Genomic DNA, 72,089 nt, shown 5'->3' with positions numbered 1-72,089 from the left:
GTGGCAGATGAGCTATCCCGATTAGCCAATGCCAAAGAAAAAAATCTAGACCCTTTGGTCTACATTGAAGAGATAACATTTTCAAGTTATTATGAGAAAGAAATTTCTTATATTGAAGCAGAGCGTTGCTGGATGGATCCAATAATCGAGTATCTGAGAGATGACAAATTACCTGAGGATCCGAAAGAGGCAAGATTGATCAAGATACGATCAGCAAGATTTGTCATTCAGAATGGGAGACTATACAAAAGATCTTATTCTGAACCCCTTATGAGATGTATAGGTCCCGAAGGAGCAAAATCAGCTTTGGCTGAGGTTCATGAAGGAATTTGTGGTGCTCACATGGGTGGACGAGCCCTGGCACACAAAATTCTAAGACTTGGTTTATATTGGCCTAAGATCCAAGAGGCTGCTATGGAGTATGTTCGTCGATGTAGCAATTGTCCAATTCATGCTACAGTTTCGAAGCGCCCAGCGGAAACCATGACTTCAATTCTAGATCCCATCCCCTTTGCGATGTGGGGAATTGATATCATGGGTAAATTCACCAAGGCGTCGGGCGGACGAGAGTATCTAATAGTAGCAATTGATTACTTCACGAAATGGGTTGAAGCCAGCGCCCTGGCAACAATTACTGAGAAAAAAGTGGAGAAATTCGCGCTTGAGTCAATCATATATCGCTTTGGGATTCCAAAGATTATTGTCATTGACCATGGTACTCAGTTCGATTGTCCACAATTCGAGCAATTTTTTGGAACTTATATGATCGATCATCGTATGTCCTCAGTGGCATACCCCCAGAGCAATGGACAAGTAGAAGTTACTAACCGAACGCTACTAGAAGGGATAAAGAGAAGACTTGAAGCTGACAAGGCTTTATGGGTCAAAGAACTTCATAATGTACTGTGGGCTTATAGAACTACGGTTCGAACACCCACAGGAGAAACTCCATTCAGGTTAGCATATGGGTCCGAAGCATTGGCACCTGTGGAGATAATGGCGCGGACATTACGGGATCGAGAGTTTGAGGAAAAAGCGAACGAGCAAGGACTGCTTGATAGTCTTGATTTGTTGGATGAAGTTCGGGCAAAGGCAATAGCACGAACTCAACATTATCAAAGAAGGATAGCGTCTCATTATAATTCCCGAGTGAAGAATCGTAGGTATTTAGCAGGAGATTTGGTGTTGAGAAACACCTTAGCTTCAGACCCACGCCACCAAAGAAAATTGGACCCGTCCTGGGAAGGACCTTATATGGTTGTAAAACCAGTCGGTTCAGGAGCTTACAGGCTAAAGAACATCAACACCCAGAAAGAGTTGGATCGTTTGTGGAATGCCAGGCATCTCAAAAAATTTTATCCTTGATGATGATTTCAATTTTGTTCGTGATGTAAACATTTTCAACTCAATCAATGCAATTATTGGCTTTCAACAAATTATCTTTTGATTGGGGGGCATCATACACCACATTCAAGAACAAGATCCAACTATAAGGCATCGGATGAAAATCCGTGTGGGCCCTTCAACACTTATGGAATTTTTTCGGAATTTCTTAAGTCAAGGCATCGGATGAAAATCCGAGTGAGTTCCTTTCGCAAGGCGTCAGTTTGAAACCCGAGTAAGTTCCTTCAAGACTTATTGAATTTTCGAAATATCCTTAAGTAAAGGCATCGGTTTTAAAACCCGAGTGAGCTCCTTCTACAAGGCATCAGTTTAAAACCCGAGTGAGCTCCTTCTCAAACTTATTGTATTTCTCCGGAAATCCTTAAGTAAAGGCATCGGTTTAAAACCTGAGTGAGTTCCTTCTACAAGGCATTGGTTTAAAACCCGAGTGAGTTCCTTCTCAGACTTATTGTATTTCTCCGGAAATCTTTAAGTAAAGGCATTGTTCTAAACAACTAAGACCTAATGCAACAGCGATTCAAATGACTAGCAAAGTTCAAGATGAAGTTAACTTCTTATTTCTTCAAAAGACCAAAAGAGGCCAGTCTCTATATCAAAACATAAGATTACAAGAGCTGGATACAATCTTCGGTCAAAAAAGAAAGCCATCATCGATGATCATTAAGAAGTCATACAAGATCGGCACAACTTTGCTAGAACAAACACATGAGTCAAGCATTGGTATGGATTCAAGGAAAAGAAGAGGAGAAATGAGGATTACAAAAACATTTCAATATGAATAAAATCTTCCGCAATTTCATACTCTTTGTCCAGCTTGTCCAGGAGAAGTATGGTCCTCGACCAAACTTGCATTCAAGGCGAGCTCGTCATAATTGAATCCTTCCAGGGGAGAATAAACAGGAGAATCTTCCAGATAATGCATAATATCTGGATCAGAAGGCGGAGGATCAATCTTATTTTTGGTCCAGTCAGGAGAAGGAAGACCCAGGTTGGTAAATACTTTAGGATGGCAAACAGCACTAAAGGGAGTCGTATCAAAATGAGGATCCTTCCTTAGTATTGATTCCCATACTTCGTTCTCACCATCCCGGTACGCCTGCAAGTTATAAGCATTTAGCATATCAACAAAGGGCTTACTGTGTAAATACTTGAAGACGCAGGCTCTGCGAACGGCAGTTGGAAGGGATTCGGGCAAAGGAATGACAGCTTGCCTTTGAGGTAACGCTTCAGATCCTTTGGCTCCTGACTTACCAACCCCCCGCTCTAGTTGCCGAATCTTCTCCCTGGCATCATCCAAGTCTGACCGGAGACGATCAATCACGGAATTCTTTTCTCTTGCAACCTCCCAAGCTAATTTCCTAAGGCGAGCAATCTCAGCATCTTTAGCTTCAGAGATTTCCCGAAGCCTGAAAACTTCATTGCTCAACCTATTGAGCCTAGAGGCTGCTTCCACTTGGTTGTGGAAGTTACCAGTAAGACTCCTGCAAACAACTTCCGAGTTAAAAAGGAGCAGAAGAGTAATATTTAGAATCAAAAGATAATGAAGAAAGACTTACATCACCATTGACTTCATAAAGACCTCGTCTGGAAGTTTGGAAAGAACTGCGCTCTCAGAAGTCATTCGAGCAACAGTGCACCATTCCAACGCTTTGTCAAACTCGTTTGACACTAATTCAGGCGAAGGATGAGAAGGATGAGCTACATCAAGAGAAGGATGAGCTGCATCACTTCCCAACCGACGACACTTCCTGGTGGCAAAATCCTCCAACTCCAAAGGAGAGGAAGAGGATGCCAAACAAGCTCTAGAGTTGGAAATAGAAGCAGCACCTGCTGGGACTGCACCTTCATCAGATGCCAACATAGTTGCCTCAGATGCCCGAAGAGTCTCCTTCGGGGGTGCACGAACGGTCTCTGCAGCAGGGGTGTCAACAGCGCTATCAACAATGGAGTGATCAAGATCTTCCTGGGAAGAACGAGCGATCACTTCAGGCAGAAGAGGCGTAGGGGTGGCATCAATAGAAACTGTGGGAATCGGACTTGAAGATTCACCAATAGCAGTCGCCTTACGCTTAAAGGATTCACCAGCTGAAACCACCTCACTGGCCCCAATCACCGCCGATGGAACAATTTTCTTACAAGATTTCGCTCTGATAAAGTTCGGATCGATTCTGGGAGCCACTGTATACAAAGAAAAAGCTATATCAGTACAAAAAACCCAACAACAAAAGAAACGGACAAACCCTAGTTCTTTGTCAGATATTCATTTCTCGAAGTACCCATTAAATAAACCCCAAGTATTACTACTGTGCAGTTTACTAAAGGGGGAAAGGGGAAGAGATGGGTGATAGCAAAAAGCTCACTTGTTCAGAAGCTGATAGAGTTATTGTTGGAGTACGAGGAATATGGAAGCAAGCATGAGGACGGAATGTCGCTTTTGCAAATCTAACTTGCAGATAGCAGGATAGATGGAGAGTACCCACGAAGGCTTTAAATAGCCTCAGGCACTGAGACGACGGTTGAGAGCCAAAGACAACCAATGGCCCAGATCAAAAAGACGCTTCGAAATCCACAACAAGCAAGATCGACGGTCAAAAGGAGGTCACGTGGAAACGAGCACCTGATGTGAGAATACCTCCAACCGTCGCACCACCATTGTGATAATGGATGTATTATCAATTTATTGGAAACAGTGAATGGTATACCAAAGCAAGAAAACGTTTGGACTTCGCAGGTACCAGAAGGGAAACGTGTGGACTTTGCAATAAATGAAGGAGTGGGAAGATTAAGGCATCTTTCAAAAACATATCTTCATAATATCTTTACAAAGGTTATCATTCGTCGAGGAATGTGAAGTTAAGTGATAAGTTTTATCATTTATATTTTGATATTCAAGACAAGATTTCGATAGGAGACGAGGAAATAGTAAGGCAAACATGGAAGAAGTGTCTATTCATTAACAAGGAGGTCAATCTTTACAAAAAAGAAAAGATAACTCCCTAAGCCTCTTCCTCATTGTTGCCCGAGGAGCCCTGTACAGGAGGACTTTTCTCGGGATCCTGAGAAGAGCCTTCCTCAGGATTGTTGTTGTTAGAGTCCTCTTCATCAGCAGCTTGTGATTCTGCTTGTGATTTTTCCTCTTGGAGTGGCAATTCATCAGCAAGATATTCCTTATATTCTGGGTCAGCAGGAAAAGGATCATCCTCTTCCCAGGCCCAGTCTGAGAGATCCATGCCTAATTTCCCGAAGACCTCTTTGTGACACACCTTACGAAAGGGAGTTGTATCAAAGGAAGGGTTGGATGCTAGAATCCTTTCCCAGGCATCATTTTGCCCCAAACGGTAAGCTTGGATGTTGAAAGCACCCAGCAGTTTGGAGAAAGGTACGCTGTTCAGGTATTTCCGAACACAATCCTTTCGAAGCTCTGGCTTGCTAGGAATCGCCAACTTCAAGTATCTTTTGTGCTCCGCACACTTAAATTCTAGTCTGTCATCGAACAACGTGGCAGCTTCTTTCTGCTTCTTGGCCTCGCGCTCGGCAGCAACAGCGCGAGCCGTTGAAGAATTGAGGGCCTCCTTAAGGGAGTTCATCTCCTCTTCATGCTTTTTTTGCAGCTCCTTAGCAGCTGCCATCAGCCGGTCTATCTCAGAATTGGCCTTGGCCAAATTCTCTTCACAGGTCTGCAGCAAGGAGCCGTTGCGGCCAACTCGACTCAATGCTTCCATGTGCTGATAGAAGCTCAACACGGCATTCCTGGGAAGGCAGAGATTATCAGAAGAAGTCATAAGAGATTATGAAAAAATAAACAAGCAGGAAGACCGGTACCTGGTGGACTGACTAACAAGGGTATCATCGTTCAGGGCTTCAAATTCCCGACGATCAGAAGGTATAAGACTGAGGGAGCTCCACTCTGTAGCTTTCTCAGGGTCTTGTGTCACCCTATCGGTCAACTTCAGGGTCCACTGAGGGGTAAAGACCTCCTCACAATCCTCAGAATTTTTGGATTTTTTATGGGAGGAGACATCAACTGTATCATGCCTCCTTTTGGTTCAAGCGGAGGAGGAGACATTTGACCTCTCCACCATCGGCTTCTTCCCTTTACCCGAAGCATCAGCCACGGGCCTGATATTCCTGATACCCCTGTAAGAAGGGTCGGGAGAGGGAACAGAAGCCTCTTGGTCAACGGTTAAGGCTCTAGGCGATCGTTGCTCAGCTGTTACAACGGCCCTAGCGGCCTTCACTCGCAGGTTCTCGAGGTTCATTCTTAGAGGCACTCCAAAGAAGAACAAGAGTCAGAATTAAAGACGTATCACTTCAGTAAAATTAAAAGATGATGGTTAGAAGCTCACCATGAGCCAAACCCCAGTACTGAAGGATGGAGTTATACTCCACCTCAAGCCCATGTATCTCTTGATACCATGGGATGGATTTGATCTTCCTGATGGCCGCCTTGTCTTCTTTGGATAAGGGAAGGCCCCGATTGTTCTCAGAATAAGAAGTACACCGCTTCCAGACGGTCGGGAAGTTGAGATTTGATGGAGGCGCTCGACAAAAAAAGTATCGTTCGCGCCATCTTTTGTGGTTGGAAGGGCAAGTTCCTTTGGCAAGAATGTTGCCCCTCCAATCAAGTTCAGCCTTATTGCGTTTGGACAGAAAAACCCAGCCGGGAGGATGGGAGATAGAAAGAATATGAAAATGCACAAAAAGAGAAAGAGATGGCGTAACGCCAAGTTCAAAACACAAACCCAAGAAGCCGACGATGAGACGCCAGCTATTGCGAAGGAGCATTCCAGGGCAAATGTCCCAGTGATTCAGAACGGCTGAGAACAAAGGATTAAAAAAGGGAAAGCGAACCCCGCTTTCCAGTGCATCTATTTACAGGGAAAACTCACCCGAAAGGGTTGAATCAACCCTCTCATCAGGATGGGTAGCCCTAACCTGATAAGAGGAAGGAAAATCAAAATCTTGGATTGCTGAAAGAAGGATTTCCTCCTTGAAAACAGAGGGGACAGAGCCAGGACCATCGTCAAACCTAGAAGTTTGAGGTTGCCTAGAAGACTCGGCAGTTACCCTAGGAGTCCTGGAAGATCCAGACTCAGGAAGGACATATGGAGTTTCGGTTCTTCTCTCTAAACTTTTTTGGGAAACTTCAGCAAATTCGCGCCACAGGACAATTAGGGTTTTGTTGTCACTATCCGACTGTTCGGAAGGAAGGGAAGCAAAAGCTTCGTTACCAATGCTATTATTGGCATTGGGTACCAGGGAAACCCTATTATCTGCCATTACTAGTTTCAGTAAGGTACAAAAAGAAAAAGACCAGTAAACTTATTGATTCAGTGAGGCAAAAGCTTGAGAGCAGGAAGGCGCGAAGCAGACGACGAAGGTTCAAATTCCAGACAAGAAGAATGAAACCTACGAAGACAATGAACCACTTTTAAAACACCCGCACGAGTGTTCGGGAATCTGAACGATCGAGATTGATTCAGCATCGATGGTCGAGATTGGGAGACGTTTTGAAAGTTTGAACTCACGAATCCAAAACAGGCGTTCGGAAACATTCGCTTGGGTTACGTGAGCCACGACAGATTGATTGCAAGGAGACACGTGTGGCATTGCCCTCACAACGCTCGAGGAAAAGTGACCACCGCATTAAATGCGATATGACATTTAATGGAACACGCAGAGACTATTGCCTGATGAAGAACCCAGTTAAAAACCAAGCCCTCGGGCTTGACCGAACACTTGGTCTGGGGGGCTCGTGATATGGAGAAAATATGGTTGAACCGAGTTCATACTTGGTTCGACCCTCGACCCCGGTCAAGGCGGAGGGAATCGACTCGCTCCCAAGCGAACCGGATCCAGAAGATAGCTTGCTGAGGAAGAAGACTAATTCAGCTACAAGCACGCTCTAATCCAACTTATGGATTAGGTTAATTACCCTAATGATGGCAGGCACAAATTGACGGCTGTTGCTTATCATTATCAAGGGGATAATCATCACATAACCTAAATGTTATCTCAGGAGTCCTCTACTAGTCCAAACTAGTAAAAGTCTATCGCTCAACGGATCTAACTGTTAAGATCCAACGACTACCTGAAGAAGGCTCGAGTACATCCAACGAAGGAGATTTGAAGGTACACTCTATATAAACTTCACTGGCCAACGAGGTGAGGGACTCAGATTCACATACACATTGGTAGACGTAAACTATCAGAGGCTTACGATCTAGATCACCTTTCCCAGTCTTTCATTCCTTAGCTCTGTGCTTCTAGCAGAGCCGTTTGTGATTAAGTTCATCAACTGACTTAGCCTTCGGAGGTGGACTCCCGACCCCAACGGTCGGGCCACGTCTGACGCTTTCATTTTGCAGGTCATCACGAGGAGATCTAAGGGCTAAGCAGATTTTGGACGCATCAGTACTGTTTCTTGGCAGTTGCATATAGCTAAGGATGGCGAAGATAATTCAAGCATAGAGCCTTTTATATTTAATGGCATTTTTGTTATTTCGAAAAATTTTAACTTGCTAAGATTAGCACTTAATCGTGATTTCATACAACAAAGGGTGTTGTTGATTTTTTTCCTTAAATAAAGATCTGATTGATACATTTGGTAACTTGGGAAGGGGGGGGGGGAGATTAATTTTAAAAGAAAGATCAAAGGGTGACACTGAAAATTTTCCTTTAGTAATAAGTTAAGCAATCTTCTCTCAGATTATATATTGTAAATGATTATTTCTTTTTTTTCTTTTTTTTTGGAGAAAAGGGAGAATATATTATATTAACATAATAATAAATAACTACATTTTGGAACACCTACATCCAAATCATTGGATAATTTAATTATAAATAAGACTAAAATACTTTATTCTCAAGCTCTCACTGACTCTAGTCAAGATCATATTAAATTTTTTTTGGAGTATATGTCAAGATCATATTAAAACCATCTTATAAGAGATAGTCAATGCTAATCATTTATAGATAACCACCAGGTTTCATAATTGAAAGAGAAATAATAATATAATTCCAATGTTTGACTTTCAAAAAGTTATTTCTCGTACTTCTACCAAAAAGAAAAAAGCTATTTTTTTACAAAAATATAATATAGGGTAATCAATCTTCTCTTAATTTTAATATTTGAGACAATTTTTTATTCCACAGTTGTCAAATCCACTATATATAACTTTTCACATTTGTTCACATTAAATCTTAATTCTAATCAACATCATTACTAAAATCACTCACAAATTTTCTTTTTAGTAGGCATAAGTGCCCTACCCATAACAAAACAAGAAATGCGGATGCTAATCATTTAAACAAGAATACGTAAGAAATGCGGATGCTAATCATTGCCAATGATGGGTTAGTTAAGCGGTTAAGGACCGGCCCTCCCACGGGGAGGTCTTGGGTTCGCACCCACTCGGCGGCGTATATTAGTAATTTAATTCCCACCCCATAGTAACAAGCTACCTTTCCAAAAAAAAATCTCATAATTTAAATAATTCGTAAGAAAATTAAAAAAAAAATCAAATTTCAAACTGCTTATCTTAATAGAATTTTGTGAAAGTTTATTTATTTAGTAGTTATCTTTGAAGATTCTCTTGATATTAATTTGTAATTGATTCACCATATAAGATATCAATTACTTGAGGTAGTCAGGGCAGAATGGCCGGTGATGGTTGTTTCGATTTTCTAGTTTTTCTATTATTTTTGGGTCATTTAAATTTTTATCATTTAATTTTTTTTTTCTATTATGTTTACATTCTTTATATTTCAAATCATATATCAATTCTATCCTTATCATTACAATAATATGATTAAGTAATGACTTGGCTTTTATTGTGTTTACAACATAACATGTCTATGTTACCTTCATTTACTTAAAAAGTATGATTTTTTTTTAAAGAAAAAAATAAGTTGACAAGTTGTTGGAAAATTTGTTGAGGAATCTTCACGAACACTTGAATGGTTGTTATAATCACAATATTTGCTCAGAGCTGAAACGTACAAGAGGTATTTTTTTTTTTTAAGTATTTAGACACCCCGATTTGTGCAATATGTGTTCCAATTGTGCCTTCACTCCAAGATTAGTTAGCCCAAACCTTTAAGGTTACACCCCATAAAGGTTACTTAAGGTGTAATCAGGTTATGTTCACTGCTTAATAGAATAACAATAGGGAGAGAGAGAAAGAAAGAGGAGGAGGAAATTCAGTGCCCAAAAATGAACTCAAACATAGGTTTATATAGAGTCCAAAGGCTGTGGGTGAAAGAGTAAGGTTACCTCCTTTTGTGATGATACCTTTAAGCTCAACTACTTACAGGAAGATACCTGTTCAGCTGAACTCCCTAAAGGAAAAATGCCTCTCTAATGGCATTTCTACACTTTCACCCAACAATGAGCTTTCCAGATTAGGGCCCATGACAAAATGGGTTTTCTGAATCAAGGCCTATGACCCACGACCCAAGTCATATAGAATTGTTAATATTAATATTAATTAATATATAGCTATATAAGCATGGTTGGGTCACACAAAGGTTTAGACTTGGTTCGCATTGCACAGGGTTCAATCCTTAACCCCAAAGTAATATTACATAGGTCCTTACCATTAATATATAGTTATATAAGCATATGGCTGGATCACACCAAGGTTCAGACTTGGTTCAAGTTACACAGGGTTCAATCCTTAACTCCAAAGTAATATTACATAGGTCCTCACCATATATAAATGAGATAATTAGTTCTTTTCAGCCCGATGTGGGACTAAAGTTTCTATTATAAAAACCATAGGATAAAATGTAGGATTAAAACATATATTTATATAAAAAATAATAAACATAATTTACGACACAAGTTATGCCATATTGTATGTGGCATTGCATATTTACGACACAAGTTAATAAACATAATTTACGACACAATAAAAATAAATATCTATTTCTGTTTTTAAAACTAATGGTATTAAGCATAGGAAGACATTTGTAATTCAAGATGGGAGATCAAAGCCATAGTAGATTTCATGTGTTGGACTCTTGACAAAGTGTCTTGGTTTGACGTCATTATAAGATGGATAAGATCCAAGTTTGAAAATTCATATGTTAAGCAAAGAGTTTGGATATGCTATGCATATGCTTGGATAGATTGATTCATTTCCATTCCATGGTTGATAGATCTTTGTATGTTTGATCCTATACAACAAAAGAAAATCTAAAAAACAAAAAAATAAAAAATAAAGGAAAAATCTCGTTCATTTGTAGGGATTATTATTTTTTTATAGTAAAATAAAAGCTTTAAATTAAGATAGAAATTCATATTGGTTACAGTTCCTGCTGTCTGTTATGGCCAACATAGCAACTTACTAAACCATTCCTGTAGTGCTGGGGATTTAAAATTACCAAAAGATGATCTAGGGTAGTTCAATAAGATCTTAACAAAAAGAGGTGTTAAATGTATCTGCAAGGTAGAATAAGGAGTCTTTAATTGGTTCAACACTGCCTTTTGATTACACCAAATTTCTTGCATCGTAATTTGGTGTTTCTTCGCATATTCCTGTCCCATTGTAATTGCCTTAAGTAGTGCCTCCATTTATCCACCATTAGCTATTTGTCCCGTATCCAAGTAGCTGATACACCCTTCAAAAACTATCCCCACGCACCACCCTGCTTTCTTCAATAGTTCATGATATACCCCTGCACATAACATAGTGGTTAGTTTGATTGTTGCATAACTATTAAAGACAGCTTTATTATCACACCATTTACTAAGAACACTTCCACCATTGGCTTTAGTGTTATATTTCATATTTTCATGTGGCATAGGATTCAGTTGTAAGTTATTAGCCCATCGATCTATATTATGCATAACCCTATGTGGATTAGGCTGTTCATTTGAAAAGCATATTTTGTTCCTTTTCATCCATATAAAGTAACATGTGATAATAAAGTAGGAAAGAGTCCACTGTTTAGTTTGCTTTGGTGCTGGCATATTTAATATAGCATTTCTGCACCTGTCAAGAATTGTAGGAATTATTTTGGTAGACAAAAAAAAAAAAAAAAGGCAGCAAGCAAGGACTCTTAGACGAATGGATGGTGGAACTAACTTAAATGGTGTACCTACCCCACCTAACTTTTTCATTACTTATAAAGTCCTTGACCCTCAATTAATATTTCAGAGACCATAGATTTCAATAATGTTGAAGCTTGTAATTAATGATGAAAACAGACTAACAGACCAACATTGTGTACAATTGTGTCTCAACATCTAGTGATACAAATCATCATTACGTGTTCACAATACAATCCCCCCTCCCACAACAACCCCCCAAAAAATAAAAAAATTTAGATAAAGGCATTTCATTGATTCAAGAACAATTTTTCGCATAATAATTACTCTCGTTAATTATCAAAACAGTCTCTCAGCAAAAATTATTGAAGTAATATTGCGTATGGAATTTGTCTTTTGGATTGAGCGGAAACCTTTGACGTCTCGTTGATTTTATTGAGATCATGAATTTCAAAGTTAAAATTTGACTAACTACATCGATGGCTGTACTTCATTCCATTCTGTGACATCCCAAGTCTCCCACGTCCTATAAGATTCAATGACAAAACTAAAAACCACGTAGATAAAACTACACCATGAACTAGTGACAAAGAATTAGGGTAGGAGACTCCTTTAATGTGTCTAGTACAAATTGGACACAAATTGAAGATGAAGTGACTTGTTTCACATGGAAAGATATCACCATAACCTTTGGAACTTTGATTCATGGCACATTATGGCTTGGCATAATATTTATTGCTAGCTTTCATGTTTTTTCTAGTTATATAACTTCAATTGTATTTTTCTTTTTTCTTTAACCATATTTCATTACGAAGCCAAGTTTAAGATATAACAGGGAGTCAACGGTTTGGGTTGGGCCAGTTTTGTACTGAAAAACACTCAGTCCAAACACGGCCCATTAAGAAAGTAATGGTTTTGGGCCAGTTCGATTCGGGTTCGAGCTGACTAACCGTTTGGGCTAACTGTTTAAAATTGAGTTTACTATCGTTTGGTTCGAGTTTACTAGCGGTATATTTTGAGTACTTTGTAGATGTGTGGAATTTATCAAGAGCATGTGAACACTTAAATATTAAATTCTCTCCAAGTCTTTTGTGTTGAATGTTCAAAACCAAATTTTTTTTTCTACAAAAAAGTAAAATTTATAGAATTCATATACAAAAAAATTGGCATCTTGATGAATTTTAGTGAGTTGTCTCTGCTTAATCTCCTCCCCCATCCTGACACGTGTAAAACTGGATCAAAATAAAGGATTACAAGATTTTCAAATGATAATACACTTGTTAAATAATTACAAAGCCCATCTTCCAAATAGGTCTTCCAAATGGCGAAGGCTTTGACAGGCTTGTTGTTTGCATATTCTAAAGTAGAACAATTAAGGAAAACAAATGGATACTTAGGGGTTTTCTTGTCTTTTACATATAAATTTAATTTAATTTATTTATTTATAATGAGTTTAACAGGATGGTTTGGGTTCCGGCTGATTTCGGGTCAACCGGTTCGGGCTAGAGGGCCACACACAGGCTGGCCCAGACCAACTCGAACCAGTGCGGGCTGAGGTTGTTCAGCCCAAACACAACCCATTTAGCTTCGGTTTATGCCGGTTCGAGCTATAACCGGCCAGTTCAGTCCGGTTTTAATGATTCGGGTTGGGTTTTGACACCCTTACCATAAGTCAGAAGCATTATAAGTTACGACCAGCCAGAGATTAGAATGTGGCCAAACTGTCATACATTGCACAGACAAAGACTTTTCCCACTAGAGCATTTACTGAGCATTAGTAGCTTTAGAATAAAAGAAAACATACATGAAGAAAAACGTTCAACTGGGTCCTAAATATCTTGGAGGACTGAGAGAAGTGCTGTAGGAGGGGGCTTGGATAAATAAATCATTTAGGTAATCACTAGCTCCAAGCATTGGATTCCATCATGACCTCAATTGCAGTTAATTAATATTAAGATGAGAACTGAGTTCCAAGAGGTTGAAAATACAACATTGGGAAAGAATCAGATAATTTCTGTTACTATATGAACATTCCACTTCATAAATTGCCACATTTCCATTATTATAAAATAATTATTCAATACATCTAAATTGCTTTGGTTGGTAGTCTCCCATTGTCAAATATTAATCATTCTAAAGCCCAAACAAGGAAATTGAGACATTGCTGCAGTTCATTCAGTTTATGCTTTAGAAGTTGATGAGAATGGTACTGGACAGTCCAACACAGTAACAATAGATGTCCCACTAGACTTCCTTCAGCCATGGTGAGCCTGGTCCTAAGATAGAGTTCTAAATCATGGTGAGGCTGGTTCAAATGTGCACAAGGATTACCGGAGGGAGCCTCAAAGAAAATACTACGATCAGGTGGGGTTTTGTGACCGAGGGTTGGGGTGGTTCCAGTAACTGTGACGCCATCATCACAGAGGGTGGCCGATTTAGAGTATCCGTTAGCTAGCTTTAGCTACTGGATAATAACAATGCCTGCTCATGACGAGTTCAGGAAGAAATATCCACAAGAGTTTCCGGCATATGAACAAAGATGTAAGGCACAAACCATTGCTTTCTATACAAAATCAACTCAGGTTTCTAGACATTACAACATTGTTACATGCATGGTTGTCTACTTATCTATACATCACATGATAAATGTTTAGACAACCTATTCTACACCAACAACCTATGAACACTAAGGGAGCTGGAAAAATGGGTGAGTAGAGTAAAACCAAAACCAGCAAAACTAAATTCAACCTTTTTATCAGTGATGAATAGTATCACCAACCTCATTTGCATCTGGACCCGTCATTTCTTTATCAGAGTTGCAACATGGAAGAAGTTGCCGAGAAGTAGTAGACGAACTTTTGGTTTGAGGATAAGAAGCAGGAATATTTGAGCAACGTTCACCACCCTCACCTTCAGGTAAAGAAGCAGATGGTGCGGTAGTTGATGGGGTATCTTCACTTTCACCACAGTCATCATGCACAATTCTCTCCTTGGAACCACCTACAGCAAGCACTTCATTTTCTTTAGGATCAGTGCATTCAAAAGCAAACTGGTACAAACGAAGGAATCGTAAAAGCAATCAAGTACTCTAAAATTTAGTAGTTAAAGGATTAAACTAAATTATTTTCCACTGTTGCCCTCCCATCAAATTATTAAACCCCCTTAAATATAAATAGTAACTCTCTTATATGTCAACAGTAATGAGGTAAATTTCTCAGTAATTCGAATTTCCTAAACTCATTAGGTAAACAAACAATTTGAAAGAGGCCACTCATTGTGGGCTGGAGGATTATAGTAGGACTAGCATTGAAGGGGGAAAATTAATCTAGGAAATATGATAACGTACCTGTACTAGTAATGGCACTAGGTATATTCGAATGTGAGGAGAGGCTTGACGTTGCAGTTCCCCTTTTCATCTTTGACTGTTACAAAACCACAAACCCAGAGTGTTCGTAAATTAGACAAGTTTCAAGGTTAATAGGACTAATGAAGGGTGTAAGGTTGCACACCTTTGCAATTTCTTCACAATATTTTACAACAGCCAAAATGTTTGAGTAACGACCATGCACCAACATGTATGCCCACAGAAGAAGCTTCCGCGGGATACTTAGATCAATAACATCAACCCCATTAACATCTGGTTGAAATGTTGCTTCTGCAGCTAACTGATATGGCACTGTCCATAGATTGATAGCCAATGGGAGGGTTACACAAGAGCTCTCCCGATAAAAGTTGTAGGAGGATCTCAATAAGCTGACGGCAGTCTCCACATTTTCTTCTGATGCTTGCTTAATAATAACATTCTTAATAGCAGACAACACCTGGCTCCATTTTGTTTCAAGAACCTTCAAATGGGTTGCATCCTCAAATGACGAGTTCCATAGTTCATTTGCTTGCAGATCAATAAAAAGTTGAAGGCTATTTTCCACACCACCACCCAGCACGTTAGGAACCTGGACCCCCGTGGCGGCTCCACCATGTAATGGCGTGATCAAGGCCAAGCTAATAACAATGGATCGAAACAAAGCCACAGAAGCATGCCTACATACTTTAGCGCAGTTACCATTTGACAATTTAGGATTTTTAAAACGTTTCCGCATCTTCTCGTTAATTCCTTCGAGTACGACCAACCTAACATCCCTTTCCAATAAGTTGATATATTGGTGGAGGTAGCTGCAATTAAATAAACTGCCATGTTAAAAGCTAAACGCATCTAAGCATAGCAAGTGCAATAACATTTTACATGACTTACCCATAGAAGCTGCTTTCAAACAACTCTTGGTTCTTGATCTCAGGTAAGCTGCTTATATCTGACCATAAGTTCCCTTGGTCCATGAATAAATTGAATAACCTCTCTAGCATAAGCTCAGAAGAGCTGTTTAGAGCAGCAGAGGCTTGGCTCTCAGCTTGATGGATGGACGCAATCAAGGCTTGGGTGTACCTACTAAGAGCAACAGGAACAAGGTCTTCAAGGCACAGGGAAAACTGCATTCCAAAATGATCTAGTTAGTGAATTTCTTAAAACCATATGCTCAGCTCAGCTTCTGCTAATATTTCAAAACTTTTTTTCAGCATATTAGGATACACATGATATTGAAATAAACAATACCCTCTTATCTGCTCGAAGAGAGACATAAGCCCGCTCAAGTGTAAACAAATCACCAGTCTCCTCTAACAGTTTCAAATACAACAAGATGTACTTTCGAATGCACGTAATGAATTTCCGAGAGCTTTCTGGTAAGTTAACTTCCAGCACCTTTCTATTTCCAGAAAGACCTGGTGTCCTACGCCTGAAATCAGGAGCAAGGCAATTTATTGCTTTTGATATTCACAAGGGCAGAACTACTTCACCAGAAATGAATGTTAAAAAGCCACATAGTAAATATGTAACTCCACTTTAATACCAACCAAGATGGATAAGTCTCTACCATCAAAGAAAAAAAAAGAAAAAGTGAAAAATGAGGAAAGCATCTATACCTGCCCTTTTTTACCATGCCATCAATCTCCCACATATTAATCGTGAAGGAAGACCTTGATGACTTGAAGCAAAATGAGAGTTCATCCTTTGCTCTCTCCAGATCACCTTTCTCACCCCTGCTGTATAGTCCTTGAGCAAGCATGTATCTTGCCTTATGGAAGTGTTTCAGATCTCCTTCCACACAGATTTCAAGTGCAGAAAGGCAATCATTATAGAGCAAGTGCCAAGCGTCTTCTAAATGATGAGATTCAACATGATTTCTCTCAGAAATGACAAGATTATTCCCATCCTTGGCATCCACAGGTAACTCCGAAGTATCGGGATTTGTCTGACCAACAATCTTCATAACTGTCTCCCTTGTTGATGGACTGAAGCAATATAATGTAATAACCTGAAATGAACATAGGAAAAAAAAATGCCACCTATCAACAACATGACCAAAGACTTGACCAAAAGCCAAATAACAAATAACTAACAATTTCCCAGATTTGCCAAGAACAACTGAAACATAAGGTAAACATGAGTCAGATGTCTGAACAGATATCAGGTTATTGTGAACTTTTGAAAGGGTTCGCTGAAAATTTTAAGAAACAAGACATCAGAAAGCTGATAAGATATAAATGGAAATTTATGTTTACAGATATAACCTGGAGAGCTTCCAGATTCTGTTTTGAACATGAAGAAAGTAACTTCAACCGTGAAGCATGCATCCTGTAGACAGGATCTACTGCTGATGGATTCAAACTGATGGCCTTGGCATAATACGAAAATGTTTTCTCATATGAATATCCTAGCTTTTCAGAGAGTTTGCCTAAATAGAATGCATGTGACCATTCTGGCCTGTAAATCAGAAAGGATTAAAATTTTGTTTGTCAACTTAATTGTCTGTAGTCTATGGATGTAATTGAAATCAGATGAGAGAAGAGGACATACTTGTGAGCAAAAGCCTTCTCAAAATGTTTCATTGCATTTTGACAAAACATCATCCATACTGCATCTTTTGTGGGTCCTACAGATCGTTGATCATAAAATGGCACAACATTCTGAATGCCGTCATAGTAAACCAGTGCCAATAATTCATGTATCTCACTCTGGAATCAAACAAATTTCATCAAAATGCTAAAATATTTGAATTATGATCATAGCAAAGGAATATACCAGTGGACATGCAAAACTTACTCTGGAAATGAAATACAGTTCCATACATAGAACTAACCTGCTGGACTGGTGTCTTTGCTAGAGCCAAACTCATTAATAAACACCGTCTACTTCTCCTCCTACTGGTCTCAACTCTTCGAGGAAGAGTATCATTTTTTCTCCATCCAACAACGTTTATGTGCTTACTGCCATCATTCAGCAACAAGTCCACCTCCTGCTTAGATGGTACAAGAGATGTTATTGTTGTTATGTTTTTGTTATTACACATTGCTATCATTATTTTTTAATTAATAATTTGGAAGAATGACTAGTGAAAAGAATCTGATTCTACAATTTTGATTTTCTAGAGCATAGGAAAATTTTAATGACAGGTAATACATCTTACTTCATCATAGATATTTGCAAGCCGCTGCCAGCTATCAAAGCGTAATGGATTGTACAATAAATCATATTTGAAGAGGTTTGCATTCTGCTCCACAAACTCCTCCCCTTCTTTGGTTAGCACAAAACCAGGCCATTTATCAGTTGCACTCATTTCCTCAGCCTGGGCTAGAAGATAAAACAAGTTGCTATAGACCTCCAAATGGGGCTCAGAACTGCACATCAGTACGATAGGACATCATCCAGCAGAAATCAAAAAGGAGTTCAGGCTTTTAATGAGCCTCTCTTTTTTTTTTTTTTTTTTTTGGTGGTGGGGGGGGGGGGAGTTGACTAAACCAAAGTAAAAGGACCATGTTTATGCCATACCTTCCTGCCAGAAATGGTTTAAACTGTTTGGTGCTTCTTCCTTTAGGAAATATTATATTCATTATGTACTCTATAAAACCATCAGATTCAATCTCTTCAGAGAGCTTATCTTCGCATAAATCGGGACTATCTAACAAATTATCTATTGAATTCTCAGCCAACACGTCATCAGGCGGTTGTGGGAAATGTTTACGTATAGCCCTTAGTACTCTTCGAAGTTTCACCAAGCCAGCTCTCTGCAACCAAAGGCAAATTGTGGTTACAAATGGGAAGGAAAATATTCTAAGATGTATTCAACAGCATGCTTCTTTGAATTCAATAAAAGAATAAATATAAGAGACACTGCATGACACCACCATGCAGATTACGTTATCTGCCCATACATGGTGCACCCATGGGTTGCTGGGAAACAGCATGCTGGTGTAGAGGGCAACCTCCCTAGAAATAAATAGAATCAAACAATTACTCACAGATGAAGCCTTTGCATAAGGTAGTATATACTGAAAAACGTCAGCACACTGCTCCTTGGTCTGATAGTCTCCACGACTAGTATTTTTGTGTATTTCTAGATCATCCTCGCTGGTTGAATCTGGAGACCTAAGATGTAAACCATACAAGCAGAAAAAGCTCTGATCCAAAGCATTATCAATCCCCAACTCAACCTTCTTTCTCTCAGCATCCACAAGATGACAGCAATCAGAAAGCTGATCTCTAACTTTTTCCACGCTAAGATGATGTGGCTTTCCATCAGTTTCATGCTTACCACATTCTATTCCTTCATTGTCCTTGTCTAGATATTTATGTGTAGAGTTGTGATGAGCCTCTTCCTCCAGAACATCCTTCTCCACAGCACAGACCTCATCTTTCTCAGAAAAACCAGTTTCCAGATCTGGAGAAATATTCAACTTCAATTCACTTTCAGATTTTTTCACAGGGCTACTATGGGAATGTAGTTCATCAGATTGAGTTGCTTCCAGTACTCCATTTGAAAAATGAGAACTAGATTTCAACTTCATATGTAAGGTCAGGAGGTGTTTTATTGCAAGCTTAAGAAATGTTCCTTCTTCCCCTTCACTGTCTTTGCCAGCACAACAAAGCCCATACTCAGCAAGTAAGTCATGTATTGCCACAATTAATTCAACCTAGGTAGGAAAGAAAAAATGATCACAGCCTTGATAAGAGAAACCCAATATAATGATTTTACAGTGAAACTTAAGATTTTGTTTTCCCCTAATTCAGAATGAGAAAATGTGAATGGAGTTCGCACTTGACTTTTGACAGGTACGGTTTGGTTGAGATGTTGTAGTTTGAAGAATGCAATGGCTGCATCCACAAAGCAATGACTTTCATTTACTTCTGTTTGCTCTGCAGTTCCAGACCCAGAAGACTTCTTGCTTAGAAACAGGCCCGCAATATTACACATAACTGTAAGGAGCAGAGACTGAATATCACCAATACAGCTCACAGGATCCTGAAAACTGTCCTACAAGCAGAAAGCGCCATGCAAAATAGACATAAATATGTATCAAATTTGTGTAGACATACTGAGTCGCTGCCATTTAAGGTTGAAACCATCCAGAAAGTATCAAAACTCAGAGAACAAAAAATAGTACACTAGAAGACTAAACAAAAAGATGGGAGCAGATAAAACATGATATGAACTCATATAGTAGAACCCATTTATGCAAGTGAATCTTCCTGTTACTTCACCAAAGATGCTGAGATGTTCTTTAAGTAACCCATGTAGAACATCATGAACCAAAAGTAACCTGATATCAGGTATCTGGGACTACAAAACAAACCCCCAAACAGGACAGGGATACACCAAAATCACTAGGGAAATAGGGTAACCACATCAAATCAGAATAAGAACCAAAGTGGTCAAAGAAGAAATCCCTAGCGTGTTAGCTGAATAGGATATCGGAATAACTCCACATTCAGATGTCTACCAAATGATAAGAGTCCGACTGGATTGATATGTTCAACACTAATAACTTGACCATAAAACCATCAACAGATCAGGCATTGAGCTATTTGAGTGAACCAACCAATGGGGGTAGTATATAGGAGAATGGGCTATATAAGGTAAAATGTCCTTCTCGCTTAGGGCTATTAGATGAAAGATAGCATGGATAAGGTCGGTGGGCAATGAAGGAACCAGCAGCTTTGTCTGGGGCTCCGTCTGAAGCTCTCCTTTGTTTGCCTCATAGATTTTGGTAATGTGTTCAAGACTAATAACTTGAATATACAACCATCAACAGATAAGGCATTGAGCTATTTGACCACTGTGGCTTGCTTACATACATTGTTAAGCAATGTATGCTGAAATCTTAAGAAAAAAAGACCAAACACTGTTAGGGTACTGACTGTTTAATATTTGCATTGTACAGAGATTAAAAAAAAGGGGGGGGGGGGGGGGAAGCTTTGCATTCATCAAGAGTAGAAAGCATTAATCCTAATGCTCCCCAAGTTAGGTTTCTATTTTCATATGTATAAACTATAAAGTAGGCTTAAGTTTCTATTTTCAGCCTTCTAATATTTTTATTTTTCTCTAATATATTGTTCTCATTATTCATGTATGGCAGCTAGATTTTATACAAGGACCTATTTTAGAAATTCTATGAATTAGCAGGTCCTTTCGTAGATTTATTTTCTTAATTGAATTAGGACTTGCTAGCTACTACAAATAATGGGTATAGGTTTAAACACAGGGCACAGATTGAAGAGAAAAGTGCTATGGTTGAAGCTGTGAGATGCAGCTACAGTGAAGAGACCATGGGTGGGAAAATCATGGGCTGAGAGAGCCGACCCATCCACACCCCACCCCTTTCCTCTTTCTATATCACCTTCTTGTTCTTATTATTATCCTTTTAAGTTTCTTCTTTCATTTGTAAACCAACAAATAAAAATAATAATATTAAGAATAAAAGTAAATAAAGCTTCAATTATATTCAATTTGGTCTTCTTATTGTGTTGTTCCTAGCTGCAATTGATCTCTCAGTGGTTCTTCCCTGGTTTGAGGTTGACAATGTATTGATTAGAGTTGGATGATCTATGTTTAAGAGGTTGAGCTACCCATGCAAATAGCAACTATCGGCATAATAGAATAACCATCACCACCACCTCCATGGATAGTGGCCCTTAACTCACCAATATTTGTAATTTCAATAGAAATACCATGGACTAGAAACATCAAATGGGGAACAATGTTGAACTTACAGAAGAGGCAGACTGATCAATTAAAGTCTTCACTAATGAAGCACTACGAGAGATTGCCTTAACCTCCTCTGCGATCAAATTACTCCAGTGCTTGCCCATGCTATCCAGTGAATCCAGTTCAGAAGCAGAAAGTGTTTTTGGCAACAATTTCTTATGGAAGGACTTGTCTAAAGTAGAAAATTCTGCCATACCAGCAGCAACTGTTAGTATCTGTAGCTTCCTGCGGTGACAGTTTAAATATACTTCAACATCCATTGGTTTTGCCTTTTCAGACAGTGAGATCAAAGTATCTAGTGCCCGCAGCTCAACTGGTGTAACCCCTTCACCTTCTGTATAGGCACCAGGTAATAAGTCAAGGTAAACATCTTTAGAGGAGAGGAGAAGGGGAGAAAGCAAGTTTGCACACTCGAAATACATTTCCTTCTCAATCATCTTATCAATAGTGTTTGTAAGTAAGACATCAACTTCAAACAAATTGATTTCATGCTGAATTCTTTCTACCGTCAATGCTCTAAGAAGTTTGCAATGTGGCAAAGGAATAACACCTATATTATTTTTACTCTCGCTATTTCTCAAAAGTGAGGAGGCAATACAGAATTCTTTAAGAGCTTTGGCTTTTTCACCATAAAAAATTGACAGGTGGCCACTCAACCAGAAAAACCGGACCCAAAAGGAGCTTTTATTTGTTGATATTGCATTCTCCAAATGTGGAGATTCATCTGCAGAGCATATCCCACTATCTCGACAATTGTTAGTTGAAGATTTGTTCTCAGCCACGCATTCGTTGAGAACATCCATGCTGGCGGTTATTCTTGAATTGTTGTCAGAGTTAAGTACATGAAAGTGACTCATGAGCAAGGGAAAATCCAATGCTACCAACTCAATGACTTTACAAAGATGGTAGGACGCCTCGGTCACAAAATCCTGCTGGTTGGGCTCATTTGTGGAACATGATCCAAGGTCATAGTACAGCTCAGCAAGGAAGAGGCTACATTCAGGAGTCCTATCCTTCCCACAGTGTCTTGTCAACTTCTCCAACTCCAGAAATTTGATGAAGGCTTCCTGACATGGAAGACATTTATGTGCAACCTCTTCTAAAAGCAAGTGACCCACATGGAAAGTACCATAATTGTTTGAAGTCTCCATTACAAATCTTGCAACATCAATGGATTCACTATCTAAGGTGTTAGCAGCAATATCAGGACAAGGAATAGTACAGCTTGAAGCATGATCAGAAACATTTGTTGCTGGCCTGCCAACAATAAAAGGTTCTAGAAACTGAATAACTTCTTTAGCCAGATCCTTCCTCGTAGCAAAGTCTAACTCTTCTTTCCCTGGTTTGCGACTCCTTAGCCTTTCAAGACGCGAACTTCGCCTTTCCTGAGGATGTTCTTCATAGATACTGGCTTCCTTTCCTTTGGTTGCTTTTTCACAATTATGAAAACCAATGGATCCACTTTCACTAGATTGGACACCAGCAGGTCCTTTCCCACCAGATGATCCTATTATTGTTCCAGATACAGAAGGCAAATTTATAATCAATCTAATATCTCCACATCTGTCAACCTTTTCTCCATAGCATCTGCTCTCTGATTTCTGAGGGGGTCTTTCATTGCTTACTTTTGCATCTATAATGGTCACAGGGACCCTAGTATGAGCACATGCAAGCTTATTATTTACTATATCATCTTGACTGGGTCCAACTCCATGCTCAGAAACACTCCCATCTATTGGACGCAGAGTTTCGAGGATTGCATCCGCAAGAGCTCCCCAAGATGCTTCTGTGAGGTGCAGCTCTATGCTCTGATTACGCCTTTTCAATGTCAACCCCTCACTTAAATCGTCTGTTGCTTTTCTCTTGCCAGGGAACTTTAACCGGATATGCTTTGGTTCAAGTTTATCTATACCTCTTGGTGCAAATGGAACCGACTCTGACTTCTCAATAGTAGTTTTTACATGCAAAGCACGAGAATGTGATGGCCAGTGCCTCAGAATCAACTCTGCGACAGAAAGACAAGCAACCTCATCACCAATGGCAATTAGTACTTCCAAGAGCTTCTCCATGCAATTCCCTGCATCATTGTCCAAAATAAAAGAAATGGAGAACTTATGATATGTGAGACAAATCTTTGGATGATAAAGAAGATCTAAGAGGGGCACTGGCAAAGAAACAGAATCAACCATGATTACACAGACAAACATTATCTAGGGATCAATAAGTGAAAAAATAGCTGAAAATGTGACCCTTACAATTATTAGGGCTACAAGAAAGCCCTTGCTCGAATGCCCAACGTGAGATATTCAATACTCCCATTGAACAAGACAATGTTGCTAGTTGGTTCCATACAACCGAATCTTTGTTATCGATCTCTACAGCTTGAAGATAGCAATGCAAAGCATTCTCATAATGCATAGGACCATGTTGAACAAAGACATTTGCAAGATTCTTCAGTGCCAGAAACCTGTAGAAGAATAAATTTATTATACATACTCCCAAAAGAATAAAATCTGTGTGTTTCTTGTCATATTATCTGAGAAAATAACCTAAGGGAAAAGTAAAGGAAAAGTAAACTATACTACTAGTGGAAAATAATTGGCATTTTAAAAAGGAGATGCTCAGCATTTTGCTTGAGTTCACGTCAAGGACCTGAGAGACTTGATTATTTAAAGAAGGGGGGGGGGGGGGAAGAAGTCCTTAACAGATAAGACATTTACAATTAAACTACCTCAATGACACAGTTTGAAATACAACCATCCAACTGTACTGTTTCTTCCCTTTCATCACTAGCTGTTGGAACCTTCTTGATGTTAACCTCACCTTAAGGTTCTAGCATTGAATGAAGGTTCTTTTAGATGAGTTTGGAACACCAAAGTCCAAACATCAATGTACTTGAGCCATTTGTTTATCCCAGGAGTCATTGCTTCACTTTGTCGATACCACTTGATCAAATAGATTCTTGATAACCATTGGAAATCCTAATCCTTCTAATAAGATTCCAATGGGGCAACGTATATGTCTTCAAATGATTGAAAAATTCTTGAGGAGTTCAAGAGTTGGGTGTTTGCTGCTGATGGCCAGTGGCTTGCCTCTGATCCTTTCGGCATTATAATAGAGGGAGATGGTCTGGAGTTTGGGAGTGAGAGTGGGGACTCGAGTGCCTACTGAGGGACATAAAGGGACTGTTGCTGCTGTTGGTTCAAAGAGAGGGGTCCCTTGGAATACACTGGTTGCTTCTGCAGATTCATCACAGGAGAGGATGTGCTTGGAGTACATCCAGCTAACCAACAGGGGGGAATGATTGGTGCAAACTGTGAGTCTGCTCCTATCACAAGGAGTACTCTAATGGGGCATCTCACTGGTTGTCAGCCAAATTTTCTCTATGAAAAGGAAGTGCTGCTGAAACAACGGAAGATTTTTGAGCCATGTGAGTGCCCAGCTTTTGCAGAGTGGCCTTTTTGTTTTCAAAAACCACCTGGAGGCTGATTGCATGAAGGTTCCAGAGGGAGGTCATGGTTTGTTCGGAAGAGATCCTTCATTGTTGGCTTTGAAGCCCAGAGGGGATGCTGGAGAGGATTGAATTAACTTATGTTCCTCTGTGGGTTTCATTACCAAACCTGTCTTTTTATTATTGGTCTTCTTCCAGTCTGAGGTCAAATAGGTAGTGTCATCAAGAGGTCACTGGCCACCAATAATATAAGTGATGCAGTATCATCACCTAACTCAGCTTCTTTCCTTAGGAATAGTCTAGGATCATATCAACTGTCTTTAACCTTTGATTGCATGGGTTACTTTGTAATTGACCAATCTGATGGGCCTAAAATAAGGGTAGAAATAAGCAAATAGGATTTATTTCATTAGTTTAGTCAGAGTCCTATCTTTTTTTTATCATTTCAATTTCCTAGTCAGTTTAGTTAACCTAATAGTTAGGATTGGGTTAAGCCTTTCCTTTTTAGTATCAAAGTCTACGTTGGATCTTGTTTCAAATTCTGAATCCTAGTTTGAGTTTAAAACTATGTCAGCCGATTTTTTCTTTTTTGGGGGTAAAATGTTAGCCAATATGACTAAAAATATAAATGTAAGCAAAGTCCAATATGGTTATATAGATGTAAATGCTCAGTTTGAGTCGGGAATATAGTATAGATTTTATGCAATTTCTTATGAAACCACCTGGTTTGGTTCAGTAATTTTCATTTTTTTTATTTTTATTTTTGAAATTTGACATCATTTGGTCAAATTTCAGAATCATACAGTTCTTGGGTTTTAAACCTGTGGTTAAATGTTTTCATTTTCCATTACTCCATTAGAAGGGGTAGGGGTGTTTGGTTTGTTTTGGAAAATGTAGAAGATGGGTGGAGAGGGTATGTTTTGGGGTAGGTATGTCTTCTTATTATCAATCTTATAGAACAAATGATGTGTCGACACTGCCATCCTAATGGGGGAACATATAATGCTCTTGCTGTCCTCTGCAATGAAGGGATGATACATGAAGCATTCTCTATTATCCAACACTTGGGCAACAAAGCAAACTCTTCCACTATAGGAACGTCATATCCAGCATTCCGGCTTGTGTATGAAGGGAAACACTATGGCAGCATTCCAGCTCTTATATGAGATGACAAAGGATGGATTTACTCCTGATTCTTATAGCAATTCACCCTTGATCAGAAGTCTGTGTACGAAGGGCATGCTTGCTGAAGCTATGGGGATTTTTACAGTAATGGAAGACAATGATTTTAGGCCAGATATTGACAATTACAATGCCCTCATACTTGGTTTATGGAAGGTCAGAGATTTATTAGCTATGTCTTCTTGGTGGTAATGGAGTACGCATGTATAAGTAATAGTTGCATGATAAAGTTAATAAGTTATTATTTATTAGCTATGTCTATTGTTTTTTGCTTGAATTAGACTATTTCCTTATGTATTTTTATCATTTCCATTCAATTATGCACTTATCAATACATATATGTGGAACGACACGATACGATACGAAACAAAACGTCCTTTAAAATCACCCGACCGATACATTACCAATACGCGATACTTTAAACCTTGGTGTTAATCAAGTGGAAAGACTTAACTCCTTGTGAGAACACACTTTGGAGATCTTTGCTGAAGGGCATCAACAGTTTCCCGAATTCCACCTTGAGGACAAGGTGAAACTGATGCAGGAAAGCATCGATAAGCCCTTAGTGTCGATGGTGTATACATGTAAGAAACAAAGGGGCCACGGGGGATCATCCCCAAACTACACATGAACACGGAGAGGGCTGAATCACCTAGGCCTATGTGGAAAGGAACAACAATATGGCCAATGTGTAAAGTGGAAGTTAGTTAGGTTTTGTTTGGAATAAGAATCGGGAGGAGAAAAAAGGGGGAGGATTTGTGAGTAAAGTTAAAGAGAGCTTAGCTTTGGGGATAGAAGTAAGGAAGAGAAGGATAGAGGTTTTTGCTGCTACAAATTCAGTGGAGGGCTGCTGTAATTGAATGCACAGGTAAATTCTCCTGAGCAGATCTCCAATCTTCTATAAGTGTGTTGTACTCTATCGTGTTTGGTGTCGGAGTTAAGCAGGGTCTTAACAATAAGTAACCATTTTATCAAACAATTCGTGTATGTTGATGGATTCTATGCCTGTATGCAATGCAATTTGTATTTCATGGAACCAGTCATTTGTTAGTGTACTTAATTAAAACTTTTTCAGTTTTTTTGAGGCAAAATACTAGTTTGAATGTGTTTATTGTGCTTTAAATATGTAGGAGGCAAGAAACCAGATGGAATGGAGGTCATATAAGGGCTCGAAACCTAGGGTTGAAAAAAAAAAAAAAGGAAAAAAAAAAGGAAAAAAAGAAAGAAAGAAAAAGAAAGAAAAAAAAAAAAGAAAAAAAAAAAAAAAAAAAAAAAAGAAGAAAAAAGAAAAAAGAAAGAAAAAAGAAGGAGAAGAAGAAGAAGTACCAATTTTAGTTGAAACCTGGATATTTCGGTTTTGGCCAAGTAAAAACAACGGAAACCTTGACTCTTGGCTGAGAGGGGTGTCAGAATTGGAATGGGAGGGAGTAGATGTTCTCACAAACACCTAAACATGCAGGCACTTCACAAACTACTACTCCTTCCATTCTCTATTCTGAATTCTATTTGTACGGTTGCACGTGTTAAAACAAAATAAACCCAACATGAAAAGGAAACCTACTAGAATTTGGGAACTACAAAAAGTTAGTAATATAAATCCCATTAGGCACCCCCCTCCTTGAGCTATAAAAATAAAATACTGCATGTTAATCCCAAAAATGCAAGTCAATAATTATCCTAAAATTTCCTACTACCCAAAGACCCAATCTGGACAGGTTCACGTTCATCTGCATTTCCAAATGAGTTTGGAGTCCAGGGTGGTGCACTTACAGCAATAGTAGCTTTGACTGTAACTACCAGCTACACGAAAGAGGAACTAAAATAGAAGTTCCAAGAGTTTTGGGGCATTTAGACCTTGAAATCCTACAACGGGTTTGCAGCCAAGTTTACAAATTTCGGCCAAATTCTTTTCCCAATCCTGGTTGAAATCTTGACACTTAATACAATTGATATCCAGATAATGCAGAATATGAACATTCTAAAATATATAAAGCACAATAGCAATCTACGCAAGTATTATAAAATCATTCAATGAGTAATGATGTAAGGGACAATATCCATTACAAGTTAAAAAGGAGAATAAGAAGGAACAGAAAAAAGGTAGGAAATGCAACAGGAAAGAAAAAATGTTCAAAATTTCACTTAGAGTCAGTGTTTCAAACTCCAAACCTGAGCTGCAGTAGATGGCCATCACTAGCACCACTATCTGCCTAAAAAAGAAATATAGACAAACATCATTTACCATACAACTGGAGATAGTAAAAGTACACTTTGGAGCTAGAATTACCTCAGCACTTGAAATCAGGGGATCTTTCAGGACAGACTCTAAAAGTTCACGAGCTTTCGCATATTCTTTGGCTTGCAACTTGAGAAGTCCTTCATGGTATGTTTTAGAAAGATGAAATTCCTGTAAACATACTTAACTTGTATGAAACATATAATTGAAAATCTCTCATAATGGAAAGATTTCTTAAGAATTGAAGGGTACATAAAGCAAATGGGAAGTGGGGAAAACATCACCATCCAGGAAAGGAAAAGATAACAAAAACAAAATAATTGGCCAAAGAATGTCCTTTAGCTTTTACATCCAGCTAGCAGGATCGGCAGCCAGTGCATAGGTAGAGCAGATTAAAATCAAGGAACAGTACGTGGTACAAAACACAGGCTACTATTACTTTCATCCGGTTCTCCAATTAGCAATAATTTTGGTGATCTACGCAGAATAAACAAGAGACTATGGGAAAGCAAGATAACAAGCCTCCCCAATAAAATGGTGAAAATCTCCTATAGGCACAAATATCAGAAGACAGCTAGAATTTTGAAATATCAATATTTAAAGGGGAAAGAATCGAATATAAAGGGTGAAAGAATGGGAGAAGATGACAAAAACAAAATAATTGGCCAAAAAATGTTCTTTAGCTTCTGGATCTAGCTAGCCAAACACCCCCCCTTTAAAAAAAAAAAAAGGGAAGAGGATTGGCAGCCAGTGCATGAGTATAATTGATTAAAATCAAGGAACATAATCATCAAGCCTTGTCCCAACTAAATGGGGTCAACTACGTGGATCCTTGCCTTCCAATCAACTTTGTTTGAGGCCATGTTAGATACCAGGCCCAAGCTATGCACATCATTCTCACCACTTCTCTTAAGGTTATCTTAGGTCTGTCCTTAGCTCTTCTAATTCCTTCAATCTGAATTATATCGCTTCTCCATGCGGGAGCATGATACAAAAAACAGTCCAGTAGTACTTAATCATCTAGTTCTCCGATTAGCAGTACTTTTGGTAGACCTATGCAGGAAAAACAAGGGATTATATAGAGAAGCAAGATGCCAAGCCTCCCCAATAAGATGGTAAAAATCTCCTATTGGCACCATTATCAGAAAACATCTAGAATATGAAGATATGAATATTTATTTAAAGGGGGAAGAGTCAAAGATAAAGGGCAAACCCGGTGCAAAAGGCTTCAGCATAAGCAGAGTCAGCCGGGGGGGGGGGGGGGCAATTTTCCTACACAGTCTAACCCCCAGCAATTTTTGCTGTGAGATTGTTCCAGAAACTCGACCTAGGGGCTACAACTGTGGTCCACTGACCGTTGCACCAAGGCCCCAGCCCTTGGGAAAGAATCAAAGATAATCTAACAATTTCTTGAAGAAAAACATTGATCCAAATACATCCAAAATGAAAACTATAACCGTTGATCAGCCCCTGAGGCACCAAACATTGTAAAATATTAGGCTGGTTCTGTGTCCACAGCCATGTAATAAAGAGTACATAAGCCAAATTGTCATCATCATCCTGAAATTAAAAGTAGCCCAAGTCTACCAATTTTCAGAGAAAAGAAAATCAACAAACATTCTTCAACAATTGCAAATCAAAGCAAATCAAAGGCTAACCTAGTCTTGCTGCATCCTTGAAACAGGTCTTTTAAGACAATATTCACAGCCTTGATTCTAAAAGCAATGCAATAAATACCATGGCAAAATAAGTACTGGTTCAACATGGCTTAACCCTCATTTTATTCTAGATAATATTCAAGAATCAGACAGGTAAGTTTAACAAATATCAACAGGACTGGGAAGATTAAGCAACTGATGCCATAAAATTTCACCTTAATAGGGTCAAAAAGATTAACTGGGTTTCAACAGTTGGCCACTACTAACAGTTACATGTGCAACTTGCAGAAGCACATGATAAGGATTATGTAAAGGTCGTGGTGAATGATCAAGTTTGGAACAACTGCATATCACTCTAACATGATTTTTAATGTCATTTTTGACAAGAATATCATATTGTTTAATGTAATTTTCTTAATCAAAATAGTATCCGCTTCATTGGTTAATTAGAACCCGTACATAGCAACAGGATCATGTAAATTTGTTTTGGACAAAAAAACCTAACACTCCATAAAACCCACATGTAAATTGTAAACTTACTTAAAAAGCTCGAAATCCCTAGCAAGCACTTATCTCGAGTTGCCTCTACTTAACAGAGGATTCTACGAAACAAAAGCAAATAATAAGAACAGTAAAAGATAAAATGGACTTACCTGAGCTTCCTTGGTGGGAGCCAAAGGCTCCCATTGATTTTTGGAATCAGTGTCATTGATGGCCGCAATGGAGAACTGAAACAGGCAAACAACAACATCAAATTCTGAAAGGGCTTATATTTATCTTTAACGCTAAAGAGAGAAAAGAGACGAAACAATAGAAAGAGGAAAAGAAGAGGATCAATACCATTATCGATACAGAAGAACGATTTGTATAATCTTCCTGTATGTGATTTGAGTAATATTTTACATCGAATTAACCGATTTGATGAAAATCTGAGCCTCTGCTTAGTGGGTTCTTGTCTTCTTCAGAAAGGAAGCGATCTGCTATCGGAGAAGAGAACAGAACCGGCTTCTGTAAATTAACTGGTCGTTTGGCGGTTCGATGATGGACCAGACCGCATTAGGTCAGTAAATATAATTTTGCTTTTTACCTTAAATGATATCAAGTTTATGAATTTTCAAAATTAGCCCCTGCATTTCCGACTTTAAACTGAAATTTGTTCGCTGGAGGCGAGTGTTTCTTTAGATCCGACGGTCAGAATTGAAATCTACGGGGTATGAGAATAAATATGATTTTTTTATATTACCATTTGCTTTATAAATTTTGTAGATTTACATTTCAAACCCAGATGTGAAAATCGAAGTCGTCCCTCGCGTGAGAAAAAAACCCAGATATGAAAATCGATCAGTATCTCTTCTTGTTCTTCGATTACTCTCCTGCGATCTTCTTCCGTTCCAATAGATCAAATCAGCAGGTCTATGCTCACGATCCATCACCACCGATCTCATCAGCGATTTGCTCTAAGTTCCGACAAGCCCATCGTTGATTCAGGTATGCTGCATTCAGTTAGGAAAAACTAAGAAGGGAAAATGCTTTTTCTATGCCTGCGATTATGATTATTATTTTCTTACTTGTTCTTCTTTTGCTCAGAATACATTCTGGTCTATTCTAGAAACTTAGAGAATAACAAACAAGTTTTGTCTAACTCAATTTTCAAATGGAAATCAGGGTAAAATAAGTGCAGTGTTTTTAATTTCCAATTGAAGATTCAAATTAGTTAATCAAAATTATTTGATGCGATGCCAATTCTAACGTATTTTGTATCATCATTAGTGATGCTTAACATGTGGGATGAAAGAACAATGAACCATGTGTGGGTACCCCAAACTGAAGAAGATGATCTTCATCTGAACCCCACACCTTGTCTTCTTAAAACACCCCAAACCCGGAGTGGAAAAAATTAAAGTTTTTGGACGACATTCAATCAATAGAAGTCACTTCAGTTTGGTAAAAGAATATCCCAGGACCATCATCACTCAACCAAGCCAACTTTAGAGGACCTGCTGCACCTTCTTCAACAGAAAAACAGTGTGTTCTGGTTGAAGTCAGTGTTGAGATAACCTCGGCAAACACAATTTATTTGGAATTTGGGGAACTTTTTTGATGGAATCTTCGTGTAGGAACTCAAAGCTGCTTTGGGGATGCAGGCTTTACTCTCTGATGGGAATTCCATACTGTTAACGTGGTGTGTCTGCCCTGGGACCAAAATTAATCTTGCACTTTGGGTGTCATTGTTGTTTATGGCCAGGAAAATATGAGGGAAAAGTTGAAATGTTGGGAGGGCCAAAAGGCTGAATAGGGGTTAAAGGCCACAAATTTTATACTAATATGTACTTCCAAATTGGGCAAATGACTTTTGTTTTGGGGAGGACAAGGGATCATCATTGGTTGTGTACAAAAATTCCAAGTCTTAAATTGCAACCCTTTACAAGCTTCCATTAGAGAAAGAGAGAGAAAAGATAAATAAATAAATACCAAGCATTGATTAAGGTTTCAGGTCCCCAGTGCCTCCTGTTTGAGACCAAAGGAATGACTGTGGGATTTATGGTTATAGACAAAATCTCTCTTTTCTTTCTTATGGTTGTTGAATTTCAAGCAAATTTAGCCTTTGTGTTATAATTCTTTTGGGGGGTCTCAAGTTAAAAACAGTATCTCTAAATGGTTTGGTTTATGTTTTTATTATCTTTGTTAAAATTAAGTTCATTGTAGAGACTTACATGGACTGTTTTATTTTAGTTTTTAGCTGGAGATCCCAATTTTGGTTTGGCATTATACTCTTTTAATGGATTTGTTAATTTACTGGGTTCCATTTTTTGTTGATATGTTAGAACTTAAAAGCAATACACATTAGTACTTATTCTCTATGAATATGAATTGTGAATCTCTATGACTAGCATAGGGTTATCATTGATATGTGTTCTTACCCATATGGGAAGAAGAACAGAACTATAGAAAATCTTGATAATGGAGATATTCTGCAGGTGAAGTAATACTCAATATTTTGTGAATTTGTTGTTTATATGTAGATAACCACTGAGTGATACTTTTTCTGCTGTTGTGGAATACATAATTGTTTATCATCACAAACTTAATTAATTAGTGAAATGAACCATCAAAACATCTGCATGATAAAGAGATGCAAATGTTTTAGTATACCATAACACCACATATTCCAATGGGACTTTGAAATTAGACTTAATCAGGCCTAAACATTCAGGATTTGTTGCCTTTATCTGAATTTATTGCGACCAAATAGAGTATTGTAACTTGCAGTAGTTGGGGGGGGGGGACATTACCTAAGTGTCTTCAAAGCAAATGGGAAAAAATGTAATCAAAGACAGAATCAAGCATGATTCAGTTGTATGAAGCAAAACTTGTCCTCGAAATGGAAGACAAAACAGAATGAGCTAACTGAAATCAGCAAATAGGTCATCAGAAGTCGTGCATTAAAGTCTGCATAGTGCATACTCATACTTTTGGGTGATGATTGTGAAGGGTCTTATATGAGATTGAAGAACGAATTTCAAAAGCATTAAGCAAGTAAACATAATCGAACTAACCGAGTGGAGCAGGACCCAAATCGTGCTTGCACCAAGTGCTGCTGACGACCCCAAGATGGAACCCATCATAGCCGAAGAAGGAGGCTCACCTTGTCTATTGCAAATCTATGGTTAGGGTTGCAGTCAAAGTTTTCCCCAAATCTGTTGTGTAAAATTAAAACAGGTTATGCGATTTTACAGATAAGTTGAAGGGGTTGAAGTTGTAAAATTAAAAACTTCTATGTATATGATGCAAATTTATGAAACTATTCTCCTGTCCAATTGTTAGATTAACCAATGACACATGTCAACATTTGAGGGTTGCAGAGACAACCTCTGCATGGCTGCAAATGAAAAATCCCTTTCACCCTTTTACACTTTTGATGTAACCTAGATTCTAGGGTTTTGAGATTTGACATAAAACCCTAAAATTTAGTCGCTCTAGGATACTCTCCTTGTGAACCAGCAAAGAAAAACTAATATAGGAATGGTTAGAGGGTAATATGTGCTCAACCTTCCTCGATGGGATAGTTATGGGAGGGCAGGGAATTAACATCGGTGGTTTAGGGTAAGATAGGTTTTTAACAATTGAACACAATAGGATGGAATTGGGGAATGATTGGTGAAGGTTTGGTTAATAAAATCTAGATGTGTTGGGTTAATTAAGAAAGAAAGAGATTTTGGAAAATTAGGTAAAATTAAGGTTTTAACAAACCTAGGATGGGATGGTTTTGGTAAAGAAATTTGGAGAAATTTAGCTGAGCTAAGATTTGGATGGGTTAGCGAAAATCGTATCTTGGTTATGGATGAGTTAGGTGAAGTGGTGAAAGGTTCTTGGGAGGGTTGTAGGGTCTTGCAGCAAGGGGTGAAAGGTTCTTGGTTGAATCTTGATCATTCTTCCTTCTTTTCTTTGTTCTTTCTTCCTTTCTTTTATTTATTTTCTTTCTTTCTTCTTTCTTCCTTTCTTTCTTCTTTCTTCCTTTCTTTCTTTATTCTTTATTGGGTTCTTAAACTGCCAGAGGTTCAAGAAAAGGAAAAAGAATAAGGAAAGAAGAGGGGGATGGGATGAAGTGGGAAGAGGATGCTAGGGTTTCAGTTGGGAGGGCTGCTTTTGCTGCTGCTAGCTATGGGGAGGGATTTCAGGCCTTGCACTAGGGTTTGGGAGGGGAGTAGGGAAGATTTGGGGGTTGGGGTTCTACTTACTTGGCTGGGTTTGAAGTATCTCTTGATGGTTGCTGGAATTTGATTGTAAGTAGGCTGCAATGAGCTTGGAGAAGATGATAAGTGGCAAAATTACACAAAAGCACGCTTCCCTCAACCTGGGTTGGGGGCCTTCATCCCACAACTCCAATTTTGATTTTCAATTCAATATCCAAGCTGCTTTGTTACATGAGGGCTGGCTTTATTTATAGCCACAACTAAAGAAATCAAAAAGGACTCTAACTTGGGAAACCAATTAAAACGTAACTGGCTAACCACTGTTGACTCAACTTCTACTTGACAAAGACTTTGACTCACAAGAAAACTCAATATCTAACACTAGAGGACTCCAGTCCAAATTCTAAGAGTAAATATGGAGTCCCAAATGTAAGGATGTTAAAATGTACTCAACTTGCAGGAGCCCTACATCTCTGGGAATCTCACCTAGGGTAGAACTCTTAAATAAATGGGAAAATACTAATTAGAAAAAATAATTTAAAATTATATCCAAGGTCCGGACAACATCCTATACCCAATGGGGCCCAGTCCTAGGACACATGAAATTTTCAAAATTTCCAAAATACCCCTGGTGTTGGCCGAATTTCTCTGGGTTGCTAATGGGGCCATCAGACACTAGCAAGCCCTTTGGGCCAGTTTTCGCTGGGTTTTGGGTGGTTGGGTGGGGAGGCAGCCTGCTTACATCACTTTTTCATGTTGCTGTCTGGTCTACCATTACAGAATTTTGTTCGCACCTTTGCAGATATTGTCTGTGCAACGCTGGGAGGGTGCCACATGTTTCTTGACAGTCCAATGGCCAGAATCAGGATTGGGGGAGGGGGGGGGGGTATGAGCATAAATATGAGTTTTATTTTACATTTTTGTTTCTAAGTTTTCTAAATTTACATTAGAAAACCTGTTCTGGAAATCATTCAGTCATCCCTGTAGAGATTGTCCACATTGCCCTCAATTAGCACCCATATTTTGGTGAAAGTAAATTCTCTTCTTTTTTAGGGTTTTCTTGCATAAACAAAATTTCAGAACTAAAATTGGAGACATTCGTATTGTGCAGAGAGTGATACACAGAGCATGTAGTTGATTGAGATGCAAGATGTTATCAATGAGCTGGGTTTATGACAGCAAGACAGGCTAGAGAGTTGTTTTTCTGAACTCCTTCACCTTCTACAATGGCTTGTGCTTTCATTTTTAGTGTGATCTTCCTGCTTCACTTTCTCTGTTCCATTGCCAATTGTGTACCTACCATTGTCGACAGAAGGTTAGTATTCTTGAATCCAGCATTCTACATCTTCACATCACCTTGGAATTTTAATTCTCCAATGGTGGCTCTCTTTAATTTATATAGTTAAAAACTGAAAAGAATCCTTTTCCTTATGATTTCGTAGGATAGAAAGCAAAACTTTGTTTGTTGGGAAAGAACTACAGCAGGAAACATTACCCTTACAAATGGGTTCACGCCTTTACCTTTTAAGTGGGCTCAAACCATCCAGCTGGTACGAAGTGAAGATATCATATCCAGCTTCTGTATGTATATAATTTTATTTTCCATTTTTTTCATCTCTTTGATGCTCATTTTGAAACTTTACCCTAATTTAATGAATTACAGATACCTGCAAGCTTCTCTATTCAACTGAAGAGAGGGCAGTCTGATGATGAGTTCAAATTGAACAGGAGACTACTCAATACTGAGAAACTGATTTTTAAGGCTGAGTCTCTTGACTTGGATACTTATAAGGTTTGATTAATGTATGTTATGTGTTGAGATGAATTTGCTTTCCGTGTTATCAGAAGCTTTTGATACTGATTAATGTTCAGGCTGGAATGTATGTCCTTGTAACCGTGGAGTCTGCTGGGATTGTAGCTTTGCCACATGCACAAGAGAGACAATTTGCCATTTTTAATATTGGTAAGAATGTCTTATTTCAATGTTATCTGCATATATCTTACGCTCACGTTGACTTCAGTACTAACACCACTGGGCAAGGAGTGCTTCCCGTTAATCCCACCAGTGTTTTTCAAATGTTTGCCATATAAATTCATAGCAGTTTATTTAAACAAACTTATTTGTGATTACTCAACAAAGTGCTATGATAGATGCATTTATGCTTCCCTTCAACCCCACATACCCTTGTTATTGGATGCAATTGGTCAAGAGCCGGGTTTAAGTTCCACCATCTGGTCTTTGTGCTGTGATTGGTCCTTCCACCCACTTGAGCTGCTAAAGGTTAGAAGGTCATCACTAGCCCACATCTCCTGAAGGGCATTTTTAACCTATGCAAGTCAACCCATGTATTTTCATTGTATAGGTCTTGTTGTAGCTGAATCATTCTTGAGGATTTTTTTTATTGGCCTCCAAATTCTGTAGTTTTGCATCTTACGTGGTCATCATCAGAGTTTAAAGTAGGTATAATCAACTGATTTGACTTGTATAGTGATATTACCATACTCGTATCTAATTATATTCATTGGATTTGGATAATATCTTATAGGATTTTGGACGCATTTGAACAGTATCCTGGTACTAGTTTATTTTAATACAGGCTCTCCTAAATGGATATGAAAGTGGATCGAATATGAATCTTTTGACTATCTATTGGTAGTTTTATTGCTATATTGATGAGGGTTTGATCAGATCCACTGTCCTACTTTTCTTTGAAGTCAACACAGGGTCAATAGATATAGGTGCTGGGCTTTGTTTAATACGCTTGTGTGGTAATAGCCTACTCTATGGCCCAGAAGTTTAGCATCTAGATCAAGTATGAAACTAGATTAGAGTTTTTCTTTCTTTTATTTTTTTATTTTTGGGTGAATAATAGTTTATCAGTTTAATTGGCCTAATTCTGTAAATTCTGCCCAACTTGAGTTTTAAGGGTAGAATAATCTTTTCCTAATGCTTTATAGAGGATTCTGAAAGTCGAAGTCAGTCAGTTTTTTCTCTCCTAGTTTAAATCAGCTTCTAAGTCCTAGTTTCAGTAGGAATTCGTATTTAAGGCTATAAATAACCCCCATCAAGTAGATTAGGGATGAGATTTGAATATTGAATGAAAGTAAGCTTCCTGTCAAGCACTTTGGGTGTTTGTTTTGGTTATGACAATTAGTTTGATGATCCAAGCATTAGGATTTCTGGTTCTGTCAATTAGTTTGAAGATCTGAACCCTAGGAAGGTTCTAGGTGAAGTCGAGCCTAGACAACTGCAATTGGTTGAACATCAAAGTTCAACCTTCATTATCCATCTGAGTATTCCATCCTCAAGGCTCCATCCAAGTATTTAGGAGCCTATACTCCATTCTGCTTTCCCATTACATTTTTTCTCCCTTGAATTTTCTTGAATTTTTGGAGTTCCCAAGACACAAAGTTCAAGATCAGATCTCATACCAATCTGACCTTTAGGTCTATCCCACACTTTAGGCACATCATCTCCACAACCATAGTCTCAGTTTGACCCCATTATAACCGTCTGATTTCAAGACAAATATTTTCTTGAATTATTATTTGATTCTCCTGCACAAGTATTCAATTAGTTTTGAACAGATTTGGATTCTTCTAAACAAATATGAACTCAAACTTGTAATTGGGTTTCTGTTATCCATTTAATCCCTAGATTTAATTATGTGTATGTATTATACTATATTGGCTGGTGTATCAGTATACATGGTGTTGTAATGTGAGGAATTGCTCCTCTAAAAATAAGTTATTTACAAGACCCCAATAGGGTATTTATAGTTACAACCTAGTTAAGTCCTATACTAAGTAGGAAAAGGAAATATAAAAATAAAACTCTAGGCTTATGAGGAAACATAATCCTATTCTAATTAGGAAACCTCAGTCCATGTTTTCAACACTCCCCCTCAAGTTTGAGCATAGATATTTATCATGCCTAATTTGCTCATAATGTAATTGAATATCTTCGTGCTCAAGCTCTTTGTGAGCAGATCAGCCTGTTGCTCGTTTGAAGTAACAAAGGTGATATGGATCAGCCCAGCCTTAAGCTTCTCTTTGATGAAATGTCTGTCAATCTCCACATGCTTAGTCCTATCATGCTGTACTGGGTTATGAGCTATGCTGATTGCTGACTTACTATCTGAGTATAACTGTATAAGAACTTCCAAATCTGTCCCAACCTCTTGAAGTAGCCCTTTAGACCATAGTACCTCACAAATGCCTTGAGCAATCGCCCTAAACTCGGCATCGGCACTGGACCGCGCAACTACAGCTTGTTTCTTGCTTCTCCAAGTCACAAGGTTACCTCCCACATATACACAATACCCAGAGGTAGACCTCTTATCATCTGGACATCCTGCCCAATCTGCATCTGTATATGCCTCAATCTTCAAATGTCCATGAGCTGAAATTAAAATTCCTTTTCCTGGAGTAGTCTTCAAGTATCTCAAGATCCGATATACTGGCTAACAAGACTAACTGCAAATGTGATGTCAGGTCTAGTGTGAGATAGATAGATCAACTTTCCCATTAATTTTTTATACCTTATCTTGTCAACTGGTTCTCCTTCCTTTGCATTCAAGTGTAGGTTAGGCTCAATAGGAGTTTCACCAGGCTTACATCCTAGCATTCCAGTTTCCTCAAGAAGATCCAATGTATACTTCCTTTGGGATAGAGATACACCACTAGTAGAATATGCCAACTCTAAAGCTAGCAAATATCTTAGTTTTCCCATATCTTTGATCTCAAATTCAGTTCCCAAAAAAGTCTTTAATGCTGAAATCTCATTCTCACTACTGCTTGTGATCACAATATCATCCACATATACTAAAAGTATAGTAGTGTGGCAACCATCTCTTTTAATAAACAAAGTGTGGTCTGCATTGTTCTGCTTATAGCCATTAGATATCATTGCCTTATGGAACCTTCCAAACCACGCTCTTGGAGATTGCTTTAGCCCATATACAGCGCTCTTTAACTTGCACACTTTCCTATAAGCCTCTGTAGTAAAATACCCGGGTGGTATATCCATATATACCTCTTCTTGGAGTTCTCCATGCAAAAATGCATTCTTCACATCTAATTGTTGTAAACTCCACCCTTTATTAATTGCACATGAAATAATAGTAGGAACTATGTTCATCTTGGCAACAGGGGCAAATGTCTCCTGGTAGTCAACGCCATAAGTCTGAGTGAAACCCTTGGCCAACAATTTTGCCTTGTACCTTTCAATAGTCCCATCTACTTTGTACTTGATCACAAACACCCATTTGTACCCAACAGTCTGCTTTCCTATGGGCAAAGTCACCAAGTCCCACATTTTGTTTTTTTCCAGAGCTTGCATTTCCTCATCCATAGCTTCTTTCCAGTTTGAGTGAGATAATGCCTCCTGCCAAGTGTTAGGAATAGAAGTAGAGGACAAAGAGGAAATAAAACTTTGAAATTCTGGAGATAGAGACTGATATGGAACATAATTGAAAATAGGATGTTTGGTGCAAGTTCAAGGCTGCTTTCTTAATGCAATTGGTAAGTCTAAAGTAGGATTAGAAGAAGGTTCAAAGACAGACTCACCGGGAGGAACGGATTGTTCAGGGCCAAGAACCAAAGCTTTTGACTGGTTTGGTTCAGAAGGGGTCACTTGTTGTTTCTTTTTATAGGTCTTCAGAGGTCTAGTCTCCCCCTGTATATCATCCACCAGCTATTCCTCTCCGGTCATTCCATCTTCCAAAGGAGGATCATCTGTAGGAATCTCAGGAGAAGTATTGAAAGGAGGAATAAACATTGGAACCTCTTCACTAAAACTCTCCCCCTAAAGAGGTGTAGGGAAAAAAAGGGAATTTGTTCCTGGAACACAACATTCATAGAGACGAAAAAACGACGAGAACTAGGATGATAACACTTATACCCCTTCTGTGTAGGAGGATAACCTAAGAAAATGCATTTTAACCCACGAGGATCTAACTTTCCATGAACATGGTGGTTCCGGACAAAGGCAACACATCCAAAAACCTTAGGTGAGACTGTAAAGACTGCTGTACCTAAAAGAACCTCAAGGGGACATCGTTGGTCTAAGACTCGGGAAGGCATTCGGTTAATTAGATATTTTGTAGTAAGAACGGCTTCACCCCAAAATCGAAGAGGCACATGCATAGAAAACATGATGGAACGTGCTACCTCAAGTAGATGTCTATTCTTGCATTCGGCAACCCCATTTTGAGGTGGAGTGTCGACGCAACTAGTTTGGTGTATGATGCCATGGCTTGCTAAGTAGGAAGGGAATGCGCCACCCAAGTACTCAGTTCCGTTATTCGTACGAAGGATTTTGACTGTCGCCCCAAACTGAGTCCTGATCATATTATGAAAATTTTGAAAGCAAGAGAAAACGTCACTTTTTTGGTGAAGTAAGTAAACCCATATGGTCTTAGTACAATAGTTGATAAAGGTAACAAACCATCTATGACCAGATACAGACACGGTTCGAGAAGGACCCCACACATAAGAGTGAATGGCTGAAAAATGAATTTTACTACGATTATCTGAAATAGGGTACACATGCCTGGGCTGTTTGGCCAAAATACATGCCTCAAAATAAAAATCATTTAAATTGCACCTTTTAATCAGATAAGGAAATAATTAGGACAAAAGAGGTAAAGGAACATGGCTAAGACGACTATGCCACTGTAATAAGGTAAAAAGTGCAGGAGAGGTGGAACTAGAGACCGTAGAAAGAGCTAATGAGGACCCATCCATTAAGTAGAGCCCCCTTTCTTGTCTACCACTGCTAATCGTTAGCCCTGTTTCCAGGTCCTGAAACAGACAATGAGAAGGAAAGAAAGTTATTTTGCAGTTCATATCACGAGTAAGGCTACTAATAGATAAAAGATTAGCCGAAAACTTAGGAACATGCATGACATTAGATAAGGTAAAAGAAGGCGAATAGATAATAGATCCTTTCCCAAGAGATAGGGAGAGAGACCCATCAGCCGTTCGAACATCTTGAGCAATAGGGACAGATGAATAAGGATGAAACAAAGTAGATGAGCCTGTCATATGGTCGGTTGCCCCAGAGTCGATTACCCAGGAGGGATAAGTCAAATTGACATTGTGACAACCAAAAATACCTGTGGGGATTTGTGGATCAACAGAGGGATCAATGACAGAGGCTATAATCGTGCTAAAAGTCTGTGCTGGAGAAGATAAGTCAAGTCTGGACATCAATTGGCGAAGGTATTGGAGCTCATCTGAGGAAAGAGGTGTTGGAATACTCAAGGTGTCAGAACTGGCTTGATTTGCAGATGTTTGATTGCTGCCCTTGATTCCATTTCTACCTCCTCCACGGGAATTTGTTGGACGTTCATGCAACTTCCAACACTTGTCCTTTGTATGACGCTCTTTTCCACAATACTCGCACTTTACTAGGAGGACAAAAATTATCAGAACTAGATTTATTATTGCCATAACCAGCCACCAATGCAGATCTATCAGATGTTTGAGTGTGTATCATAGCTGTCCTTCGACTGTTCTCGGTATCTACCATGGCATAGGCTTGAGCTAAAGAAGGGAAAGTCTCTCTCGAAATGATCTGTGCACGAATTTGATCAAATTCTATATTCAATCCTGCCAAAAAATCATAAACTCTTTGCTTATCTTCCCATTGTTGATAGAAGATAGCATCTTCAGCATTTGTAAACTTCCCATAGAAATCTAAAGTCTGGTAATATCCCCGAGGAGTGTTATAGTACTGAGAAAGAGGAAGGTCCTTCTGCTGTAACTGATTGATTTTCCGTCTAATTTCAAAGCACTGTGCATCATTGCCAACTTTGGAGTATGTATCTTTAGTAACTTTCCAAATAGTTGCCACATCAGGAAGGAGGAGATAACTCTCTGCTATGCTAGATTCGATGGAGTTGATGAGAAAACCCATGACTAAGCATTCATTTGTATATCACTTGGAAAGTTGCAGACTAGGTGTGGAAGGTTTTGTAGAAGTCCCATCAAGATGACTAGTAAGATCACAAGCACCAACAGCTTAGGGAAACTGAATGAGACCATCTAAGATAATTTGTCCCATTAAGTTTCACAGTGGTTATCTGAAGCAGAGAAAACTCATGATCCTTATGAATGAAAGACATGGGAGACTCTTTAGATGTACCAGATAAAGGAGATATGGGATCAGCCATAATTGCAAGGAGAAATTAAAAAAGTCCCCGAACTTTTTCAAAATTTACAAAAAAGTCCCCTAAAATTGTTGCAAATTGCAAAAAAATCCCTAAACTTTTTCAGAAATACGAAAAAGTCCCTGAAATATTTTCAAAATTACTCCCACTAATTCACGTGAAAAGTATCTCTCAGGTTACCTCCAATTGGTATATTGTTGAATCAAAGTACACCAGGAAATTTCCAGGAAAGACCGGAGGGACACAACCGGTCCGCTTAAATACCAGACTCCTTAGACAAAATTTTCCTAGATATGCACTTAATCACCCAATATACAGTTCAGGATACCCGAAAAGAAAACAAACACGTGAATAGCGACTTCAAAATTTTTTACAGCACCTCTGTAAGATGAAAACAAAACCTTGCTCTAATACCATGTTGTAATGTGAGGAATTGTTCCTCTGAAAATAAGTTATTCACAAGACCCTAATAGGGTATTTATAGTTACAACCTAGTTAAGTCCTATACTAAGTAGGAAAAGGAAATATATAAATAAAACTCTAGACTTATGAGGAAACATAATCATATTCTAATTAGGAAACCTTAGTCCATGTTTTCAACACAGGGATACCAAGACTATTTTTTTTTCCACAAAAAACCATTTGTATTGCCCAATATGGGACAATGTGGTGAAGGTACACTAGGTGTACTCACTTTAAACCTGCAAAATGTAACAGTGAATGAGATACAAAACTTAGAGAGACGGAAAGCAACCTATTCTCTCCCTTCATTGTTAGTTGGAGGAAAGTATTTTTCTTCTCCCCCCCCCCCTCCTTTCTCGATGTAAACTAAATCCAGGAAAAGCAAGTGAGGGTCCGAGGGGTTTACCAGCACTCTGTGTCCCTACCAGCAACCCCAGTTATTTCTTCCAAGTATAGGGGCATTTTGATTGTTTTGTCAATTTCGTTGTGTCCTAGTTCTGGGTCTTATTAAGTCCAGTTTGTTATTTGGACTAGATCTATTTTATTTTCTCATCTGGATCAGTATTTTGTAAATTATTGCAGAGTCCTGGTCTAGGTGTGATTCCTGGATGTGTAGGGATCCCCTAATTTGACTCCACTTTGATTCTATTTTTTAGTAGCAGTCTATCTACTCAAATTTGGATTGGAATCCTCTAGGGTAAGTTATGAAGGTTCCTTGTGCAAGTTAAAGTCTTAGTCAACCAGTATCTAGAGTTAGAATTGGTTAACCAGTTAGAGTTCTAATTAGTTTTTCTACTTTAGAGTCCTTTATGGTTTCTTTTTAGAGGCTATAATTAAAGCCTGCATTCTTTGTTATGAAACAAGTTGAGTTTAATAGAAAATTGAGAGTTTGGGGACAAATAAAGTCGTGGGCTTCCTTCCCTGTGAGTGCCACGGAGGATTTGAGAGTGTACCTTCTTCAAGTGTAGCCAATGTTCTTCAATTCCAGCAGTCCTATTCCATCTTCAAGTATTAAACAACACCCTAACCCCATTCCTAGCCTTCCCTCTTTTTCCCTCATGTGTTGCACCCTTTTTTATTTTCATGAATTTCTTGAATTTTCTGAAGACCCACATTTCACAATCTGACCGTTAATATGTCCTAAACTTTAGGAGCTTCATCCCATTAGTGAGTAGTGACCTTAGATCCCAATTTGACCCCATTATGACCAAATTTCAAAACATAATTATTTTCTTGAGATTTGGTACTTACCAAGACCCTGAAAACAAGATCTGTCATATCTTTTAAGTTAGCCATCCAAACCAAACCCCTCCCCCCCCCCCCCCCCCCCCCAAAAAAAAAAAAAAAAGAAAAAAGAAAAAAGAAAAAAATAATAATAATAATAAAATAATTGGAGATTCATATTGCCATATTATTGCCTACATTCCCTCCAGGTTTCAACCCATTCTGGCACCTTTAGACCTCAATTTCCTATCTCAAGGGATTTCCCCTTGGATGAGTTATGTATTCTTAGGATACTAACCATTTGATCATTAACCTAACCTTCACAAGACATATCACGAAGGAACTCCGTATCCCCTAAATCCCCAAAACCCTAGCTGAACCTAACCCTAGAACCCCACAATTTAAACATTCCCTTTGACTGAAGGCTATGCTAAACCTTAATTGACTGCTGATTCTAATGAAGAGGATGCTGAAGAGAACCTAAATCTAGGGCAACATCATTACAATGTAAACCCTAGAATTTTGGTTTCATCAGCCCCCCCCCCTTCGTTTGAAATAAAAAGAAGGGTGTGTTGAGTGCATGAAGACTCACAGCTTCCAGGTTGAGGAAGGATCATACTGTAGACTAGAGTTGTTTTTTTTTCAATGTAAATGTGTCTTCAACAGACGAGACTTCAGTGCAATGGTAAGGTCGTTCCATTGTGACCTAGTGGTCATTGGTTTGACTAAGGATTAAGGAACAGTTTCACCATGAATTTCCCTTCGACCCCTCTAAATTCAAACATCAGACAGATGTGGGTTCTCCTCATCATATATTGAGCATGGCTTTGATTCTTCTTTTGATACAAAAATGTGCCTCGTTTATTGGAAAATGATAGCCATTCGAAGGTGCCTCAACATAGGTTCCCAGATGTAATCAAATTACAGTTTGTTTGAACATTTTTAAACTGGTCAGTTTCTGCATACCAATAACATTTATGTCTCTGCTTTTGCCTTCTGTCTTTCGTTTTGCTTGTTTCTTTTGTATCCTTTTAATGTCATGGGAGTATGCTAATCATTTGCTATCTTCACAGTTTGCGACGAATTATTACTTGGGATTCCTCACAAGGCTTGGTGGGTTGCAATCTTAGTGTTCCTATGTTTGGGATTGGCATTAATTATTCCAAACTTCCTACCAGAGCACCTACTGCTGAAGAGGCAAAGCTTAAAATCTTGTAAATCAAATTTGTTATAAGGTAACAAGAACTTGTTCCTGTTTCATTGTTTTCCCCTGTGAATTGATGGACAACAAATATTGCTTATCTGGATGAAATCCTTTGATGGACTCAGAAAAAGCAGAAACATGCTTTGATTTGTTAAGCTTTATTTGTAGAACATTAGATGCATTACTCAGTTGCATTGATGGACTCAAAAAAAGCAAAGTTTGCTCTGGTTTTAAGATTTATTTGGAAAATATTAAATGCTTTACTCAGTTGCATTGCTTAACATTTAGGTCAGGCAAGAACAAGGCCAGCTGTACTTAACACCACCCCTGCTTTTCTTTAATGCTTTTTACAATATACCCCTATCCCTGCTATTCTCTGTTGCCCATGCATTTTTATTAGGTTCTCTGACCAGACTTCAGTGTCAGTTTATGAATTTACTTGACCTTGGTGATCTCAACTTGTGTTGTCCTCTAGGACATTCTATTCTAATGTTCCCTCATGGTGCTGCCTGCTGTTAACTATGGCAGATAACTGAGTACTGGGTCCAGCTAGTTGCTTTTTCCATTGAACATATACCCTGGTATATGGGGGGACCTTCACCAGTCACCACCGTAGTTGTATGCTGTGGCTTCAACTTTTTGTGGAACACGGTTGAGAACTTCTGTTACCCATGTGAAAGAAATGCATGGTCATGATTGACCTCCATATACCTCTGAACAGTGAAGGTAGGAAGATCCTTTCACCATGGATGGATGGATTGGTGCACTTAGCAATTTATAGCTCCTACTTTTAGATATTTAGTGACTGTTTGTTTGGAAGTGAAAAATAGGGTAGGAAGAAAGTGTGGGTGAAGCTGATACTTTTGCATAGAGTACCACAAAACCTGATTGTTTGGTTACTTGGGGTTGCAAAGTATTCGACAATTTACCCATTAAAAACTAAATTTGTCAGATGAGGTGGCATGTCAATTTTTCCACCCTATTTGTCTTCAAAGTCCTTCCATTTTCATTAGGATTTAATGAGAGGAACAGCAATTTTGTGCAGCTGTGTCATGTAAAAATTGCTGTCTTCCACACCTCTCACTCATTGTCTTATTGATTGAACCTTCTAGTTTCATTGATGAATTTGTGTTTTCCAACCCAAATCAGTGGATGTCGTCAACATTGGACCAGTATCTCAAGTGCGGATTCGAACACTTTCAATGGGGACAACACTGAAAGCAAGCCAACATCAATGACGAGCAGAGAACAATGGATGAATTCAACATCATCAAACTGAAATCAAATTCAGATCTGGTGACCATGTGCAGCTGACAGCAGAGATTGTTCTAACCAACTTTTTTCCTTCACGGAAAATATTTGGAATCTTATGGTTTGCATAACAGGCTTCTATCCACAGCTCTTACCTGTATCCTGTTTACTCGTTTGCAGAGAGAAGAGCGCAGAAGATATGCTAAATTTATTTGGGTTATTTTGTGAGGAAGAATTTAGAAGAAAAGATGTATTGGGATATTACTTAAATTGAAGTGCAACACATTTATTTTTCTCATTAATTTTTCTCTTGTAAATATAGTCTCTTAGACTACCCTTTTCTTTTGTGGGTAAAAGGTTTCTTAGACCACCTGCTGCCTAGAAATAATTGTTCCTTTTATCCTATGGCCCTTTGGGAGTTAGGCTATCAGTTAGCATTTGCTTATCCTTATTGAAATCAGGACTTTGATTTCTGGACTCATGGTGCTTCCAGCCTAATGTTTCAGCCTATGCCTTTGTTATCTTGGGATGTTTGAGTTGTTTCTTTCATGCACCTTGTCTCGAGACCCTCAGTCACCCTGTTAATGAAGTGGTGTGTTTCAGTCTACTTCTCAGTCTTTTGAAGACCCTCTTCTTAGTCTGCATGGAGATCTTTGATCTTCCCTTTTTCGAATCTGAAAGGAACCGGCAGAGTTTGAATTGTTCTTGCTCTTTCAGTTGGGCATTTTGGTTGGTGACAGTAGATTTTTTCAGGTTCTCTGCAATCCCAGTGGGGTTTCTTCTCTTTCTTCTATATATATCCCTGGTGTTCGGGGAAGTATCCATCATCCCTTAAGAGTACCCCCCTTAGTACTTGTTTCTTGTGGGGGTTTGTGTCACTCAGTTTCAATTTCTTGTGGAGGTTGGGTTAATTGCTTTTCTAAACCAGCCCTTTCTTCTTCTGATTCTATTCCTTTTGACTAACAATGTAAATGATAACTGAAATCTATTCCTGAATTCGCATTCATATCCTTTTAGGATATTTGAATCCGTCCGATTACTATTAGGATGCGGATTACTTCCTGTTCACCCATTGAATTGAATTTGTAACCATATCTGCCTAGAAGCTGGGAGATGTTTGTAGTGATCTGAAAGGTACCAGGATTACTTCCTGTTCACCCATTGAATTGAATTTGTAACCATATCTGCCTAGAAGCTGGGAGATGTTTGTAGTGATCTGAAATGTACCATTATTGGATGGGTCCTTGAAGAAGTTCATATCAACATTATCTCATCTTCAACTCATAATCAATAGGGCTTGGAAGTCGAATACTCCATGAAAGTTGACCTTCTACACTTAGTAGATGGAGCTTCTAATCGATTCATTGTTAAGCTCACAAATGCCCAAGACATGAATGTTATTATTTTTTTTTTCCAGTTGTGGATTTATAAGAATCATCTTGTCCAAATGCAACCCTGGAACCACCCTATTCCACCCCACCTTGCCCCTTCTCAATAGCAATGATGTGGGTTCACATCTCTAATCTTCCCTAGATGTTACATAAAAAGGATATCCTCATGGATCCTCTTGGATTTTTTTTCAAAGGTGTGGGGGGATTGCTCCTGCTAAAAATATACTAGGCAAAAAATAGATATGCTTCATAGTTTCCTGTTAGTGGCCCATGTCCTTTGGTGTCAATATCCCAAGGTATCAAGAGGGTAATCCAGACAAGCCATTTCATAACATCAGACCACCTTTTGGGTGAGGAAAATGCAGATAACAACACCAAGGACTCACCTCAAGTTGAAGACATTGAGCTTACGGTTTTAGACTATCCTCTATCTGCAATCAAAAGCACTGAATTAACTATAGAGATACCTACTCCTACTTTTGCTCCTTCGGTTCACAACTTTGTATCAGCTAAAATTCCACCTAAATCAACTGGTCCTTCCTTCACTCCCCTCGCCCAGATGGGAACCTATGTCATGAATCAGCAAGGGTGCATAAGAGGCTCAGATGAAATGCACCAATACCTGTTTATACAAGTTGAGCTTTCCCATGTTGATCCGAAGGGCAAAGGAATAATGATTGGTTCTTCGTCTATATTCCCTCCTTTGTTGGCTTACAAGCATAAGCTTCAAATTAGAGAAATGGGAGAAGACCCTTGTAGTGATTGCTTGGAGAATGAATAGAAGAAATTCAAGTAGGATTTGGTGGATGCTGAGGTGGTGATGGCTGGCCGTATTCAGCCATCAGAAGCGCCATGAAAACATTAAGTTTGTATTGTCGCGGCTTACGCCGAACTGTGACAAGAAAAGAGCTCAAACTTCTTATCAAAAATCACAGCCCTAATTTGGTGTTTCTCTCAAAATTAAAGCCTTAGTCAGTGTGTTTGAGAACCTTGAGTAAACAATTGGGTATGTTGTTTAACTTTATTTCCTCCCCTTCTATAGGGAAGTTTGGTGGTGTTTGTCTTGAGTTGAAATCAGTCTGTTATGGTAGATTTGGTGTGGAAGAATGACTAGTGTACTCATGATTTGGTGTTTGTTTATATGAATGTCATCCCTTATGTGCTAAAACTTTAGTGCTTACCTTATCCAATTTGGCTGCTTTTATGGATTTGCCATGGGTGATTGGAGGAGATTGAAACTCCTACTCGACCTTTGATGATAAAAGAGGAGGTAGAGTTCATGGATGTCACTAATGGGGCCAATCTTGTTCTTAGATCATAAAGCACTACTTCTTAAAAACTAATGCAGCTAATAGGATGAAAAAAAGGCCCTCTCCGTTTTGAATCTTTCTGGAATCTCGAGACCACTTTCAAGGAACTAGTTGCTTCTCATTGGAAAATCTCAATCTTGGGCTCTCCTTCATTCAAACTCTCATCCAAATTATCAACTCTTAAGCAAACTCTGAAATTGTGGAGTAAGAGTGGTATAGGAAACTTAAAGGAGCAAGAGGATTTTTTTTGCAATGAATTACAGAACCAAGCAGACATTCCTCTCTCTTACATCGAAATTTGCAATGCGAGTTAAGGGAGAAAGAGAATACACAGAAATTACGGCTCAATCTGAATCAACAAGAGCACCTTTGGCCTCAAAAGGTTGAATTGAATTCCCAAGGGGACCACAATACCACCTTCTTCCATATGAGAGCTATGAAAAAGAAGAGCCTTTAATAAAATTAGGAGCATCAAGAGCGAAGGACTGACTTTTACAGAAGAACCACAAATTGCAGGAGTTTCCCTGAAACACTTTAAGAACATATATAAGATTTCTAATCCTCCTCACAATGAAGATTATTTCAATTTTGTCAGGAATAGAGTCACAAATGAGCACGAAGTCATGTTAATTCTCTCGTCTCAGAAGAAGGAATTTATAAAGCAATTTTCAGTGTTAAGGGAACCAAATCACCAGGTCCAAATCATAAAACCGGGAAAATATGTAGAAAAGATATCACTAACTATGTGCAAAATTTCTTCTCTTCGGATAGATTCAATACAAATTGGAATCAAACATTTCAATCAAGGTTGACTCTCCTACTATCGGGGACTACAAACCAATAGGTCTTTGTAGTGTAGCATATAAGATCATCTCTAATGTTATTGTCAACGACTCAACAGATTGAAGCCCATCATGCCTGATCTCATATCATTCAATCAAAATGGCTTCATCAAGGGTTGATATTTTCAAGATAATGTTCTCATTAGTATGCACTTCATTAAGAGAAGAAGAAATACAAAGACTGACCTCATGGCAATTGTTAGGGAAATGCCATGTCAGCATTGCCACATCAATATCACATCTGCCTTCATTAATTTGGATGATAACAAACACAAGGTGATAATGTCTACATTAAGTTGTATAGGCTTAGTTCAAGCCAAAAGTAATGGATCATGCCCAACTCAAGACTAGATGTCGAAGCTCAAGTCAAGACCAAGTCTAGTTGAACAAGAAGACTAAGCCAAGATGGACATAGGGATTTGATGCTTGACGACATAATTGAAGACTTAACAAGAATCAAGCTTAAAAATGAAGACCCTACACTTCTTATGCACACATAAACATGTAATTGCATTTATTTTATTGTAATCATGTGCATCATGTAATTAGGATGACCTAGGACATGTTAGGAGAGTATATCTAGACATACGGTTGGCTGGGAATACCAAAAACCCCCCAAGAAATCCACTTGCTAACCCAAATGGTGCACCATCCCCTGGGAATGGTGCGCCGGAACGGCACGCTCTATGGTATGTGATTGCACAAGTACAACCACATAGACCAAACGGATTGGTCCATTTGGCCAAACTATGCACCGTTTGGCTTGAATAAGTGCAACCGCTAGTTTTCCCAAACGATGCACCATCTCCCCAAACAACGCACTATTTCAGTCAAAAAGCAACTATTTTATATCCGTTAGGAGTTAGGCTAGGGCACTTGAATGCCATCTTTATATGCCCAACTACTCTCATTTGAGAGCCTCTACCTTGTGCATTGAATATTCTCTCTACATTTACTCTCAAGCTCTCAAAACTCTCAATCTCTTCTATCTTCCTGCGTCTCACCATCACTCATCCCTTGAAGTACATTCTAAGGAAGAAAAGCAAGCGTGAGGTAAGTTGAGGTGATAGAAGGAATTTGGGGGATTCATTAGTGGTGCATACATTCAACTTGAGCATTCACTCATATTGCATCATTCACACACAAGGGTAAAGTGTCACACCCCTCGTTAGGTATTATCTTACCAAACTCTTGTATTTGGTTGTTTTTAATTCTAGTCTAGGTATATTAGAATTTTTAAGGGCGCTCTTACCCTAGCTTAAACAGAAATTGTAGATGGTGCTCTTACCCTATTAAAACAAAGATTGTAAAGAGTGCTCTTACCCTAAGACTAAACAAAGATTATAAGAGTTTGATCCTCTACCCATTTTATTGAGCGTAAAAATCTCTCTTTTTACTTAGAGAGGAGTGGATGTAGACTTGTTAAGGCGAACCACTATAAATCCCTTGTGTTGTGGTGCTTACAATTTTGTCTAATTTTAAATTTCAATTTGCCAATCTGATTGTAAATTTGCAATTAATCAAAGAAATTGTATACTCCGCTAGACTAACCTATTCAACCCCCCCCCCCTCTAGATTATATTAACAGCAATCAAATTGGACATGAGTAAGTCATATGTTAACTAGAATGGTCATTTATTGCTATTACTTAGAGAAATTATGGATTAAATTATCGATTCCATCCGAAGTTGATTGATTGGGTCTTATTTTGTATCACTTCTCCTACTTTTTCTATTTCAATAAATGGCTACCCTCAAGATTTCTTCAAGCCTTCAAGAGGTCTCCGATAAGGAGACCCCCAATCATCATTCATCTTTGCATTATGTGTTGAGGTGTAATCTTCTCACTTGGAGAAGGCAAAGATACAAAAGCAATTCAAGGGTATCCAAGTAAGAAGAGGTGGTGAAGGTTTAACCCATCTAAGTTTTGCAGATGACCTGATTTTATTTGGTCATTGCTACTCAAGCTAAAGCAAGTACTTTCAAGAGATCATAGAGGGATACTGTTTAAGATCCAGACAACAAGTCAACCTTGCCAAGACTCGAGCTCATTATAGCACTTGCACCTCAACAATCAAGAGAATTTTGTCTTTGAATTTCATATCACCCTTGTCACACCCCACCCAGACGGATTCGGTCATACCCGAATACCCGTGGGGGTGATACACCGCAAGACCTATGTTCAGTAACAATTCCATACAACACATGATATAACATAGTTAAAAGGACAAGAATGATTAAGTTCAAGTATTAAAGTCCAAAATCCAAAAAATTGGTTACAGTCATCCAAAGACATAAACTTTAGAGTTTAATAGAAAGATTATAGTTAGTTCGCAGCGGAAAACTCTAAGGAAGATTCTAATGGAAAGTGACTCCATAAGAACAATCCAGACAAGAACATGACGCATCATGTGCATCCACATCCTCCCCGATCACGCCCTCATGGAAATCTCCCACCGATGGATCCTCCATAGGAATGGGGTCCTCATAACCTAAAGAGAAGTCTAAAATATACACAAATAAAGGAATGAGTTCATAGAACTCAATGAGGTAAACTAACATTCATGTCAAGCATCCATCCATCATTTCCACATCGTAAACATAAGATAAGCATGTGATTAATAATATAAATAAAATGATGCATGATTATGATATGATATTCCTAACTCTAGCATGTAGTTTCTATGGTAGACATGCTTTAAGTATAAACACCAATCTCCTTTGGGCGATTTCAGTCACTCTCCCTCAACAAGAGACGTCTATTGGGTTTTCTGCAGTTATTGGGTAAAGTCCTGTCAAACCGTGGTTGGGGTATAGGTCACCACTCTCTCACATCACCGTTTGGTATGAGATTTGGTGTGTGTCAATGATGATCTTAGCCCAGTGCAAGGTCATACGGTCTCGTACTACATATGGTCCGGATATCTCCCCTCATGCCTAGTGCCCTTTTGGTTTTATACCTTCCCACCTATGAATGGAATCCTCAATGGGAGGGATCTGTTGGACCCCATTCCTTAACCCAGTGGTTGTCCACATATAATACACAGGATGCTCTCAATGTTCACCGGTCTTGAGTGCCCAGGAGCCTTTATAGATTATATGCAACTCTACCTCTCTATGATGATAGAGGGCATGTTCGACATCCAGGACCCAGCCACTACCATCACTAGTTAACCGGCTTCAATACCCCTACCGGAAGGGTAGTAGTACTCATAGGGATTCCTAGCCCAACACTTCTAGACACCTATCATTTATGCAATTTAAATATAGATACCATCACATGAGGTCACTAGGGTAATGGGCGAACCCACAACCCCAGTTGATAAGATCAGTTAAGAAGAATAATCCCATTCTACATCATTCATCACATATGTTCTTATATCGTATACACATCATCAATATAAAGTTTCAAATAAAGGATAACATTCAACATCAAGCTTACCTTCCGTTCGCTCAAAGTCACACACAAGCATATATTGGTAGATAACAATTTAGAGAGACTTGTATCACTAATAAAGTCCAAAATAACAACATTTAATAATACACAACATGGTTAGTCAATCCTCACCTTTCGATTCCTTTCTTAAATTCACAAATTTCGGTCACAAAAGTTGGTGATTAACTCACAAAAATTCCTAATCACACAAGAATATTAATAAACACAATTTATAAATCAAATGGATTTCAAAAGAGTCCCTAAAATTACCCAACAAAACCCAGTCTGACGATTATGTTCAAATCCGTCGTTTTAGACCTAGTTTTTGTGAAAATTCAATATTTCGTTATCGATTCGAAGTCGAATCCAAACGAAAATTTGGGAATGTCTAATTGGCAGCAATAGGGTCCTAAGGCTATCATCAATTTGACCCAATTCGATCTAAATAAAAAAGCCCCAAATTTTGGCTCTCGCGAGTGCCCGTGGATGCCTATGAGAGTCAAAAATGCAAGATCGTTTGCAACGATTCGCACAAACCACTCACAAACTAAAGAGAAACATAAATGAAACTATTTGCAAGCATTCATTACACCTATTATGTTACAACTACTCAAATCCAACATTTATTGCAAAGAACTACTCCTAAAACCAAGCCCAAAGAAGAGGGTTTGATGAATCTTACATTTCCTAATGATTCCGCAATGATTCGGGTGTTGCACTTCCGAATGGTTAGAAACTTTCCTCTCCGTGGTTTCTCCTCCTCCTTGAACCTCATCCTTGTACTAGCAATATAAAATGCAAGTATGAGTGAAAGAGAGCTAATCGAAAATATTTGAGGAGAGAGAAGCTTTGCAACTCCTACCCTTGGTTCTTCCGCCTTCTTCTTTTCTCCTGCATGGTGCAGGATCTTGCTGCTCTATCGTGGAAATCTTCATCTAGATGTTTGTTTAAGCGGCTCAATTTCTTTGGCCCGAGAACTAAGGTCACTCTTCACTCTATCCTCCTTAATTGCTGCACATTCTTTACTCACAAAGGGTTTCAACTGAGGAGTATTAAGCATCATCTTCAAGCAAATCCACAACACGAGCTGAGAAGAGAAAGAACGGAGATCCAGTGAAAAGAAGGCATAACTTTGTTTCTTCTTGATCCAATTATAGAATCAGATCTTTGCTATTTCCATATCCATGGTGCATGGTAGCCAAGCGTCCTCTTCTATTGAAATAAATCATTTATGAAGCTATAGGCTGAACTATTATCTGCACTATAGATCTATATTTGCCTATCTTCCACATTTGTGCATGCAAGTTTCCATCTATGAGTAACTTTATTATTTCTTTACATCAAGTTCTATCACTATTGTTCATCATAGCTACAGTGAGTGGCAAACATATTGCAGCTAGGGGTCAATCAAAATCATGTCTTGCTTCTTCTGAAGTCAATTGATCCACATCAGCTACATCCATCAAAGCTTGGCATATTCAGACACTTGATTGCATGCAGCAAACAAAGCTTATAAGAAACTCCATTACCTCGCCAGATCTAATCCTGCATCAAGTCAGACTCCATGCATGGCCGCAAGGTGGCTTCAAATGCTACATATCCTTATGCCAATCGGTCAACCTTTCTGTAAATCTTTGTATCCATTTGGCAATTTCCAAATATTGACAGCGTATACCTTGTGTTTATGATGGTTGGCACAATACAAGTCTATCTTTTGCTGCTATTTATATTTTATGTCAAATGAGAATTGCAAGGATATCACAACAGCAGCAGGTATGTCTTATCACCTCTGTTCAATTCACGCACCACTCAATAGGTTCTCTTTGTCAACCTAATTTGAGCGAAGATTGGCTGATGAGAAGAGACGGGCATTCCCATGTCAAAACTTCATATCTAGTACTACCAAGAGATTGTTCAATATTGTTGAATTCTCCTCATACGGCAACATCCTATCAATCATACTTATGTGGCTTTTCTTTCATGGTGACGAATAGCAGGTTGCATGTTCTTGCAACTATCAAGAGAAGGTCCTTCTATGAACTTCTTCTATTTATCTCTTCCTATTGCATTCATCAGATACAAGTCATTGTTTCACAGACTCACAGTGAAGCTGAAGTACGTGATCTTTGGGTTTTAGTTTTTCACCAAAAACAGAAGACTTTCATTATGTTTTGTGACACATTGAAGACTTTGTATTCTCCTCGTTGTCCTTCATCTACTTCCTCTCCCCTCTCATATGATAGATTGGCTTCTGATTGTGCAAATCTTCTTACCCCTATTCTTCTATTCGAGAAAGTTTTATTTTCCAGTGGAATGCTGCATGATATCTATGAGACTATCGAGTTTTCTCTCTTGGGCTGGGTTGTTGCCGGTATTGCAGTCACATGGTTTGATCTTCTCAAATTCTCCTCCAAAGTTATAATTTCCTCCATAAAAACGAATCGATATTGCTTGGATCAGTATCTCAACCATGAACGATTAGAGGATGCAGGCAAGCAGTTTATAGAGGGTATAACTAATTTGATTTGCTCAGAGGCGCTGGCCAGCCTTGAAGGGCCATCAGTGAAGAAATGAAAGCTATATCTCTTAACTGTAGAGGATTGGGTCGATCCTCTATTCAAAAAGAGCTTAAAGTCTTAATTTGCAAGAATAGACCCACCTTTGTTTTTCTATTTGATGTCAAGTTAGCTTCTATTGATATTAGTAAGTTGGGTAAGCAATGGGGCTTCAATAAGCATGTTTTGGTCCTGCCAGAGAGTAAAGTGGGGGGACTTGTTCCATGTTGGAGTGATTGTATGCAAGTTGATGTTATTTGGTTTTCGCAGTGGTGTATACATCTTATGTGTGGTGATTCTACTAAAATATGGTATTTTACTTGTGTGTATTTGAGTTCGGTCCTCTCTACTCAAAAGTATCAGTGGCAAACCCTAGAAAATCTGGCATCCTTTATTGATAAGCCATGGGTAATTGGTGGAGATTGAAATTCGTATTTGTCCTCAACAGACAGGCAAGGAGGTAGACCCATCCCAGACGAGCTCCTTCATCCAATGCAACATTTTACCAATGCTTTCAATATGATTAGTATTCCAGCAGATGGGCCCAAATTCACATGGACCTTTTTTAACAAACTAAAAGGTACTAAACGTATCGAAGGACTTTTAGACAGATTCTTATGCAATATGGACTGGATTACAATATTTCCAGAAGCAAGAGTCAATCATTTGCCTGCTGCCCATTCAGATCACAAAGCACTACTTTTAAACATGGAGAATTCAGCGGGTAAGCTTTGCAAACCTTTAAGATTCGAAAGCTTTTGGGTGCTGGAGAATTCCTATGCAAATCTGCTCCATCAAACCTGGAGTATTCCGGTAAGGGGATCCCACTCTTTCATTTTAACTAAAAAGTTGAAAACCCTCGAAGTACTCTACCAGAGATGGAATAAAACAACAGTGAAGAATCTTGAATCCAGAGAAGAAGATCTCAAAGAGACAGTCCTTCATGAACAAAGTCCTTTAGATCAAAGGTCGGAGATGTGGTACATGGATGAAAGCCATCTTGTGGCCCAATTGAAGTTGGTTTTGAAACAACAAGCGGACAAATGGCGACAAAAAGCTTGCATCAAATGGAATTCTCAGGGTGATAGAAACACTAGATTCTTTCACCAAAGTACTTTGGTGAGAAGAGCTCGCAATAGAATCCCACTCATTAAGCAGAGTGGGCTACAATTCACAGAACAACAAGACATAGCAAATGCATTTGCAGCTAATTTTCAATGTTTGTATACTTCTTCTTCTCCAAGAACCAGGGTGAATATTTCAACCCCATAAAGAACAGACTATCAGATTCTGATAGAGATTGGCTGCTATGCCCTATCAATAATGAAGAGATTCAATTAGCAGTCTTCGGAGCCAATAGTCTAAATTCCCCAGGTCCAAATGGCTTTCCAGGAATATTTAATCAAAAAAGCTGGGAAGAGGTAAAACATGATGTCGAAGCTATGGTGTGTCAATTCTTCGATTCAGGTACTTTCTCCAAATCACTTAAAATTCTACTTTCCTAGCTTTAATTCCGAAAGTAGATAAGCTTGAATCAGTTGGAGACTTCAGACCTATTAGCTTGTGTAATATGAGCTATAAGATCATTTCCAAAATTTTGGTTTCCCGCTTGAGGAAAATCCTTCCAAGCTTAATCTCCTTTCAACAAAATGGATATGTAAAAGGAAGGCATATCCAGGACAACATCTTAATTGCGCATGAACTTATGCACAAAATCCATCTTCATAAGCGAAAGAAAAATGGCATTATGGCAGTTAAATTGGATACGAGCAAGGCATATGACAGATTGGAGTGGGGCTTTTTACAATAGACACTTTAGGCTTATGGTTTTCCAGACAAGGGTGAAATGGGTCATGTTCTGTGTAACAACGGTTACTTACATTCCGCTGGTCAATGGATCCACTACTTCCTGCATTCACCCCTCTAGGGGGCTCCGTCAAGGTGATCCATTGTCGTCTTATCTTTTTGTGTTATGTGCTGAGTTGTTAACTTTACACATGGAATTGGAAATTCAGAATAAAAAATTGAAGGGTATTCAATTAAGTAGAGGAGGAGAGAGACTCTCACATCTTGCCTTTGCATTTGACATTATATTGTTTGGTCAAGCCACAAAAAGGAAGCCAACACTTTTGCTCAGGTAATCCAACAATACTGTGATTTTTCTGGTCAAGAATTGAATGTGAGGAAAACAAGAGTTCATTATTGTCCGAACACCTCTGCTACTATAAAAAGAGAGTTGTCCCTGCACTTCCAAATCTCCCCGACTACAATTGAAGACATTTATTTGGGAATTCCTCTATTTCTAGGTAAAATGAAACTCACACATTGTTATACTCTTCTTGATCGAGTGAATAATAGGTTGCAGGGATGGAAATCTAAATACATAGCATCTCCTGGAAAGGCAGTCTTAATAAAGTCAACTCTTGTTGCTCTACCCTCACATTACATGTCTTGCTTTTGACTGCCGTCATCTATAATAGGGACTCGGAAAAAAAAAATGAGAAGCTTCTTTTGGTCCAATGGAGAGAAGCAACAGGTTCACACTATAGATTGGAATACTATCTGCTCTCCGAAATCTTAAGGTGGCCTTAACTTCCACCATCTTCATGCTTTTAACCTCGCCCTTCTGTCTTGAAAGGCATGGGAATTACTTCAAAATCCGCAATCGCTGTGGGGGCGATTGATGCTGAAAAAATACTGTCACAACTGTTCTTTTCTAGAAGTCTCCCCCAAACCATCTGATTCATGGGGTTGGAGATCAATACTACTGGGTAGAAATTTGATAAGAAAGGGAATCATGTGACAAGTTGGGGATGGAAATCTGATTAATCCATGGACTGAAAATTGGATTCCTAATACAACTACAAACTTAGGATGTTATCCTTATGCTACTATTGCCCCAACAAAAGTGGCTCACTTCATTGACCCACGCAATCACTCTTGGAACAGAAATACTTTGCAGCAGTGGTGGCCACCTGATCTAATAAAAAAGATACTTGCTATTCCCTTACCAGTTTCAACACAGAATGATCGATTGATTTGGTACTGGACCACATCCAGAACATTCTCAGTTAGATCAGCCTATAGGTTGGCCATAAGTAACTCATCTTGCTCTTCAACACTAGCTAACATTTGGAAGAGATTATGGAAAGTTCCCCTACATCCAAGAGTCAGTCATTTTCTATGGAAGGTCCTTCAACAAAAGCTGCCTACCGCCTCATTATTAATTCAAAGAGGATGTGACTGTTCCACTTGCTGCCTACACTATAGAGAGGAGCAATCAACACCTCACCATATCTTCATTCAGTGCCCTCTGGCCCATATAGGTTGGGATGCTTTACACTTCCCCTTAATGAATATTCAAGGGACCTTGATGGAGAAAGTGATACAGTTAGTGAATCAATGGCATGAAGGGACGACTACTAAGATAGTGATTGCAAATTTAACAACATTATGGTTAATGTGGAAAGCCTATACCAGTCAATATGCTTCAACTGAGCGACTCTCTCCTTCACAAGTGAAATTTCAGATTTGGAAAGGCCTTCATTTCTATATCAAGAATCCCAAGAAAGTGTAGAGTCATAACTCTAGCAATCATATTAAATGGGTGGCTCCAACTCCTTCCCACATTAAATTGAATGTTGATGGATCCCTTTTTAAAGATAGAAGGGTTGTTGGCTATGGAGGAATTCCAAGGGATCATCGATGACATATGCTCTTCTGCTTTGGTCGGGGAATTGAAGCTCAGGACATCCTTATTGATGAAGCTTTGGCACTCAGACAAGCTATATTGTGGGCTATTGACTTTATACTGCCTAAGATTGAAGTAGAGTCTGACAACCAAGCTCTCATTAGTATCCTGAAAAACAATCAAGATGAAGCTCCCTGGAAGGTCTTCCCAATTATAGCAGATATCTTACATCTCTCAACCTCATTCGAATCTATATCCTTCAGGCATGTTCTTTGTGAGGCTAACATGGTGGCAGATTGACACGGCCCAATTTGTTATGGGCCCAATGATATTATATTAATGGGTCATACATGGTCTAGCCCAACTTAGCTAAAGTTACTAATGGGCTACACTTAGCCCACATTCTAGAAAGGAGGGAGATTCTAGAGGAATCTACACCTAGAAAGTATCTTGTCTCTAGAAATATCGCTAGAAATATCTAGACCCACTAGAATGTTCTTAACCATTAGATTATAGACACTTGTACAAAATCATAACCATTCATTATATCCTACCTCACCTATAAATAGGGGAGGGACTCATTTGTACAAGGCATCAAGTAAGTAATCAATACAAGTTCTCTCAAGGTTCTCTTTGAGCTTTAAGCTTTCTTTTACTCTCTTTGTTGGGTTTTAGGTTGACTTAGTACAAATAAGTGCTAAGTGCCGGCATGGTTGGCTTAGTCAATAACTAAGGCCGTGACATTTGTGGTATCAGATCTTCGGTTGGGTGTGTCAAAGACACGATGACGAGCGAGTCCGAGACGTTCAATGGTGCACAAGAGGAGCTAAACCGTGGGAAGGAGACCCACACCACCAAGGATAGGCGCAAGGGCAAGGAGAAGTCTGTTGAAGTTGGTGCTACTATGGAGCCACGTCTAACACGGGTAGAGTTTGCGATGGCCGAGGCAAGGGAAAGCCTTGACGTTGGGGAGCAAAGGACCGAGGAGCTCGATGGCTGGATGGACGAGCTCAAGGAGTTCCTATTGGGTGCTCTCAATGTCACATCCTCCCCCGGTCCCTATCCGGCTCCGTGTATCCCCCCTCTTCGTATCACCTCCCCTAACATACTACCTACATTATATATACTTCTGATTTTTTTTCTTTTTTTTGTTTCCCTCTCCTTTCTTATCTTCCCCTCCTTTTTTCTCCTTTTCCTCTTTGTTTCTCTCGCCTTCCCTTTCCTTCTCCTCCTCGTCTTTTTTTTGTTTCCTTCCGTTCCTCTTTCTTGCTTCTTTGCTTTTTTTTTCTCTTTTGTTTTCTCTTTCCTTCTTCTTTCCCTTCTTGTTTTTTCTCTCTCTTCTGTCTTTTTCTTTGTCTCCTCTTCTTTGGGGTCTCTCCTCTCTTTGTTGGGTCCGGTCCCTCGGGCTTCCTGTGGGGTTGGTCCCCTCTCTCCTCCCTTGGTCTGTCGCGCTGTCGTGCCTGCTGCGTCTTCTCTTGTTCTCGTGTCCGTCTCCTTCTGTCCGTCCTTTCGGTTCTTCCCTGGTCTTGTCCTCGCTCTCCCCTTTGTCTCCCTTGGTCGGCTCTCCGTCCTCTCCGGGTTGGTTCCGGTCTTGCCCCTGAGCCCGTCTATCCTTGCACCCTCCTCTGGCCCCCACTGTGATTCCGTCCTCTCCGGTTGGTTCCGTCTTGGCGCCCATGATCCCCATTGCTCCCGGTCGTTCGGTCTCTCCCCTCCTTGGTCCTCGCATCCTGCCCCTACTGCCCTGATATGTCATCCCTTTGTGTCCGGGCTCTCCGGCATCCCTTTTCCCGTGTGTCCGCTTCCCCTCCCTTTCCCCATCTTAGCATACACTGCATCTTCTATCTCCTTTGGTACTTCTTTGGAGAATCATATTACATCCTTTGTTTTTGTGTATCTCTGGTCATTTATTGCGTTCTCTTTATCGTTATCCTTTCTTGTGATCTTTCTTCTGATATTCTTACTAGATTCTCTTCTTGTTGTTGGTAACCATCCTTACCTTTATAACTCCGAATCCTATCGTAGATCTTGCCTTGGGGTCCTAACGTGTTACACTTTGGAGATCCCTCAGATACCCTCCCCCCTCCGTTCTCTCTTTCTGGTTGTCTTCCCCTCCCCTCCTCTTCTTTTGGTTTCCTTTGTTTCTCTTCGGGTCTCTCGTGTTCCTCTTGGGGCCTCCCTTCTCGCCTCGATCCTTGGCTTCCTTTGATCCCTGGATCTTGGATTCGATGAAATCCGACATGGAGAATGTCTTGTTCGGTGTTCTAGCTCTTGATCTTCGATGCTTGCTTCTTGCACCTCCTTTGTACTATCTGTTCTGCTGGTTGGTGAGAACACTGAGTTTAGATCTGGATCTGGACCCTTCTACTCTGTCATTAGATCCGGAGATCTTCTCGTTCCTATCTGTTTGTCTTTCCTTCGCTTCTGTCTGTTTCTTGTTTTGCCTTATCCTTAGGATGATCTGGGCGTCCGGTGTTTCCGTCCTCTCCTCCGTCTCAACTCAAGGAAGAAAAACGAGTGGAGGAGGAGGAGTGTGCTCCTTTGATGCAGGAGGTTTTGCGTCCGTCAGAAATCACCAGGATGCAGGAGATGCTTGCAGGTCTTGTCGCTCCGGTTTGGGGCGCTCGTGACTCGTTGACTTAAATGAGCGCGCCTATTGCCGACCCCCTTTCGTGGTGGTCGCGGTCCCGCCTCCCCTGCCGTTCCCGGGTTGGCCCTCTCCTCCTGGGTTTTGCCCTTCGTGACTTACCTATGGTGAAATGCCTTCACCTGTGGGCCTCCGTCCATCCTTCCGTCTTCTCGTTCGTTCCTTGCTTCTCTCCTCCTGGTTCGCCGCCCGTCCTCCCCGGGTGGCCCGCGCTTCTTACTTCTTCGGTCCGGCCTCTCGGTTTCCGGGTCGGTTGGGCTGGGTTTTCCTCCACCATGGAGCACAAACAACAACAACATTTTGAGGCCCTTCAAACCCAAGTGGTGGAAAGGATCACCGCGGTGGAAGCTCGTGTGCACGAATTGAGTAGAGAGGTAGCAACGTGCAGGAGAACCACGACTGGAGGGAATGTGTGGCGTGAAGCACCAAGGGTGGAGGTGCCTGATGAGCACATTTATGTGTGAAATCTTAGCGTATAAGGCATGCATTTTATACACTTAGAATGGAGTTACCTTGGGTTTTATGTTGTTTTTGCAGATTTTAGGACTTTTCAAGATTTAAGCAAATATTTGGAGTTTTGGGCTTGAATCATGCTATTTTACATGTCAAGAAGTCCATTCAAATTCTCAAATGCAAAAATGGGCCTGATCTGGAGCATGATGGGCTAGAGATGTGTGACTATGGGCCAACTCCGAAATATTGAAGAGATAAAGAAGGCAAATTTGATCTACGGCTGAGATTTTAAATCAAATCTACAGAGATATTATTTAGAGAGTCCAAATGGAAAAGAGTCCTTTCATACCTCAATATCTTATCTCATATCTTGGATTTAATTAAAGAAAGAAAAAGAGGAAAAAGAATTATATTTAGAAAGAAAAGAGGAAAAATCCGTTTTGAATGCCTCGTCCAGTTTTGATCAAACCCTTCATCGACGGTCATCCGATGTCCGATCATGCTGATTTTGGAGGAGAGCTTCACGACTACCTAAACCTCAAATCCACGGTAGAATTATCATCTGTCTCTGTCGGCCGATTAGTCGTCAAAACCCTAATTGGCGGGGATAGAAACCCTGAGTTTTATTCAAATTCAGCCGTGCTTCGTATCTCATGTAAACTCTATAAAAGGAGAGCATACTCCATCAAAGGAGAACATGTTCTAGAGCTTAGTAGAAGCATTCTTTCTTCTCTCTTCAGTTTATTTAGGTTTTCTCTAGTTTTCTTTGCTTGCATTAGTGAGATTTAAATTTCTAGATTCAATGTTTAGGTTTAATCTTTTTATGTAATGCAATTCAAGTTCAAGCTTCAAGTTCAAGTTTCAATTTTTTTAGATTCGTTTTTCTCTGAGTCTAGCAATTGCAGATTTAGATCATTCTAGATCTCGATCTGGTTGTTAGGGTTGGTTGAGATTCGAATCGTTTGTTCAATTCGCAAGTAAGTAACCTTCTTTATTAATCTTCTCTCCTCCCTCCATTCCCGCTTCTATCTATCCCTCCATATTCTTAATTTAGGATTTACTTTCAACATTATTTATTGTTCTCCCTTCCCCTGGATCCTTGATCAGAGATGCCTACAGTCGTGCCTTTCTTTGGTTAAGGCTTCATTTTCCTTTTATTGCTTTGTTATTTACTTTCTACCTATTCATTCATCATCTCGGACCACATAACCGGAGCAAGCCTACAGTCGTGCCTCTGGCTTCGGTGACGGGTGGTGTTGCATCTGCATTTTAGCTATGAACTAAATTTTACTAACTGCTTTAACATACTAACTGGTTTTATTTTATTTTTCCTTTTTATTTTTATTGTTCGCATTTTTTTCCAATCTTCTATTTATGCATTGATTGTGTTAATTTATTTTTCGTTTCAATTTGATTGCATTAGACGTATAGATTAGGATCACTTAGTTTAGTTAATTAGTTAACAAAAATTGAACCATTCAACTCTCGCATTACTATTAAGAAGTTGAATTATAAGTGGCATATCTCCTTGAGATCGACCCGTTAGCTACACGATACCATGCGCTTGCGGTTACTTTTAAATTTCACAAACAGTGCCAAAGCCCAAAGCATTCGAGGGGAACAAGAAATGCTCGAGAGGTTGACAACTTCCTATGGCAAATGGAGTGGTATTTCGAGGCTATGTCAATGGAGGACGAGTCTACCAAGATCAAGACCGTGCAACTCTACCTCACCAAAATGGCAGCTCTATGGTGGAGACGAAGGTACAATGATATGGAAAGAGGTACGTGCTCCATAGACACATGGGAAGACTTCAAGAAGGAGCTTAAGAAGCAATTTTACTCGGAGAATGCTGCATTTTTGGCCCGAAAGACCATCAAAAGACTAAAGCACATGGGGTCGATTCGGGACTACGTGAAGGAGTTCTCGACGCTCATGTTGGAGGTCCCAAGTATGACTGAAGAGGAACTTCTCTTCGACTTCATGGATGGGCTCCAAAATTGGGCCTCGCAAGAGCTACAACGTCGAGGCGTATAAGATCTTGCTACGGCTATAACGGCGGCGGAGTCCTTGATAGAGTTTAGAAGGGACGAGTCTAAGGCCAAGAAGAGCAATAGTCAAAAAGGTGGGGGAGAGAAGGGGTCGAAGACCGATCACACAAGGGAAGGCACAAACAAGTTTTATTCGAAAAAGGAGGGTGGCAAGCAAGAAAAGAAGAAGAAATTCCAGCCCAAAGACAAGTGCTTCCTTTGTGATGGACCACATTGGGCTAAGGATTGCCCAAAACGAAAGGCCCTAAGTGCACTCCTCGAAGACACGGACGAAGAGGAGGTGCACATGGGATCATTGCAGCGGCTTGGTGTTATCCAGGCCAAGGAAGACAAAGCCCCTACATCAACAAAGGGGTTGATGTACGTAGAGGTGCATATCAACGGCAAAATGGCAAGGGCCATGGTTGATATGGGGGCAACACACAACTTTGTCTCAACGAAAGAGGCAAAGCGTTTGGGGCTCTAAATGAGCAAGGAAAGAGGGAGCCTTAAGGCCGTCAACTCGAAGGCACGCCCTATTGAGGGAGTTGCCAAGGGAGTTGAGATGACAATAGGGGCTTGGAAAAGCACCGTGGACTTGTCGGTCATGACATTGGACGACTTCAACTTGGTGCTTGGCATGGAATTCTTGACACGGGTCAACGTCGTACCCATGCCATTCTTAAACAAGGTGTGCATTATGGAGGAAGGAGCACCTTGTATGGTCCCGACGATACAAGTGACTATGGAGGGGCCGAAGCTTCTTTTGGCCATGCAATTGGAGAAGGGAGTCGAAGAGGGGCAAGTCACACATTTGACAGCATTCTTAGAAGACAAGGAGGATGTCCCCAAGGCGGCCAGACAGAAGGAGGTCAAGAGAACTCTAGAGTTCAAGGATGTGATGCCCCCGGAGTTGCCCAAAAGCCTACAACTAAGGTGAAAAAGGTTGGACGTGGCTAAGTCATACTTAGACAAAGCCACCAAGAAGATGAAGAAGTGGGCCGACAAGGATAGACAACCCGCAACCAAAAAAGGGGACGTAGTCATAGTAAAGTTACTACCTGAAAAAATTCAAGTCTTTGCGAAACGTGCATAAAGAACTGATCCGTTGGTATGAAGGCCCGTTCAAAGTCGTGAAGGAGGTGGGTAAGGTTTTTTACCGACTAGACCTCCCACCAAAGCTCAAGATCCATCCTGTCTTCCATGCAAGCATGTTAAAGCCTTACCAAGGAGATGCGGATGATCCTAGTTGTGGGACTTCTACAAGGGCACCTACGAGCATAATGACATCCTATGACAAGGAGGCAGAACATATAATGGCGGATCGCGTAATGCGCAAACGTGAAGTGCCTCCGAGTCGAGAGTATTTGGTGAAGTGGAAAGGATTGCCCAAGAGTGAAGCAAGTTGAGAGCCAGAAAACGCATTGTGGCAGTTTCAATAACATATAAGGAGGTTCCACGATGAAATCACGACGAGGACGTCAATGGAATAGGAGGGGGAGAATGCCACGGCCCAATTTGTTATGGGCCCAATGATATAATATTAATGGGCCATACATGGTCTAACCCAACTTAGCTAAAGTTACTAATGGGCTACACTTAGCCCAAATTCTAGAAAGGAGGGAGATTCTAGAGGAATCTACATCTAGAAAGTATCTTGTCTCTAGAAATATCCATAGAAATATCTAGACCCACTAGAATGTTCTTAACCATTAGATTATAGACACTTGTACAAAATCATAACCATTCATTGTATCCTACCTCACCTATAAATAGGGGAGGGACTCATTTGTACAAGGCATCAAGTAAATGATTAATACAAGTTCTCTCAAGGTTCTCTTTGAGCTTTAAGCTTTCTTCTACTCTCTCTAGCTGGGTTTTAGGCTGACTTAGTACAAATAAGTGCTAAGTGCCAGCACGGTTAGTTTAGTTAATAACTAAGGCCGTGACAAGATGCTCTAGCTAAAGAAAGTGCTCTCTCCAAAGATGCCTTCCTCACTATCACTTCCCCAACCCCACATCTTTGTTGGTTTCTTTTGTTTGATTTACTAGGTTTAGGCTGTAAGAGAGGTTTCACCTTATAATAAATAAATTTCTTTCTTACCAAAAAAAAAAAAAAAAAAAAAAAGAAAAGAGTGAAAGAGAGCTTAAAAATAGGGTTTTAAAGAGTAAAATCCGATTCTGCCCCGAACTGGGCTGGGGGCGGTCGACCAGCCGTTCAACCGGCCCAATCGTCAGGCCCTCAACCGGCCCAATCGATAGGCCTTGGTTGAGGGGTCAAACAAAGTCCAAAATGGGAGATCTTTGACTTGCTAGAAAGGTCTTTCAAAGATTTAATCATGGGTGAAATTACCTCGTATTTGGATTTTCCATCATCATTTTACGGATGTGCCAATATTGCATTTTAAAACCTTCATGACTAAACTTCTCTCTCCTCTTAAGTTCTATAAGAGGTGTCAAGTCATCACTAGGATCATCCATTTGCATTGGGTCCACTCCCGAACCTTTGGGCTCGACTTGGATGGCCCACAATTGTCGTCGACTCGAGGCCCGGGTTCGCGGTCCTGAAAACATGCATGGGTTAACGGGTTAGAAATCTGGGGGATTTCACAACCCCCTCAGGTGATCTAGATGTCTACCTAGGCACCCTTTGATTAGTGATTAACTCGAGAAATCAGTGAAACACAATTCATGACATATTGCTAGGCTAGAGAGCCAAGTTGCTTAGCTCAACAAAGAATGTTGTATTGATTCAAGCTTCATGATTCTTAATGTCTTACTATTTCATGTCATGCTTTAAGTTCCAGTAATTGACACTTGCAGTGCTAGAGAAAGCTAATAGAGATGTCTTTTGGTCAAATGGAGATAGCTCCTTAGTTCACATCATCAATTAGCAACAAATTTGTAGATCTAAAAGATTTGGTGGGCCTAACATTAAATCCATGGAAAGATGAATCTCACTCTTCTGGCTCAGAAGGCATGGGAATTGATTCATCCAAATGATTCTCTACGGAGAAGATAATGAAGGTTAAGTACTTTAGACATACTAATTTTCTAAGTGCCACAAGAAAGTTTGACTCCTATGGGGTTGGAAACCAATCGTGCTTGCTTGTGATTGGATGAAACAGGGGCTCTTGCATATTGTCGGCAATGGTGACCTCATTCATCCTTAGAATGATAACTGGATACCTGATCAGCCAAGGTACCAAGCCTCCCTTCTATTATAGGAAAATTCCTCTTCTTCGGTCTCTTATCTAATAGATAAACCCACTCATTCATGGAATGAACAGTTGCTAAACTTGTGGTGGCCATCGGAGGTGGTTCAAAGAATCTTGAGAATTCCAATACCCTAATGTGAAAAAGAATACTCAATCATCCAATCCCCAACATCATCGGGTATTTTCTCTATGTCCTCACCTTACAGATTGCGATATAAAAGAATCAACAAATTGAAGCAGGCCTGCTTGAAACTTTGGCATCCAACTAGTCCTGAAGGTTAATATCAACTCCAACTCTTCTTAAGAATGAATGTTGCAACATCCTTGTGAACTACTCATTGTGTGGCTCACAGATCAATAATACTAATCATATATTCTTACACTATATGTTTAGCAAGTGGGTTTGAAATCTTTTTAATCCTTCTCTGTTGAATTTCACTTCCCAAATTCATACACAAGTGAGAACAACCATTAGCTCGAAGAAATAGAGAGAAGAAAGCTTTTGATGAAAATAAATCAAAGAATATATGGAAGAAAATGTTAGCCAAAATTGATAATATAATAAAGGGAACAAATAATTAAGAGAAGATCCGGAAAGACAGAACTTGAACCGAAAAAGAAGAGTAAAGGAAAATCGTCGAGGCGCGTCAGACGCTTTCCTTAAAATAGATTCGTCCCCTCCACAGTGTGCTTGAGGATTCAACAGACGTTTGTCTCCCAGGATACAACGATGAACAACGATGCACTTAGCACAAAGTATATCGCAACTACAAACTTGACATGTGCCTTCCTTCTATCACCACACGATTCAAATATGAAACCAAACTCGAAGCCAAACTCAAACCATTGACAACACTCACAAATCGTTTTTAAGAAGACCCTTAAAACACACTTAGCATTCTTCTTAAATCATAAAAGAAAACACAACACAAAACAACCATCTTCACCAAGGAGGGATCCCTATTTATAGATGAGATCAATGTCTCTTTAACTAGCTTGAAAGATGAAAAGCCATAGTCATTATTCCCCAAACTTAATGAATTAAGTTATGGAAATGAAAAGCTTTATTAATAACCAAGCTAGAAACGAGAAGTTTCTTGGAAATCAAGAGTCCCCAAAACCCTCCATAATTATCTTAGGGAAATGAGAAGTTTGTTGTTAGGAAATAGAATGTCCCATAACCTCCATTCATGAATTCTCCTTGGGAGATGAAACACCCAATAGTCCATAGGTATTCCCATAACCCTTCATTCATGACTTCTCTTAGTGCAATGAATCACCAAATAGTCCATTGGTATTCCATGCACATATTTCCACAAATTCATTTATTTCCACAAACTCTCCAAATGAATGATTTTCATTCATATTCACTCATGCTCAAAGAGCATATTCCAACAGAAAATAACACAATATATCACATGGTTCATCTTAATCCTCTCCTACAAGGTCGTTGAAATTTAATTTTTGTGGTTCTTTAATCTCCTCACTCTCAAGGATATTATGCAGGACTAGGCGGGTTTGAGAGATTCACAAGGCAGGCTTCTATGAACCATGCGATGCCCGAGTACCTCTAATAGCAGAAGCATTAATAGCTGTCTATAAAACCCTTCAATGGATTAAAGATCTTAATAATAAGGAAGTTGTAGACCTCCTTAAACAGAGAGAGATAGACATCCCTGCTAGATGCTATAGATCATCATTGATGATGCTCGCGTTCTGGCAGATTTAGTACCAGTTATTCAAGTTCAACATACCTTTAGGGAAGGCAACAACACTGCAGATCACCTGGCCACTGTAGCAGCAACCATTTGGACTTCTTTTGTTCTACTCAGAAACCGCACTCCCACACCCAGAAAAAGAAGAAAAGAAAAAAAAAAAAATAGAGAATTTGTTGGCCTTTGTTATTTGATGACTTAGGATGTAATGTTAAAGTGAAGAGAAATGAAAAATTTTAAACTAGGAGTAAAACAAGGTCAAGTAGGGTGGGTTTTTTTCCGAACTCTAACTCAACCCTGGCTCCCTTTAACTCAACCCTGGCCAGCCCAGTTAGGCTCAACCCAGCCTAGGCTTTGCCTTAATTGACTTCGATTGTATTGGGTAGAGCCTGATTGGCCTATGTTTTTGTGCATTTGAAAATATAAAATGGTAAATAAAAAACTCTAGCTAATGCATTACAAATAGATCAAGATATTTGAATTTTTTATTAATAATTTTTTTAAAGTAAAAAAAAAGTTAGATCTAACAATATATGAAAATGAATAACCTAGAAGGTGTTATAAATATTTTCAATGACCAAAATATTATAAATAATATCGATTATAGATGTTCATCACCTACAAAGAGATGATACCAAAATGTATAATTTCTAACTGATGAAGATCTCAACCAACTTAGCGTTTAATCTTGGTGATTCACATTTCCATTCTACACACCTTCTATCATGGACAAAAAATCAATCCTTTCATACAAAGGGCATCCTATTGTATCAATAATCAATTTGAATATCATATATTGTATTTTCTTATAGAATATGATATTTTTATATCAAAGAATACACTGTAATATCTTTGCTTCTACTATAAATAAAGAATGCACACAACATAGTATGATGGAGATTTTTTTTTTTTGGATCTAAGGTTCATTCGGGTCAGCTTACGCACACCACGACTACATCCTTAAAGGAGCTTTTATATAATTAATATAGAAGTCTAACCTCTTATATGGAAGCATTGGTCTTTTGCTAACTGAACCACTATGATGGAGATATTACTTTCATCTTGTCCTAATTTTCTTTCTTGGCGTTACTATATCTCTTATAATTATCCTTTCGTTTTCGAACATGTTATTAACACGAATAGTTTCTATGATATTCAACTTAAGGTTTGGAGATCTACCAATTAAGAAAATAGATTCTTGTCTAAAATATATGATTCTTTATCAATTTTTAGTTCATCCTTTTCTATAAATTCTTTATTTTTGTCCTTTTTTAATCTGAAAATTTCTTTGTGCTCTTGAAGTGGTATTGGATATTTACAATCCTTTCTAATTAATTTAAAGATTTTTTGTATAGTATTATAGAAAATGTTGAAAGTGCAAGTTCCATGTCTTGGAAATGAGTGGAAGTAATTATTTGTCCTAGTGCCTTGACATGAAAGTATATGACACCTATACTAAGTTTGCAGACTCAACATTTATCCATTCGAGACCCTTAGTCCTTGTGTAAAAGGTTGAAAGACAGGTATAATACCAAGACTGTTAAACTTTCTCAAGTATAATATGATTGGCAATATCTCAGGCTCCAAGATTTTAAATCAGTTCTTGATTATAATTCTGTTTTGTTTAATATTGTTTCTAGGCTTGAGTTATGTGGTATCAAGCTCACTGATGTGGAATTGTTAGAGAAAACTTTCTCCACCTTTTATCCTT

At 39.2% G+C, this 72,089-nt stretch overlaps 2 protein-coding genes across 4 annotated transcripts; one reads left to right on the top strand and one right to left on the bottom strand.

Moving 5' to 3' along the window:
* Window positions 1-13,487: 13,487 nt before the first annotated feature.
* LOC149011421 (Tetratricopeptide repeat (TPR)-like superfamily protein) lies at window positions 13,488-31,106 on the bottom strand. The gene is made up of 19 exons (XM_089161240.1): window positions 30,923-31,106; window positions 30,736-30,810; window positions 28,476-28,595; window positions 28,358-28,398; window positions 23,811-24,022; window positions 21,561-23,632; window positions 19,609-19,824; window positions 18,812-19,483; window positions 18,342-18,577; window positions 17,980-18,190; window positions 17,653-17,808; window positions 17,370-17,527; window positions 17,084-17,276; window positions 16,436-16,827; window positions 16,068-16,248; window positions 15,711-15,943; window positions 14,968-15,631; window positions 14,805-14,880; window positions 13,488-14,458 (listed from the first exon to the last, which is right to left on the bottom strand). Exons 1-19 carry the CDS (start codon window positions 30,923-30,925, stop codon window positions 14,214-14,216), a joined length of 6,156 nt encoding a protein of 2,051 aa, XP_089017366.1. The 5' UTR covers window positions 30,926-31,106; the 3' UTR covers window positions 13,488-14,213.
* A 270-nt stretch (window positions 31,107-31,376) lies between these two features.
* On the top strand, window positions 31,377-48,180 carry LOC149011420 (uncharacterized). Of its 3 annotated transcripts, none has more exons than XM_089161586.1 (7): window positions 31,377-31,570; window positions 35,888-36,091; window positions 36,219-36,357; window positions 36,440-36,568; window positions 36,649-36,739; window positions 45,710-45,871; window positions 47,014-48,180. In XM_089161586.1, the coding sequence occupies exons 2-6, from the start codon at window positions 36,003-36,005 to the stop codon at window positions 45,868-45,870; spliced, it is 609 nt and encodes a 202-aa protein (XP_089017712.1). In that variant the 5' UTR covers window positions 31,377-31,570; window positions 35,888-36,002; the 3' UTR covers window position 45,871; window positions 47,014-48,180. The 3 variants fall into 3 exon arrangements, with proteins under 3 accessions (XP_089017712.1, XP_089017710.1, XP_089017711.1); XM_089161584.1 differs by having other exon boundaries at window positions 46,990-48,180; XM_089161585.1 differs by having other exon boundaries at window positions 46,953-48,180.
* The last annotated feature ends 23,909 nt before the right edge of the window (window positions 48,181-72,089 follow it).

The sequence above is a fragment of the Hakea prostrata genome, chromosome 7 (genome assembly GCF_041222555.1).
Source record: "Hakea prostrata isolate BN-2017 chromosome 7, UWA_Hpros_2, whole genome shotgun sequence".
NCBI classification, from domain to species: Eukaryota; Viridiplantae; Streptophyta; class Magnoliopsida; order Proteales; family Proteaceae; genus Hakea; species Hakea prostrata.
This window is presented reverse-complemented; position numbering and strand designations above follow the sequence as displayed.

Coding starts and splice junctions, on each gene's coding strand:
- LOC149011421 (XM_089161240.1), bottom strand. Junction 28,596..30,735: donor CTCCCACCAAGGAAGCTCAG/GTAAGTCCATTT, acceptor GTATGTTTACAG/GAATTTCATCTTTCTAAAAC. Junction 18,578..18,811: donor CTTATGCAAAGGCTTCATCT/GTGAGTAATTGT, acceptor CTTTGGTTGCAG/AGAGCTGGCTTGGTGAAACT.
- LOC149011420 (XM_089161586.1), top strand. CDS start 36,003: ATGGCTTGTGCTTTCATTTTTAGTGTGATCTTCCTGCTTCACTTTCTC. Junction 36,092..36,218: donor CCTACCATTGTCGACAGAAG/GTTAGTATTCTT, acceptor ATGATTTCGTAG/GATAGAAAGCAAAACTTTGT. Junction 36,740..45,709: donor ATTTGCCATTTTTAATATTG/GTAAGAATGTCT, acceptor CTATCTTCACAG/TTTGCGACGAATTATTACTT.